Source organism: Lolium perenne, chromosome 7, assembly GCF_019359855.2.
Source record: "Lolium perenne isolate Kyuss_39 chromosome 7, Kyuss_2.0, whole genome shotgun sequence".
NCBI lineage: Eukaryota > Viridiplantae > Streptophyta > Magnoliopsida > Poales > Poaceae > Lolium > Lolium perenne.
In genome coordinates, this window is record NC_067250.2 from 148,605,093 (window position 1) to 148,677,181 (window position 72,089).

At 45.5% G+C, this 72,089-nt stretch overlaps 2 protein-coding genes across 2 annotated transcripts; both read right to left on the reverse strand.

Moving 5' to 3' along the window:
* Positions 1 to 18,644: 18,644 nt before the first annotated feature.
* LOC127300859 (pentatricopeptide repeat-containing protein At1g19720) lies at positions 18,645 to 22,835 on the reverse strand. Its single transcript, XM_051331055.2, has 3 exons — positions 20,007 to 22,835; positions 19,719 to 19,930; positions 18,645 to 19,189 (listed from the first exon to the last, which is right to left on the reverse strand). The coding sequence occupies exon 1, from the start codon at positions 22,821 to 22,823 to the stop codon at positions 20,199 to 20,201; it is 2,625 nt and encodes an 874-aa protein (XP_051187015.1). The 5' UTR covers positions 22,824 to 22,835; the 3' UTR covers positions 18,645 to 19,189; positions 19,719 to 19,930; positions 20,007 to 20,198.
* A 1,165-nt stretch (positions 22,836 to 24,000) lies between these two features.
* Positions 24,001 to 28,367, reverse strand: LOC127300860 (uncharacterized). Its single transcript, XM_051331056.2, has 7 exons — positions 28,120 to 28,367; positions 27,672 to 27,740; positions 27,528 to 27,589; positions 27,336 to 27,425; positions 27,138 to 27,259; positions 25,619 to 25,670; positions 24,001 to 24,454 (listed from the first exon to the last, which is right to left on the reverse strand). Exons 2-7 carry the CDS (start codon positions 27,736 to 27,738, stop codon positions 24,257 to 24,259), a joined length of 591 nt encoding a protein of 196 aa, XP_051187016.1. The 5' UTR covers positions 27,739 to 27,740; positions 28,120 to 28,367; the 3' UTR covers positions 24,001 to 24,256.
* Positions 28,368 to 72,089: the final 43,722 nt, after the last annotated feature.

Below are 72,089 nucleotides of genomic sequence, written 5' to 3' on the forward strand. Positions count from 1 at the left end.
TCTCAGCAACCCCGTTTGATTGGGGTGAATAAGGAGGCGTCCTCTCATGAATAATGCCATGTTCCTCACAGAATTCATCAAAGATTTTAGGGAAATATTCGCCACCACGATCCGACCTAAGACGCTTGATCTTTCTCTCTAGTTGATTTTCAACTTCAGCCTTATAAATTTTAAAGTAGTCTAAAGCTTCATCTTTAGTTCGCAACAAATAAACATAGCAAAATCTAGTCGCATCATCAATCAATGTCATGAAATATCTCTTTCCACCTTTTGTCAACACACCATTCATCTCGCATAGATTAGAATGTATGAGTTCTAGAGGTGCCAAGTTTCTCTCCTCGGCCGCCTTGTGAGGCTTCCGAGGTTGCTTTGATTGCACACAACTATGGCACTTAGAACCTTTGGCAATGGTGAACTTCGGAATTAAACTTAAACTGGATAGCCGAGACATTAAACCAAAATTAATGTGACATAAACGAGAATGCCAAACACTGGTATCATCACTAACATTGCCACAAATATGGTTCACAGACTTATTACTGAAATCAGAAAGCGAAAAGCGGAACAAGCCTCCGCACTCATAGCCTTTACCAATAAATTGTCCAAACTTGGAAACAACTACTTTATTCGACTCTAAAATAACCTTAAACCCATCTCTGCATAGAAGGGAGCCGCTAACGAGATTCTTGTTCATAGTAGGGACATGCTGCACGATCTTCCCCGAAGTGAACTTCAGATCTACCGTGCCAACACCACGAACAGAAGCATGTGACCCATTCCCCATCAAGACGGAAGAATCCCGGGCGACCTGGTAAGAAGTGAACATGGATATGTCAGCACACACATGAACATTAGCACCTGTATCAATCCACCAACATGGAGATTGAAATACCGAAAGAACAGTAAAGAGATTACCGTACCCATCAGCATTGCTAGCGGTCACCGTGTTGACTTGCCTCGCCTTTTTCTTGCGGTCTGCCCTCTCTGGACAGTCCTTAGAAAAGTGGCCAGTCTCTCCACATGTAAAGCAGCTCAGATCTGCTTTGTTTATCATCTTCTTCTTCTTGAAGGTTGTAGTCTTCATAGGCTTATTGAAGGAGGGCTTGTTATTCCCTTTGTTCTTGCTGTAGGGTTTCTTCTGCACCATGTTGGCGCTAGACTGGCCCTCTCCTTTCTCAGTATTATCCTTAGCCCGAGCTTTCTCCTCAACATCAAGAGATGCTATCAGATTTTCAACTGATATCTCATGTCTCTTGTGCTTGAGAGTTGTGGCAAAGTTCCTCCATGAAGGGGGCAACTTAGCGATGATGCATCCAGCCACAAACTTGTCAGGTAGGGCACACTTAAGGAGTTCAAGCTCTTTCGCAATGCACTGTATCTCATGAGCTTGTTCGACCACAGAACGGTTGTTAACCATCCTGATGTCATGGAAGCTCTCCATGATGTACAGTTCACTGCCTGCATCGGTTGCACCGAACTTAGCATTCAGTGCATCCCAGAGCTCTTTACCATCTGTTATGTGCATGTACACATCACACAGACGATCAGCAAGAATACTTAGAACGCATCCGACGAAGAGATTATTGTTTTCCTTGAACTTGTTCTGATCTTGGTCAGATATAGTTCCTTCAGGTAAACCATCAGTAACTTCGAACACTTTCAGATGAGTAAGCCAGAGCATGGCCTTGTACTGCCACCTCTTAAAGTGCACACCGGTAAACTTATCCGGCCTCAGTGCATCAGCAAAACCAGCCATTGTTAACTCAGGAAATTGCCTACAATTAGATTTTTGGATTGTTGGATAATTAGGCACAATTTCCATGATTAATTCCAGAATATTAAGCATGACGACAGTAACTACTAACATGTGAAACTCGAACATACTAGATGCAGTGATCAACAAGAACAGTAGCAAAGCAAACAGTACAACATCCATCGCTAAACAGATCGAGATATGTCGCACGTACCGATCTGGTGGAGGTGGCGGTGAAGGTGTAGCAGACGATGTTGCAGCAGTAACGTTGTTAATGACAACGTTGTTGATGACGGGGACGACGGATCGAAGTAGACGGCGTTGAAGACGACGGTAGGCAGCACCGCCCGACTTGGACGGAAGGCGACCCGTGATGAAGAGCTTGAGCAGTCGCGCAGAGCGCTTCCCAAAAACCTAATTCGCCCTCTCCCGTACAGGATCGCAAGCAAGCAGCAGAGAGAGGTGGAAACCCTAACTCGTGTATAGGCTCGGGAAACCCTAGGCAACGTGGGCCACACCCACGTCGCACGAACGTTTCGAGCCGGTTACAGATAGCCCACGATCCGGGAGCGACCCGAACCGACTAACTTCCTGAGCTGCAAAAAGTAAGGAAAGTCTCGGCTCAATCCACTCACCACGAGCGCGCCGCGCGTGTCGTGTCGTGTCGAGTCGAGTCGAGCGAGGAGGAGGAGGAGGAGCGCGCGCGTGTAGCACTCCTATTCTCACTCACTTACTAGTGGTGGAACAACCCACCTTATAAGGTGGTCTAACTTCCTCCCAACTTTCCATGTGGGACTAAACTTCCCACCTCTTGCCACTCCCTAGTGAGCTGCCACCAACTTGGGCTCAAACTCACAAGGCTGCCACTATGTGGGCTTTGAGATTTATAGGAAAAACTGAAATCTAGTATGGGCCACTTAAAGTGGGCCCAATATTTCAACACTTATTTTAGGATTGCTAGACCACCCAAAAAATCCAGTTGTTTTTGGTTGTATCCGATTTAAAGTTTTGTACTCGCCTGTACATTCCATGGGACGGGGCAGCAAGGGGAGACATCGGTTTTTGGTCTGCGTCCGAGCTAATTACGGTTAATCCGAAGTGTAGGAAATGTGTTTTTTAAATCAATGTGTTTCGATTGTGTTGAGTAGGGAATAACAGTTGGTCCGACGGAGGACTCGGGTTTCTGGGATCTAGTTTTTTCATTAGTTATTGTAGATTTTTGTAAAGGGCGGTCGGTTTTGGTTGCGTGTGTGGAAATGTGGTTGTAAAATTCGGTACATTTCAGCATGAATTCTCCCATCAATTTGTTGCTCGCTTCAGGATTTTTCTGGTGTGCTCCGATGTCTGCAGATTTCTCTTCTTCGACGACACTGCTGAATTGAGGGGAGGTAGGAGCCGATGCTGGGGCCGAGCTTAATTGCTACAGCGTCATCACATTGGCAACAACATTTACGCATCATAAATTCGAGGGGCTAGAGGATGATGCTGTCCCGGGCTGTACCCATGACGCAGCACCTAGAGATTAAATGCGTAGCCTACTGGTATCCCTATACACCAGGCCTGTATTCTCGATTTTTTCCAATGATTCGCTACAGATTTGTTACATTGTCCACACATCGCAAAGCATCTGATGGACAGCCAGATATGGGGGAGGTGCGAGGATGAGAGCCAAAAGTGCGGGTCAGAACGAGGTGGGACTATTGAACGGCACTTGCCTGGTTTTCTGCTGCCATAAGATAATTTATAAACATGCGTGACTTTGGCCCTATGAGACAATTTCTAAACGTAAATGAGCCTTGGCCCAGCAGCGCAGCTGCGCTCTAGAAGGCCCAATACGGCGCGAGAGATGAGGGAAAACTCACGCAGAGAAAACAAATCGATACCAGGAAAACGTTTCACGTTGGTTTAGGCGGTGGCAACGGAAGTAATTTGCACAGACAAACAAAGGTAATAATAAAACGGACGAAATTTTGGGGAGAAACCTTACTTCCTTTATTAGTAGGCACTGGCGGAGCTATGTGCATGTCAGGGGGGGTAGAGGCCCCCCCAACTTTTGACCATTCCTTGAAGATTTTTTTTGGGGATAGGGTTAAATGGGATTTTTTTAACCTTCCCCCCCCCCCCCCCCCCAAACTTAGAGATTTTACATTTCGCCCCCCCCCCCCCCAGCACTTCTTGCCTAGCTCCGCCACTGTTAGTAGGTATAGATAAGGTAGGGGAGCCCGCAGTTCGTAAAAAAAGTGTGCTTATGATGGTCTATTAAGTACCTAGAGGTTCCGTGAGTGCAAGGAGGATTTCAGTTCTTGAGTGGGGTTTCCTGGGGGTAGATTGAAGGAAAATATGGATGGATGGCGCTCTTTCTATTGGGGGAAGAGCGGCCAGGATTAACACATGTTTATCCATTGTGACTATCGTTCATGGGGCTCCAACGAGAAGCTAAGAAATGTTGTCATTCCGGGGTAAGACCTAACTCTCTCCGTCAACGCAGACCTAACCCTCCCCCGACCTAACCCTCCCCGGGTGGCGGCGCCGCGCCACTCCGGGGAGCCCCTCCTCACCGGCCTCCGGCCCCCTCCCTCCCCTCGCTGCCGCCGCCGGAAGTGTCACCGGGCAAAGCCCGCGCGGCATGGCGGTAGCGGGGGATTCAGATGGTCGCGATCATGGGGGGTGGGGGCGGCGCCCATGATCTCCTCTGGTGGTGGTGGTGCGCGGTGTCTGCGGTCGGAAGGCGAGGCGGCGGTGGTGGTGGCGTGGTAGGATCTTGGTCCTTGGGGCTTGGAGGCGGCCGGCTGCTGCGCCTGCTCCTTCGCATGACGGGATGCTCTGTCCGCATCACATGGGAGCCGAGGCGGCGGCCCCGGGCATGGCGGCGGCGACCTCCTCCCCGGAGGTGGACGGCCTCGTTGGGATCTGGGGTGGGGGATCTTGGGATCCCGCTCAGATCTCCGGCGGTGAAGATCCAGTCGACGATGAGTTTACGGTGACGGAGCAGCCGGTGAAAACCGTGCTTCGCTCTCAGGCTTGGCAGATGATGGCGGCGTCACTTGGCGTCGTTACCTTGTCGAAGGCATCGTCTTTGCTTGTCTCGTCACTCCACTCGGCGAGTTGGAGATGTGTGGCTGCCAGTGAAAATCGTGCTCCAACCCTGTCATGGCGGGCGATGGCGACGTTACGCGTCGTTACCTTCTTGAAGGCATCGCCGTCGCAACCTGCATCTACTCACTCGTGCTGCTCCGGGGGAAACTCTAGATTTGGGTCTCTCGAATCGGACAATGGCGGGGCTACCAGCGTCGTTCTACCTCTTGGGGCATCGTTTTTGGAGCAGCTGTTGGATGTTGGCGGATGTTGGTGGAGTGGTATTCATCTACCACATTGTTGGCGCTGAGTCTCGGTGGCACGGTGCTACAGGGTATCGACGACGGATGCGGGATGATGTATGCGTGCAGGTTGGTGGAGCCGCTTGGCATCATGGTGGCATCGACGGCGGGTCTTGCAAGATTAATGCGATGATCTCTCTTGAAGATGGAGTCGAGGAAGAGATTGGACAAAGTACTAATTTACGGGGACATGCTTGGTGTGGATCTGCTCCACACAAAGATTGGACAAAGATTTGGTGCATATGGGCACCAGTGATTTCGTTTTTAAAATAAAATAAAAAATAATAGTTTTGAGTTGTAAAAAATTCTAGAGAAAAAATCCACACATGATCAATGATGTATCCCACAAACGGGCAAAAAATCAGTTTCAAATACTTAATATTTTGAGCTACACAAAAATGACAAAATTGTAGATATCTGAGTAGTCATTTTCAAATCTCCAAAACATATCAAAATTTGTCATTTTTGTCCAGGTCAAAGTAAAAAGAATTTCGGATTGGGATTTTCCATGATTGTGGGATGTATCATTGGTAATCTACAGAATTATTTTCATGATTTTTTATAACTTGTAAAAACATTTTTCAATTTTTTTAACTGAGCGAGAGCACTGGAGCTCGTGTGCTAAAAGCACTTTTTGAAATTTCGAAAACTATCTGAAGTTTGCAGAAAATATCATGTCATTCGAAAACTATTTGAAGTTTGCAGAAAATATCATGTCAGACTATCACCTTGAAGACTTTGTCACTGACGACTATCACCTTGAAGACTCTGTCACTGACAACTATCACCTGACGACTATCACCTTGAAGATCTGCCAGTGATGACCTAGTGTATATTTTTGTTTCCTGACTTGGGACAGCGAAAATTACAACAAAATTAACATGAAATGCAGAATTGCAAGTGTTTGAAAGGATAGTTATTTGTGTGGATGGAAAATAGTTATTACTCTAAATATGCAATAGTACTAACAGGGTAGCAACACGCCGGTAATTAGCTAATATACTATTATCTAGACAGTACTCCCACGGGTTTGGTTAAAAAACATACTTCCAAAAACATGCAATTCCAAATCTCTCCACCGACTGTGGCTCGACTGCATTAACTAGTCCAGTGCATGCGTGTCTTACCATTTTTTTCCCCCAATCAGCTGCCACCTAGCCCTTTAAACCGAATCAGCTGGAGTACTCTAATCAGCTCACACGTGCATGCATAATAACACGGGTTTACAAGTTCATGGGTTCTACGTGCCAACTGAAGATATGCAAATGTATGTCTGAAAGAACATTTCCCGCCCAAGATATGCAAATGTATGTCTGAAAGAACATTTCCCGCCCTTTTGGATTTTGTGTGTTTGACGTTAACACTATGTATATTTTTATGTGTGTTGATGTAGACAGGTACAAGCCATCAAAAATTATGTTGGATCGGTGTATTGGTTTTGCTGTTCTGAAGTTCTGCAGGTTTTCTGTATCTGGCGGAAGTTCCGGCCTAATCTGGCGGAAGTTCCGGCCTGACTTTTTCAGCAGAAGCTTCTCAGCGACGTCTGTGCTCAGGTTTTCTCTTCAGGACCGGAAGTTCCGGTGGAGTTGGCCGGAAGTTCCGGTCAGCGGAACTTCCGCCCAACTTCCGGGCAAGTTCCGGAATTCCGTGTTTGTGGCTCAGTATAGTCCAGTAAGGTTTTCGCAAGTTTCCGGAACTTGGCCGGAACTTGGCCGGAACTTCCGGCCACCGGAAGTTCCGCCCAAGTTCCGCCCCTTCTTTTGCTTTGCAGGAATTTTATCAAGGGCGGAAGTTCCGGCCCGAATGGCCGGTACTTCCGGTGGAAGCCGGAACTTCCGGCCATCCTGGCCGGAACTTCCGGTGTAAGTGGAATTCGTCCCCAACGGTCAGATCTGAAAGCTCCACCCATATAAATAGCTTTCTTCTCCAAAGGGACAAGTTGCTCAATCATTGCAAGAAAAATCTGCCAAGCTTCACCACCATTAGAGCCACCTCAAGAACACAAGATTTGCAAGATCTCCTTCCTCCCCCAACCAAAGCTCTTGATCTTTGGGGATTCGAAGGAGAAGACACCGATCTACATCCTCACCGAAGCGTTCTTCATTTCCCCCTCTCTTGTTTGAGGGATCTCATGCTAGTGTTCCTATTTGGTTCCCTAGTTGATTTGTGTTGATGTATTGTTGTTGATTGTTGTGTTGTAACAGATTTGGGAGCCTCCAATTTGGTTGTGGATGTGTGCCCCAAGAACCTTGTAAAGGCCCGGTTTCCGCCTCGAGGAAATCCCTTAGTGGAAGTGGGCTAGGCCTTCGTGGCGTTGCTCACCGGAGATCTGAGTGAAGCCTTCGTGGCTGTTGGTTTGGCTTTCGTAGCAACCACACTCCTCCAAACGTAGACGTACCTTCTTGCAAAGGAAGGGAACTACGGGAATCATCTCCGTGTCATCGCGTGCTCCACTCTCGGTTACCTCTATCCTATTCTATCTCTATATTGCTTAGATATATCTTGCTTAGTTGTTAGCCTTGTCATATAGGTAAATTCACTTAGTTGCATATCTAGATAATTTACTTTTTGTGTCAAGCCTAAATTGAAAAAGAACTAAAAATTGGTTAGCACCTATTCACCCCCCCTCTAGGTGCGGCATACGATCCTTTCAATTGGTATCAGAGCCCCGGCTCTTATTTCGGGCTTAACCGCCTAAGAGTATGCCGGACGAGGAGTCCTCGGAAGGGGCCGCCAAGACGGTCTCCATGGAAGACTTCAATTCGTTGAAGTCCTCCATGGAAGCCCAAATGGAAAGCATGAAAAAGATGATTGCCGAGCTTTTGGCTCCGGCCCTTCCCAAGGCTCCTAGTGTAGAGGTAAAAGACACGGGTGCGTTAGATGAGGGAGAGGCTTCGGACTTACCCTCATCTACCAAACCCGTGGAAGGTGATAACTTAAACACTATCAAATCTCCCATTGCATCTCCTAGGGGAACTAGTGGAGGTGAAAGCTACAATCGAGTAGCTCCACCTTTCCTATCTCCCGATATACCGGTTCCCCATCCCCATTTGAACATTCGGGGCGACCCACCTAAGTTTTCTATTGATAATTTCGATACTTGGCAATTTGAGTTCCGCTCTCATGTTTGTAGTGCCTCCAATGAATTATGGAGAATCATCTTGGAGGGCTTCAAGCCATACAACCCCGACAAGTTGACTAGAAGAGAAGCAGTTGAATGTCAACTCAACAACACCGCCTTGCACATGATTCAAACTAGTGTGGGGACAAAGGAATTGCATCGTGTCCGGAACTACACCACCGCCAAGGAAGCTTGGGATGGTTTGACCGCTAGTTGCATTGGAAGTGAGAGCACAAGGAGGAACAAGTATAATGCTCTTAAGAATAAAGCCGAAGGGTTCATGAGGCTACCGGATGAAGATCATGAAGACATGTATGGAAGACTTCTCACCGTTGTCGATGCCTTCCGGCTTATTGGTGCCACCCACATCAATGACTCTTGGATCAAGGAGAAGTACATTGAATGCATGATGCCATTTGTACCCATTGATGTCAAGACTCTTGTGGGGAGGGAATGCTATTCCTCTCTCACCTCTCAACAAGTCGTGCACGAGATGCAAGCTCTCAAGGTACTTGAGGAAACCTCTCATGATTCTCGCAATCGTGCTCTTGGGATGGCAAAAGGTTCCAACCTTGCCTTGGTGGTCAACTCCGTTGAAGAAGTGATTCCTCAAGAATCTTATAGGGCATCTTGGAGTATGTCTTATCCGGAAGATTTGCAATGCCACTACCATGATCACATGGCCTTCCATGCAAAATCCTTTTGGGTTGATCCCTCCAAGGCCAAGGAAGACAACATCAAGAGGAACAACAAAAGTGGGTTCACTAGCTTTGGTCCAAAGACAAGATCATGCTACAATTGTGATGACAAGAGCCACTTCATTGCCGAATGCCCCTATGAGAATAGAGAGCTTCATAATGGGAGGCTCATTCCCAAGGACAAGAGCAAAGACACGAAGGGCAAATATTTAAAAGCCCCCAACAAGAAGTTCTACAACAACAAGACCAAGAAGGGCAAGAGGCCCTCAAGAGTTGTGCTATTAACAAGGGAAGAATATTCATTCGATGAAGTTGAAAGTTCTAGTGGTGATGAAGATGAAGAAAGCTCAAAGGAATTGGCCGCCATCGTCACCACCAACATACCCTCTTCATCTCTCTTTGAATCTCCCAATGAGAACCCTCATATCAAGAATGCACATTGCTTCATGGCAAGGTCCTCCTTGGACACACCTATTATGCTATCAACTCAAGAAGAGTATACCTCCGGAGATGATGATGTTGATGATGAAGAAGATGCAACCTCTAATGGATTGGTCGCTCTTGCCTCCCTCTCCACTAACTCTTCATCACCAAGTGAATCCCCCAATGAGGTCATTCATGTGGAGGAAGAAAGTTGCCTCATGGCTAAATCTTCCGAGGTATCATCTCCTAACCCCTCTATGCCTAACATTGCTAATGATCTAGGGGTTGACCCCGCTAGTCTAAAAGTGAAACAAGAGATGCTAGAGTTTGATGAGTTCATTAGTAGCCTACAAGGTAACACTAAGAAGCATGTTTCAAGTCTCATGGTTCGTATAGCTCAACAAAGTGATATGCTTGAGAAAAAGGGTCAAATAGAGAGAGAAGACTCTCTTGAAATCCATGCCCTTAAAAATGCTCTTGAGGAAAGTCAAGAAACTATAGCTTCTCTTGAGGAGAGGCTAGAAACTCTTGAAGAGCCTCAAGATAAAATTAACAAGCTCACAAAAGCTAGAGATCTTGCTAGGGCCAAGTCTAAAGTGCTTAAAAAGGAAAAGGCCCAATTTGAGGTTGATCATGAGAAACTTGTGAAGGATCTAGATGAACTAGACAAAGCTCACAAAGCTTTGAAGAGTGAATTCACTCTCCTATCCAAATCCTATGAGCAACTTCAAATTAGGCTTGCTTCATATGATGTGCCTAGTTCCTCTACTCCTCTATGTGATCATGCAAATATTGTTGAGGAAAATGCTAGGTTGAAGGATGAACTTGCTAAGGCCTCCTCTCCCCAAAGTAAACTTTCTTTGGATGATCTTTTGAGTAAGCAAAGATCAAACAATGGGAAGGAGGGCCTTGGTTATAATACCAAGGCAAAGAAGGCAAACAAGCAAAAGGCCAAGCCCGCACAAGAGAAGAAGAAAGACGTCACTAATGGTGAAGCCTCCAAGGGAAAAACCATGAATGATGATGATGCGGGAATTGCTAACCCTCACTATATTTTATTTAAAGATTATTATGGTGATGTTTATGCCAAATATGTTGGCCCATATGATGGTTATGTTGCTTGGTCTATTTGGGTCCCAAAGACCCTTGTTGCTAACAAAAGAGGACCCATTGCGAAATGGGTACCTGAATCCAAGAATTGATCTCATGTAGGACTATGCCGCCGGAGGTTCAAAATGGGTACTTGATAGTGGATGTACAAGTCATATGACCGGCGGCAAGAACCTCGTCAAGGAGTTGAGGCCTAACATAAATGATATCACCGTCTCCTTTGGCGATAATTCTACATCCGAGGTATTGGATTTTGGCAAGGTTGTGGTTGCACACAACATTACTCTTGTGGATGTCATGCTTACAATTTGCTTTCCGTTTCCTCCCTTGGCAAGATGGGTTTCGCCGTCTTTATTGATAATGATATTGTGGTCCTCTTGTGGAGCAAGACTCTAAAAGTCGCTTTCGTTGGGTATCGCGAACACAACTTGTATGTGGTGGACTTTTCGGGGACCACCACGACAAGTGCGATGTGCCTATTCGGAAAGGCGGACGTGGGTTGGTTGTGGCATCGCCGCCTAGCCCATGTCAACATGAGAACTTTGCAAAGTCTTCACAAGGGGAACCATATTGTGGGACTAATGGAAAATGTGTCTTTTACCAAAGATCGTGTTTGTAGGGCTTGTGTTGAAGGCAAAATGCATGACTCTCCGCATCCAAGCAAGACTATCATCTCTTCCAAGAGGATCTTGGAGCTCCTTCATGTGGATCTCTTTGGTCCCGTTACTCATGCAAGTCTTGGTGCGAAGAAACATTGCTTGGTGATAGTTGATGATTACTCAAGATACACTTGGGTCTACTTTCTCAAGACGAAAGATGAGACTCAACAAATATTCATTGACTTTGCTACCGAGGTGCAACGCCAACACAACCTCCTCATTATGGCAATAAGAAGTGACAATGGCTCCGAGTTCAAGAACTATACACTCAATGATTTTCTTAGTGATGAGGGGATTCGACATCAATATTCCGCTGCTTACACCCCTCAACAAAATGGTGTTGCGGAGAGGAAGAACCGGACTCTTATGGATATGGCAAGATCTATGATGGCGGAGTATAAATCCCGCTATAACTTTTGGGCGGAAGCCATCTCCACCGCTTGCCACTCCTCTAACCGGCTCTATCTCCGCAAGGGCTTGAACAAGACTCCATATGAAATACTCACCGGGAACAAGCCTAATATCTCATACTTCAAGGTGTTCGGGTGTAAGTGTTTCTAGAAAATCAAAGGGGTTCGTTTGTCTAAATTTGCTCCTAAAGCTTTGGAGGGTATATTTGTTGGTTACGGTGCCGAATCTCACACTTATAGAATCTTTGATGTATCCTCCGGGATTATCATTGAATCTTGTAGTGTGAAGTTCGAAGAAAATGATGGCTCCCAAGTGGGGCAAGTTGATGTTTGTGTAGGTGATGAAATACCTCAAGATGCCATAGTAAGAATGGGTGTGGGATTTTTCCGCCCCATTGAGGGACACGGTGTGGCGTCTCGGGAAGAACTATGCTCTACCACGGTGGAGCCCTCATCTTCTCAACATCAACAAACCTTACCTAGTGAAGCAAATGATGCATCAACCCAAGAACAAGAACAAGACCCTCCCTCTTATGTGCAAGATCAAGGACAAGATCAAGGACAAGATCAAGGTCAAGATCAACCAAGAATTCATGATGGTTCTGACGAGTATCCATTCGATATTTGCTCCGCACCAAATGATGTCCAAGATCAAGCACATGATGTTGAGCACTCACAAGAAATTGTAGTTGCTCAAGTTGAAGGTCAAGACGGGGACCCAAAAGATCAAGTTGATCAAGTGATTCCTCCAAGGCCAAGAAGAACCAAGGAGGAGATCGAGGCCCGTCGTCTAGCAAGAAGAGATAGGAACTTTGAGCTTCGTGATCACACTCATGATAAGGTTCTTGGTGATATAAGGGCAAAGGTTTCCACAAGAAGGCAATTGGCTAATTTTAGCAACCATCATGCTTATATCTCCTTAGTGGAACCCAAGAAAGTATTTGAAGCCCTTGAAGATTCAGATTGGATGGAAGCTATGCATGAAGAACTCAACAACTTCAAGCGCAACAAAGTGTGGACCTTAGTAGAGAAGCCAAAGGAGTGCCGTAATGTTATTGGCACTAAATGGATATTCAAGAACAAGCAAGATGAGTTTGGCAATGTTGTGAGGAACAAGGCAAGATTGGTAGCTCAAGGGTTCTCTCAAGTTGAGGGAACTGACTTTGGAGAAACCTATGCTCCCGTGGCTCGCCTTGAGTCCATCCGTATCCTTCTAGCTTATGCATCACATCATAACTTTAAGTTACAACAAATGGATGTGAAAAGTGCATTTCTTAATGGTCCTTTGCATGAAGAAGTTTATGTTAAGCAACCCCCGGGTTTCGAGGATCTCAACTTCCCTAACCATGTCTACAAGCTCGATAAAGCTCTTTATGGTCTCAAACAAGCTCCTAGAGCTTGGTATGAGCACCTTAAGAAATTATTGGTAGACCGTGGGTTTGATGTTGGGCTAATCGATCCCACTCTTTTTACTAAGAGGGTCAATGGGGAGCTTTTCGTTTGCCAATTATATGTTGATGATATTATCTTTGGCTCTACTAACAAAGCTTTCAATGATGAATTCTCAAAGCTTATGACCGATAGGTTTGAGATGTCTATGATGGGAGAGATGAAGTTCTTCCTTGGTTTTCAGATCAAGCAATTGAGAGGAGGAACCTTCATCAACCAAGCAAAATATCTCCAAGACATGCTCAAGAGGTTCAAGATGACCGAGATGAAGGGTGTTGCCACTCCTATGGTTACCAAATGTCATCTTGCACTTGATCCCAATGGTAAAGAGGTGGATCAAAAGGTATATCGCTCCATGATTGGATCCTTGCTTTACCTTTGTGCATCTAGACCGGACATAGTGTTGAGTGTTGGTGTGTGTGCAAGGTATCAAGCTTCTCCTAAGGAGAGCCACATGATAGCTCTCAAGAGAATCTTTCGATATTTGGTTGATACCCCAAGATATGGTATTTGGTACCCCAAAGGCTCAAGTTTTATTCTCAATGGGTACACCGATGCGGATTGGGCGGGAGACAAGGATGATAGGAAATCAACCTCCGGGGCTTGCCAATTTCTTGGTAGGTCCTTGGTGTGTTGGTCATCTAAGAAGCAAAATTGTATATCTCTCTCCACCGCCGAAGCCGAATATGTTGCCGCCGCAAGTGGATGCACTCAATTGTTATGGATGAGGCAAACTTTAAAGGAATACGATGTCATTTGTGACAAAGTGCCTCTATTATGTGACAATGAAAGTGCTATCAAGATTGCCTATAATCCGGTGCAACATTCAAGAACGAAGCATATTGAGATCCGGAATCATTTCATTAGGGATCATGTTGCCCGTGGTGATATTGAACTCATCTATGTTCCTACCAAAGATCAACTTGCCGATATATTCACGAAGCCTCTTGATGAAGCAAGGTTCACTTATTTGAGGAATGAGCTAAATATCATCGATTCAAGGAGTATAGCTTGATCATCTTGCAAACACACCTTCGTCTCAAAACTTTATTTGGTTTAGATGTGGTCATGGAGATAGGGGGAGTGCAGTTTAAATTATTGAGCTATCCCTCCCCCCATAATGCCAACATTAAAGATTTCATTCTCGGTATATCATATGTTGATATGTGAGCTTAAATGATGAGTATTTGTTTGGACCCAAGATATATCTTCGCGGTGCCATATCATAACACTCATATATGGTGGCCTAGGCCACCGCACTCTTCTTCGTGAAGAGTTGGAGTTGTTTGGATCTTCATTGGATTTTATTGACATCTCCTTGTTTATGGGAAATCACTCATTTTTGGCCTTCATTTGATTTATTTGCAAAAATGAGTGATCATGTACCATCTCACAGTTTGGCGTATCTGTCCTAAGCCTATCTCATCTAAGACATATCCTTCACCTTCTCCAAGTGCACCTTGTTCGTGTCAAAATCCTGTTTTTGGGCACAGTTTCCTGTTCCACCGGAAGTTCCGGTCGTTTCGACCGGTACTTCCGGCCGGTATCCTTTTCGCCAGTTCAGCCCTGTTCGTGTCCAGCCTGGGTGGTTCCTGAGAGACCGGAAGTTCCGGCTCCAACGAGCGGAACTTCCGGCCTTAAGTGGCCACTATATAACTGGGCCGAACGGGTGAGCAGTTCCATCTTCCTCACTTTTCCCCTTTCCAAGATCTATTTGGTGGTGCTCCTCCCCTGTGACGGCTGCTGCTCCTCCGGCCGGATCTCCCTCCTCCGGGGCTCCCCGCCGGATCGTCTCCGTGGATCGGCATCCTCTCCCTCTTCTCCTCCATGGCTCCCCCCGGTTTGTGCCCTCTCCCTCTCTATGTGTGGGTAGACCTCACTAGATGAAATATAGGGCATACTCTAGGCAAAGCTATAGTAGAAATCCTCTAGATGCCTTTCCTCTACTAGATCGTGCTTAGGATGTCGTGGTAATGCGGTTCTCTTAGCCATTGCCTCAGATCTGGTGAACTGCCGCTGTTTTCGAACAGCCGGAAGTTCCGGCCCTTCACGCCGGAACTTCCGCCCGGGGCGGAACTTCCGCCGGTTCTCACCGGAACTTCCGGCCTGGCGATTTTTTCTGCTGTTACCCGATATCCTGTGCATGCTCTGGTGTTTGGCCTCCTTGCTTATGTGTTCTCTTTCATCATTCCTATCATTTTGATTCCGTTATCAGGTGGTTCCAAGAAGAGAGGCAAGGATCATGTGGATGAGGTTGAGGAAGAACTCGAGCAAACCCGACCATCCAAGCTCCTTGCTCGCCGACAAGGCTGCAGTGCTCGAGGCTCAAGTCACCGGCTGTTCGTGGGAAGAACATACATATATCCGTGAAGGGCATGCAATATAATGAGTACAAGGAGCTCCGTGACATGAACCCTTACCTCACCCCTCGGAACAATAGGGTTGGGGATAAGCGGTTCCACAACAAGTCCCAAGAGGAGATATTCTATGAGATCTACATTCCATTCAAGAAGGGGGTAGCCCCTCAACATGCTATTGACACCGGGAAGATGGCCGCTAATAAGTACTTTGAAGAAGCCTATGTCATGTGTGGAGAGTTTGGGCTCTATCTCATTATGGAGCTCAACAAGGACTATGATGTTGGGTTGATTCAACAGTTCTATGCCACCGTCCACTTTGAGCAAGATGAAGCAAGAACATTTCGGTGGATGACTCATGAGAGGCTCCTTGAGTCTAACTTGGCAAAGTTTGGAGCCGCCCTTGGATACCCTCGCTACCCGGGTGTTCATGCAAATGGTTGGAGGTGCCATGATAGCTCATGGGCTCAAACAAGGGAAGTCTTGGAGCACCTCTACATCCCCGGTTGGGGTGTTCGGAACAGCGATGCGGATCTTCTCCCCACTTGGGATATTATGCTTAGAGTCTACCGGGAAACCATTGGACCAAAGGGTGGCAACCTTGATGAGCTACATCTTTATGAAGTGGATCTTATGGCGAACTCTTTTGCTAAGAAGGGCACCGGTGAGAAGCTTGATGTGATGGACTACATCTATCATGAGATGTGGTCATGTGTGATGGAGAAGAAGCTTCACGCCTTTGCTCCGTACATTATGAAGCTCATTGAGGACACTTGGATGGATACTTGCAATGCTAGACTCGTTCAATCCATTCCACTCACTCTCACATCCCATGAAGTGAAGTCATTGAGGGCCAAGCGCCACAACTCTCCTCTTGAAGATGTTAACCCCATGGATGAGAAGCCACCGAGTTGGGCTTCCAAGCTAGCACGCCGCATGAGACAGATCTTTTGCCTCACCTCTGCAGTCAACCAACGTCAGTATCAGCAGCATGTTGAAGCCAAGAAGTCAAGGGTTCGTCAGAAGAGCATCATGAGGGCACTTGAGGTGGAAGTGTCTCCCCCGGATCCGAGGAGAATGTCACTCCGGAAGCTGAGTGGGTCTCTCGTTATGGTGTCCCTCTTCCTCCGGATGGCCTTGAGATCGAGTCTCCTCCTCACACTCCTCCCTATCCCGGCGCTTCATTGAACCTCCCTCCCGGCTGGGCTAACGCCGACCCTTGGGGCGCGTAGATTCTCCTTTTCCTTTTTGGTGCTTTGGTGCCAAAGGGGGAGAGTGAGACCTTGTTAGGTTGCTCTTCGGTGGGTATTTGCATGGGGGAGTCACAAGCTCGTGTTGGCTTTGGTTTTTATTGCTTGTGATTCTAGTTATCTATGGTGTCGAACTATGTCTTAGCTATTTGGTTTGTAAACTCTATCTATGTGCTTGGAACCTTATTTGTGTATGGTAAACTCCGTATGTGAGTCTTCCTTGGTTATCTATGTGTGCATGATCTTATTATCCACATGCTTATCACTATGTTGTTTTGCTAACCCTTGGAAGACGGATGCAAGATATAGGGGGAGCTTCTTATGTACCATTGCTCATATCTAGGGGGAGCTCCTCTATATCTCTCACATTGTTGTTTACATTATCTATTCCTTGCAAATACTTGTGTTGTCATCAAACACCAAAAAGGGGGAGATTGAAAGAACATTTCCCGCCCTTTTGGGTTTTGTGTGTTTGACGTCAACACTATGTATATTTTTATGTGTGTTGATGTAGACAGGTACAAGCCATCAAAAATTATGTTGGATCGGTGTATTGGTTTCTTTGTTACGAAGTTCTGCGGGTTTTACGTATGCGGCGGAAGTTCCGGCCTAATCTGGCGGAAGTTCCGGCTGACTTTTCAGCGAAGCTTCTCGGCGACGTACGTGCTCCGGTTTTCTCTTCAGGACCGGAAGTTCCGGTGGAGTTGGCCGGAAGTTCCGGTCAGCGGAACTTCCGCCCAACTTCCGGGCAAGTTCCGGAATTCCGTGTTTGTGGCTCAGTATAGTCCAGTAAGGTTTTCGCAAGTTTTCGGAACTTGGCCGGAACTTGGCCGGAACTTCCGCCCAAGTTCCGCCCCTTCTTTTGCTTTGCAGGATTTTTATCAAGGGCGGAAGTTCCGGCCCGAATGGCCGGTACTTCCGGTGGAAGCCGGAACTTCCGGCCATCCTGGCCGGAACTTCCGGTGTAAGTGGAATTCGTCCCCAACGGTCAGATCTGAAAGCTCCACCCATATAAATAGCTTTCTTCTCCAAAGGGACAAGTTGCTCAATCATTGCAAGAAAAATCTGCCAAGCTTCACCACCATTAGAGCCACCTCAAGAACACAAGATTTGCAAGATCTCCTTCCTCCCCCAACCAAAGCTCTTGATCTTTGGGGATTCGAAGGAGAAGACACCGATCTACATCCTCACCGAAGCGTTCTTCATTTCCCCCTCTCTTGTTTGAGGGATCTCATGCTAGTGTTCCTATTTGGTTCCCTAGTTGATTTGTGTTGATGTATTGTTGTTGATTGTTGTGTTGTAACAGATTTGGGAGCCTCCAATTTGGTTGTGGATGTGTGCCCCAAGAACCTTGTAAAGGCCCGGTTTCCTCCTCGAGGAAATCTCTTAGTGGAAGTGGGTTAGGCCTTCGTGGCGTTGCTCACCGGAGATCTGAGTGAAGCCTTCGTGGCTGTTGGTTTGGCTTTCGTAGCAACCACACTCCTCCAAACGTAGACGTACCTTCTTGCAAAGGAAGGGAACTACGGAAATCATCTCCGTGTCATCGCGTGCTCCACTCTCGGTTACCTCTATCCTATTCTATCTCTATATTGCTTAGATATATCTTGCTTAGTTGTTAGCCTTGTCATATAGGTAAATTCACTTAGTTGCATATCTAGAGAATTTACTTTTTGTGTCAAGCCTAAATTGAAAAAGAACTAAAAATTGGTTAGCACCTATTCACCCCCCCTCTAGGTGCGGCATACGATCCTTTCAATGTCATTATTATGCTAAATAAACAAAATGAAATAGCGGTCACGATCAAGCCAAAAGGAAAAAATTAATATATACAAATGTATTTCATTATTATGCTAAATAAACAAAATGAAATTGTAGTCACAATCAAGCCAAAAGGAAATGAACATACAGCATAAGGACTCCTGCCACGCAGAAAAATAGGGAAACTTTGCGAAATACAAAGTCAAAACGGAATAATACATTGGAGAAAGTGAAAATTGAAAAGAAACAGGATTCACATCATTCAGGAAGAGATAATCATAGCCAATTCACCTTTTATAAAGGGACATGGTTCTGTGCTAGAGACCAAGTTAGCACTCTGATCATTCATACAACACAAGGGTCATACAGTATAGCTCGAATCAAAAGCAACATAAAAAAAGCACCACATGATTCCATGGAACACATGTTATGCAAGAACTTATACAGAACCCTCAGTTCTACTTTCTGTGTCACCAAGTGCATTCTGCATCCCTTTTATAATTTACAAAGATTGCTACATACGTGTGTACATTCTTTGGCTTGAATTTAGTAGGTCAGTTTGGCATGATATACTCAAAAATAATTTGTACTGAACTGTGTCATCACAGGAAGAGAGAAATAAGGGGCAACATAAGTATTGATTTTGTATTAAATGGATCAACTAATGTAGCCTAACTAATTCTGTGTCACTAAGGCTTATGGTATGGTACTAAGCAAACCTTTGCAGGTTGTTTCTATCTCCGGCAGTGGGGCCAAATGAAGACTACAAGAAGGATCTTCGATACACTCAAGAAGGTGATATTGCCCCATTAATGCGTCCAAGCCTGCAAACAAAGATATACAATTAATATTTCGCACAGAAAGGGGAGAAGAGGGGAGCGTATCTGGTATTGGAAGAGTTTAGAAACCAAAATAGCTAATATTTAGCTTGAACATGGCAAGCTGTTTCCTTTCCTGAGACTTCTAAATTTCTTGCAACTTCCACATGGATATCAAAAACCATTTACAGTTCACTGCTTCAATATCGATTTCATATGAGTGAAATTGAGGTTCTTATCAACTCCACTCAAATTTATGAATGCCATGACCTGATTATACCAATGCTCCAGCATACTATGGGTACTCCCTCTTTCTCTTCTATAAGGCATATATTGAGTACGTACATGGGGATAAGAATGTCCTCTATTATAAGTGAGAAATAAATTAAACACTGAAAATAAATAAAACATATAAAGAGAACAAAAAGAAAGGATTATTAAACTTGGATACGCACTTTATATACTGAAACGAGTCTGGACACAGTATATGTCCTATATACTGAAACAGAAAGAGTGCTTGGTATAGTCAACTTACTGAAGATTATCTATGAACACCTTTAATCATACGCATATGCCAGAATGTGTCCAAAAATGATGGTCTTGAGCAACCACTTGCAGTGATCTGCTGTACCATTTCGTCCACAATGAAGTCAGTAATGCTGGGAGTGTGTATCATCTGGCTTTGCTTTTATGATACCAGAACAATAAAAGATAGAATTCCTGGAAAGGCTAACCACCAAGTGTGAACTGTACAATAACCAGGAACTGTGTCAGAACAAGCGTAGAAGGATATGTGAAAAACAAGGTTGCAACGAACACCTACCTTTATACCAACGGTCGAAGAGAAATTTAGTGTCTATTAAATTCAAAGACAGGTGTAGCTGCTAGGGTGTGTGATCTAAAACATTATGAACAATCCCTGTTCATGAAGTTAGCTGTCTCTATTCTTGTACCTAGAACTCTCAGTCTAGCCACCTGCAGCCTCTTGGGCCCAGCTGACTTATACCCATTGAATTCACCAATAATCTTCACAAGAGCAATTCCCATTCTCAAACTTGTGCAAACACCTAGGATCCTTGATCAGTATCTGACGCCCATATTTCTCTGAAACTAACTTAGCAAAGGTGTGACAATGGTTACACATCCTTGCAGTTTTGATTATCCTTATGCTTCTGAAGCAAGGGGAATCAGAAATGGCAAGAGCTATTGCTAGTTTCTCGCAATGGAATCCCACAACTTCTTCCATTTCTTCTTCGACTTCTAGAGTTCCATTACCAATGTCAGACATAGAGAGTCCCATATGAATCATCATCAACTTTAATTCAGCTACTAGATGCTCTGAGGCAACATTATCACCAGTTGAGAAGAAATAGACCATATTTCTAATTTCTACTGAACAACTCTCAACCTCATCCAACATCCTTCCCTTGTTGTGTACCGTCACCTTTGGCACATCAAAAGATTTTCCAGCTAGATCCTGCAGATTAGAAAGCACCATTTGGATTCTAGGATCATTGGGTTCAATCACTGACATTTCTGTAGCCGCCAGTTGTGCCAGCCTTACATTTCCATGTATTATCGCTGAGGTTAGTAATGCATCCCACACTGTAAAATTGGGTGTGAGTGGCATCCCATCAATAATTTCATATGCTTCTTGCAGTCTCCCAGACCGTCCAAGAAGCTCCACCATTGCTGCATAATGATCTAAATCTGGAGTTACATTATAGACTTTATCCATATTGAGAAATATTTCTCTCCCTTCAGATACCATACCCTCCATACCGTACGCTTTGATAACAGCTGTCAAAGTTGTATGATCTGGCAGGACACCGTGTTGCTTCATTTCAAAGAAGTGATCCAATACTTGAGTTGGAGAACCGTGGATCAAATGTGCAACAATGATAGAATTCCATGAAATAATGTTCCTTGAGGGGTGCCTATCAAATACAGAACAGGCAGCTGCAAGATCACCAGATTTTGAATAGGCATTAATAAGTGCATTTGCAATTTTGCCATCCATTTCCAAGTTGTGGTGAAAAATGCAGGCATGGATCTCCCGTACTTTCCAAGCCGCAACCAGATTTGCGAATGCGGGGATGATGCTTAGGATTGTAATGTAGTCCGGCTTCATCCCAGCTGATTGCATCTGCCGAAATATTGTTAAGGCTCTATCAAAGTATCCATTATGCACTGAACCAGCAATGAGTATGTTCCAGGAAGCTGTGTCCCTTTTAATTCCATAACCTTCCATGGTCTGGAATAGTTCAAAAGCTCTCTCGTCGTCCCCGTTCCGTATATATCCTGATATCATTGTATTCCAGGTTATCACATTGCGCCGGATCCCATAATCCTCCATCTTGCAAAAGAGTTCATACGCTTTGCCACAGTATCCCGCTTGTGCATACCCTGCAACCATTGAATTCCAGGAGAAGATATCCTTCTCCGGTATCTCGCTAAATATTCTAGATGCTGCTACTATTTCTCCACATTTAGCATACATGTCAACCAAGGAGTTTCCTGAGAGCACGTTGTTTACACTCCCAATCTTAATAGCGTAGCAATGGAGCTCACTTCCCTGGCCTAATAGCTTCAAACTCGCACAAGCTGATATAGCACATGCAATTGTCATGCCATTTGGTTCCACTCCAGCAAGACGCATCCGTATAAAACAGTGCAGTGCCTCATCCCCTCTATCGCTATGAACGAAACCTGACACAAGGCTAGTCCATGTGACAACGTCTGGTTCTACCCCAGACTCTTCCATCTGTTCCAGCAGTTCCACAGCCACATCAAGATCCCCAGACCTAGCATAGCTGGAAATCAATGTATTCCATGTGACAACCCCCGGCTCTGTGCCTTGATGCCTCATATCCTCGAGAAGCCTTCGGGCTTCCTCCCACTCGCAAGACCGGCAACACCCAAAAATCATGGAGTTCCATGTGCCCAGGTCCCGGCGCCTCATCTTCTCAAACACCCCACGTGCACGCCCCAGTTCTCCACATTTGACATACATCACCAGCACCGAGTTCCCGACAGGTGCATCCTTCACACTCCCCATAAACCCTCTCCGGATAGCCATGGAATGCAGTGCGCTCCCAAGCTCCAGGTCCTCGGCGTACGCACATGCCTGTAAAATCCGAGTGATCAAGAACCTGTCAGGGAGCACCCCTTCCCTGATCATGCTCACCGAAAGCGCAAGGACCTCGTCGAACATGCCCCTGGTGGCGTACGCACCGATCATGGCCGACCAGGTGAGCAGGTCCCTGTGGCTCATTCCGTCGAACACTGTGCGAGCGTCGCCCAGACGCCCCGCGGAGGAATGAAACGAAATGAGCTTGGTCTCCGAGACAAACCGGGGCTCCCTGCGAGCGGAAGAGCTGGGCTGGTGGGGCCTTGGCTCTTGGAAGGGCCGGGCGCGGTGGGGGATATGGGCGCTCCCCGTTTCTTGAAGCGAAAGTGTGAAGGGCGGAGCTTGGGCGAGTGCCATGATGGGTTCTTGGTGGCGGCCATGGCGGGGCCGAGAGGGCAGCTGCGGTGGGAGGTGGTGAGATTTGATGAGGAGGGAAGGGAAGGGAGGGAGGACGAGCTCCATGGGAAGGAGAAGGAGAGGTTCCTGGCAAGCTTTGTTTGGGTTTTGCATGTTATCCTCTCGGCTCTTCTGTCTTTTTCCTCTTCTCCGCATTTTTTTTTTCTGTACGTAACCCGCTTTACCCGCATAATATCTTTGGCCGCCATTTTTACACCTACGCGAGTATTATAGTTCAAAAATCTTCCTCGAAACCAAACATCATCTTCATATAATTATAAACACCAACGTATCAAACCTGCGGTTTGAATTCAGATGGATTAAGAGTTTCACTGTCCTCCTAACCATCTAACCATAAATTGATTCTGATGATCTGATCACTGCAGCGTTGAAACGCCATACAATGGTGAAAATACCGAGACTTAGTGGTGGAGGTAGCAGTGGCTCACCCAACAATTAAAGTTTAAATTTGGTCAGGAGCTAATTTCTGAAATTCTCACTAAAAATCCTTTTAAATATGGTTATCAATTAACTAATAAATACAACTTAAGTATTAACTTCAGTTTGTAGACTTGTTGGTGTTTCATTTCAATTTTTTACTAGCTTCTAATGTTTCATGTGCACTTAATGTGTGTAAGTATTTTTTTAGATTAATGTGTGTAAGTATTAATACAATACTAGTACTTGCTTCGTGTTAACTTCAGTTTAGACTGCTCATAGTGGGAGTAACATAGCTAGTAACATCACACATCTCAAGGCATTTTGGTGACATGGCATGCGAATAAATGAAGAAAGAAAGTGAGGTGGTAACTAGCTATGTTACCATAACATCACACACTCCAAGGCAAAATGAGTCTACAACATAATAAATGACACAATGCATGACACCACATATAAGTTACTATCCACTATGAAGGTAATAACCTAGACTAGTAACATGGCATATGTTACTAGTCTAAGTTACTCCCCACTATGAGCAGCCTTAGGATTGTTAATTTCGGTTCATACTTTTTGTACCCTAAAGAGTTTTGTCGTAAATACACTTCTTTGTACACTTGTCATGTCCGATGTAATCCCTTCAGGTTCACCACTACCTGCACTATACTAGTTCATCGATTGCCTTCATCCATCAGCGCCCCGAAGAACTGGAGTCGCATCCTTGCACCTGTTTTAATTACACTCCGCAGGAAACGATAGTTACCAACCAAAACAATCAGTTACGTCCATCTGACCAGATATCTAGTGCCGGCACTGCTACATCAGCAACCTATAAATTTCCATATGTGGTATATGATAGGAAAACAAATGTCTAGCAAACAATATAAGTACATTCATCATCGACCATTATACATGCGGAAACAGCAACAAGCAACTAAAAAACTCTGGATATAATTATAAACTTCAGTTAAGGTTCTGTTTGTGACTCACTGAGAACAGAAATAAAACAAGCAAGACGAAGCCATATATGAATTCCAGGGGGTCTCTTCTCCCTTCCAAGGAACATCAATGAAGAGAAAGGGCATTCATGTTGCATATGGATGTTGGGCTCATCGGTTACCACCACCATTGCGGGCACCATATCCTCCTCTGCCTCGTCGCTGCTGCTGAACCCGTCGCTGCTGGTTAAATTGATGGCCATGGGTAGCACTTGATTGCTGAGGTGGCATGATCCTCATCCGCTGCTGCTTCATCTGTGCAAAGAGTGCATCCATTGTCCTTGGCTGCTCGTTCTGCATCTCCTTGCCCTACAAATAGATTTAAACACATAAATAACTTATAAATTATATGCTACCGAGCTAATAGGTGAACAAAAAAAAAATTAGGTAGGTTTTCATGTATCATGCAACTTGGCAACAATGAACCCACGAAAATACTTTGCTAATGCATGTTTCCATGTTTGTTGCTGGGGAAGTATTGCAAAAAAACATGAAAAACTATAGTGAATATTCATAAAAAATAGGACACTGAATATCAGAAACAAAATACTCCCTCCGGCCTTAAAAAAAAGCTGCTCAACTTTTTCTAGATACAGATGTGTCTATAACTAAAATATGTATATGTACGTAGTTGAGCAGCTTTTTTGGGGATGGAGTATATTCAGATGACAGCAGAAATGGCACACTCGTACGATATGCCTTATGCAACTCCGTCACCATCCGTGACCACATTTCTAGCAGGCATATGTACAAACCTCATGCACGGTGAGACGAACCTTTGGGGTTTGATATCTAGTAAGTACTTAACTTTCTCTCAATAACTAAAATATGTATATGTACGTCCGTATCTAGATAAAGTTGAGCAGCTTTTTTAGGGACGGAGTGAGTAGATGACAGCAGAAATGGCACACTCGTACGATATGCCTTATGCAACTCCGTCACCATCAGTGACCACATTTCTAGCAAGCATATGTACAAACCTCATGCACGGTGAGACGAACCTTTGGGGTTTGATATCTAGCAAGTACTTAACCTTCTCTCAATACATGTGGAATATAAAATACATCTAACACCAAGCGATACTGATAATAGTGGCTTGCTGATCGAGACCAGCATGGCCTATTCAGAAACTCTATTTTGAACATGACTAGAATCCTGGTATCAAAAGTATCTTTTAAAATAACATTTTCTCTTAGCACACTGTATCTTGCAGCATGAAACAATATAGATGGTTCACACACTGAATACCTAGAATGCTACATTAGCTACTAGCTAAGCTACAAACAGTGCTCCCAAATAAGATGGAATTCATATAAGGTACAATAACTCAAGCCGGTGAACTTAATTGATAAACAAGGTTGACATATTAGTAGATACTAACAACAAAACTAAAAATCTTATCCTCAAATACAATAAAAAACAATGATCGGTGTTTCTATTGGTACTCTACTTAAACTTTAAATTAACTTGTACCTTGCTGTTCTGATCACTTACAGGCCTCCTTTGTATTGAGGTAGATGGGGCACTGCATCCAGAAGAAAGCATTAGTGACTCACATGTGCAGGAGTTACCCAAAGTACAAACAATAATGTGCAACAGAGGACCAAAAGGCAGATTGCTTTAACAGTCTTTTCTTCATGGTAAAATAAAGCATGCTTACCATACCCCTCCAAACTAAGAATTTTCTTTAATTTTTAAATTAGGTGCACATACCATGTCTTCGAACAAATTCAAACACAAACAGTAAAGTGATGACTACATCTGACCAAACACTGCATATGTAATAAATCCTCTTTATCCATAAGGCCCTCAACATCTCATGCTGTTAAATCCACCAGATTTGAATGCAGATGATCCAGCAATTTTCCAATTGACACAATTACTGCTTGGGGAACCAATAAGCTCATAATTTTAACAAGGGATCGTGAATAGTGATTCCACCAGTTGACCCTGTGATGGTAGCCACACCATACAGCACAGAATACTGGGATTGATTCTTAACAAGAAAAGTCACAAGATACCATGATATTATATGGCCCAGTTGTTGGTAACATCGTTGCCGAGAACCAGTAAACCAAGGGAAAATATAGAGCACTTGCTGATTGAAATCCAAGGTAAGGATGCTGGAAACAATGCACACCACTATTGGTACAACCAACTAAGCACGTGACAACAGCAGCAGAAAATTTCCTGAGATGCAGTATACCACAAGTTTGCCTGTGACCACACTAACCTACATTCACAATGTTTTCATGAAAACAAATAAATATCATCTGCACCATAGCTAGTGGTCAAAACCACTTTGACTCTGGGATCCACAACTCATGCACAGAATCTGGGTTGTCCAGTGGGCAGTGTGGTCTAGAATTTATCATATATAGTTACTACCAAGAAGTCAACATATATGAGAGCAAGGTACGCATCCCAAACAACTAGCGTTGACCTCCAAAAATAGCAACTCTCCAAATGCTAAAGTTACATCATTAACTGCCTTATTGTGTCAAGCAACACCAGATGTATATCCAAGGTGCTCCAGCAGCTTCACAAATTTTGATAATCACAACCGGAATAAAAGTGATCTGTAGCTTTGTAGAGTTTAAGGACCATATATAACCATGCAATTCAGTATGATCTGCTTGGTTTACTGCAACTCCTAATCTTCATGTGTTTCATGCAGTTGAACCAAAAAGTAGGCCTTGTGCCACAATACAACAAACTTGGTTGATGTTTAGACTTCCATATGAACCAAACTGAACACTGATAGCAGCAAAATTAAGGCGGGTTCGATGAAAACAACAGCAGCATAACCATTCTCAGCCAATCGATTCAAAGGTGCTCGAGTCAAAGTATTTAATGGATCCTTGAATGCAGTAAACCTTCTCAATAATTAAGAACCATCTTTACCTGTTCACAATTTTTTTTTTGTTCAGGTAGATAATTAGAGTGATGACTATACAAAGACAAAGATAACACTGTAGTGACTGGTTGATACCTTTGCTTGTTCCATCTGTCAGCCCTGCCACGTACTGGCATTGCGGCGGCCTTCTTTGCAGCCTGCTTTGTGATCTGGAACTGATTTCCGTCAAGGTTCGACCTCCTTTGTGCAAGAATACCCTAAGAAACGAAATCAGATTAGAAAACCAAACACGAAGCAATCTACGAAGCAGTGACTAAGAGTGGCACAGCATACTTGTCTAATAGATGATCTAGACTCGATAAACCGCTGAACCTTGGCATTCCCTTGGTTACCGTTACCATTCTGGAAAGGGCGCTTTTTAATCTGTAATAATTATAGAAGGTGTAAGGTAAGTATCAAAACTTGGCAGTGCTTTAATAACCAATGTAAGGAAGCAGGGGCGCTTCGAGAAATTAGAATGCCTACCGGCTGTCTAGGGGCTTTCTTGCCTGCAGGATTTTTCTTCTTTGACATCTTAATGATATCCTCTGTATAAAACAGCATAACAGGCCATGAGGAAACTAACTCTAGATATGAACTAGAGTCACCGAACAAAATAAAGAAGCTTACCCAGAGTCATGTCCATCTTTTTCTCAGTAAAAGCAATAGCTTCAGCGTTGAGCGGCACTGATTCCATATCTGAAGGAGCCAAATTGCAGAAATTAGTGAAAGACCCAATCGATCGATCCCAAAATGTTTTCATGCCAATCTGGGGAGGACGAAACTAAGTGAGGCGTACAAACGACACAACAGAGATATAGAACACAACAGTCCGTAGCCTAAGATCAGTTGCTAACGAGACACAAGAACGCGCTGATCGACAAGGGACCGCAAACCCAATCTGAGATAGGGACCCCGTTGCCCTAGAATTGGTTGTGCAAAATCCCTAGGCCTAGCGCCGACCGCAGGCAGGGGCGGCGCGTGCCGGGTGAGAACCGGCACACCCAGGATTTGTAGAGGCTTATTGACTAGTTTGGATTTGAGAAGTCGCTGTAGGAGTAGGACTATGGGCTCGTACCTCGGAAACCAGCGTCCAAGAGTGCGGACGGGGTGGAGACGGCACGGGCCGGGTGGAGCGGTGAGGTAGAACGGGAGCGACGACGGAGACGGGGACGGCGCGCGGTAGAGGCGTCGTCGGCGACGGTGAAGTACGGCGGCGGCGGATTGGAGGCCGTGAGCAGGAGATAGGTCAGGAGGGGAAGAAGAGGAGGAGGGAGGTAGGGGATGGGTCCGGTTCGGATTCCCCAAGCAGAGGGGGAGTTTGGAACCGACTCCAAATCATCCTAACCTTTCCTTTCCTCCAAAGGCCCAGATTAGCCCACCAAGCAAGCACACCACGGATTGTTAGCATAAAACCACCACTTTCGCAGATAAATCTTCATTTTGATAGCACTTTATGTTGCGTAAAATAAAACCTACTAGATTTTAACGAGGTTTTCTCAAATAGCACTAAACTGTTTCTGAACGCGAATTGACACGATTTTTGCCAAGCCTGCGCAACTGTTTGATGGCTGGCGTTAAAGGGCGTTGACGGCGCATGGGTCCCACCCACTTGTCGACGCACATGTCGTTACAAACGGGTGCTAGGGGTTTCAGTCATTCCCCCGCGAGCGCGTTAGTCCCCACCCACCTCGCTTTTCTGTCCAGCCTTGGCGATGGCGGCGGCGACTCCCAGCGGTGCCGGCACGGAGAGAGGCGGCGCATCTCCGAAGATCGGCGCCGGAGTTCCAAATCTCTCTGCCGCGGGCGGTGGCGTGAACTACAGCGACCTCACAGATTCGGAGCCGTCATTGGAGGCGATGCCATCGTTGGAGGCGAGGGTTGTTTCAGCGTTTGCTCGGGCGGTGACCTCGACGCCGGCGAAGAGCAGCCACCGATGGGCTACCTCATTGGGAGGTGTCGAGTAAGTTTCCTTTTTTATCTGAAGCTTTCAACTCGTGTTTGTTAGATTCAGATCTGCCAGCTAGTAAACAATGAGAGGGATTATTAGTATCACGGCCTATTAAACCTAAATAGGATGAAAATGGTCGTAAATGTAGCACTAAATAGGTTTATTTGAGATTTTTTTTAGCACTGCCCACTCAACCTGACTTTTTCATATTTATTGTACCAATGTAGTTTATTTCTTAAATAGCAAACTGAACCAACATAGTTCTATGTACTCTTGTAGGCTAGATGATAATATTTGGAACATCAGATTTAATACGCATATGCATGGTGAAGATAATTTGGAAAGAAATGTGTCCCAATCTGATATCACACTTCTTAACATTTTAGCCATGATTGAATGTTATGGCTATGGAATAAGGGACATCATATATTCTATTAATGAAAAAGGGAAAGGGTTGGCAGGAATTGAAGTAATTGACAGCATGATTAAGGTAGAGGAGATGGTAGCTTTGTATGAAGATGAAAAATGTATCAGTATTAGAGCATCTCTAGCATAGCCCGTAAAAGGGCCAAAACCGAAAAATAACCGCCAGTGTAAGGGTTCTGGCTGACAAATTGCGTCGATCAGTTACCGTAAAAGGGCCAAAACCGGAAAAAAAATCGGGCCGAGACCGAAAACCCAAATCGGCATGTATTTGTAGGGGTCGCTCGAGCGAACCGAACGCTCGATCCATATCTAGGGCGCGCTGAAATTTCAACTGACACAACTGCTCGCTCTCTCCCTCCCCGCGCCGCCACCACACTCTGCCGACGTCGCACCGCCTAATTCGCCCGAGCCCCGCATCCCAGAGCTAGCGCAGGTCGCCCAGCACCCCTCCCGCTGTTCCTCCGCCCAACTCTGGGTGCCTCCCCCGCCACCACCGCGCCGTCCGAATCGAGGATGAGCTCGGGCGACGAGTTCGTCGATGTCGATCTGTCGGATTCCGACCTCGACGAGCTGCTCCAGGACGACGAGATGGAGGCCACCAGCAAAATCGGAGGCGCGAGTCGGTGATGGGCCGGAACCACATCCAGCAGAATCGCCTCCTCGACCACGAGCAGCTGATGGAGGACTACTTCGCCGTGTGTCGAGGGTACTCCTCGGCAATGCCCTCCGATTGGGGCTTAGGGTTGATGGAATCCTGTAGGCTGACACGAGACATCGGTTAGCAGACAAGCGGGGAGAGCGATTTACCCAGGTTCGGGGCCCTCGATGAGGTAAAACCCTTACGTCCTGCCTGTCTGATCTTGATTATGAAAATAACGGGTTACAATGGGGTGCTGAAGGTTTCGGCTGTGATCTCGTCGAGAGGCTAAGTGCTATGAAACCCTAGCTCTAGACTTTTGATGGCTAAAGTTGCTAAAATTGATTGTGTCCCTCGGCAACCCCTCTCCTGGCCCTTATATAGGGGGCCAGGTCTCAAGAGATCTGTCTGGGTACGACTAGGTTACAAAAGCCCTAGATCTAAACTTTCCTTGTTCGGTTCCTCTTCGTCTTATCCTTCAAGGAATCCTCTTCGGCACCGCCGTAGTGGCCCACTTTGCCATCGGATGTCTTCATGGGCCTCCAGTTGGGCCGTAGAGGATAGGGTAATAACAGTTACCCGAAGGGTAATGCCCACATCACCGTGGTACCTACCTATCCGCCCCATCTATTCCATAGGAGGTATCGCATGCGGCGTAGTTTGTTCGTCAAAATCGTCAAGGCCTACGAAGCCAATTCGAATTAGTTCAAGCAACGTAGAAATGCCGTCAGCGTGATGGGTTTCAGCCCGTTCCAAAAAAATCTCTGCTGCCATGAGGGTGGTGATGACGAAGGCGTCAAAAAGGTTGGGCGAGAGGAGTCGCTGTGCGGGGTGAACTCATAAGAGCCGAATCGGATCGGACTTCCCAAGGTTGGTGATGACGAAGACGTTGACGAAACTATCGACGACATGGTTGGATCTGCCGATGACGGATCTTGTGCCAACAGGGTCCCCACGGTCGGCTCCAATTGTCGAGGGTACTCCTCGGCAATGCCCTCCGATTGGGTCTTAGGGTTGATGGAATCCTGTAGGCTGACACGAGACATCGGTTAACAGACAAGCGGGGAGAGCGATTTACCCAGGTTCGGGGCCCTCGATGAGGTAAAACCCTTACGTCCTGCCTGTCCGATCTTGATTATGAAAATAACGGGTTACAATGGGGTGCCGAAGGTTTCGGCTGTGATCTCGTCGAGAGGCTAAGTGCTATGAAACCCTAGCTCTAGACTTTTGATGGCTAAAGTTGCTAAGATTGATTGTGTCCCTCGGCAGCCCCTCTCCTGGCCCTTATATAGGGGTCCAGGTCTCAAGAGATCTGTCCGGGTACGACTAGGTTACAAAAGCCCTAGATTTAAACTTTCCTTGTTCGGTTCCTCTTTGTCTTGTCCTTCAAGGAATCCTCTTCGGCACCGCCGTAGTAGCCCACTTTGCCATTGGATGTCTTCATGGGCCTCCAGTTGGGCCGTAGAGGATAGGGCAATAACAGTTACCCGAAGGGTAATGACCACGTCAGTAGCCCCCGAGTGTCTAGCCGAAGATATTTTGGGTAGAGACTAAAGCATGCCTCCATCAAATGTCCTTCTCTCTTGATAGTTCTTGTCCATCTTGTAACATCTTCTTCTTCTATCGGGTGCGCGTTCAGCGCTCCCGATGGGAGTAGCCCCCGAGTCTAGGTACGGATGCTTGCAATCCATGCATAGACTCAAGTTGTGCCACTCGAATGTTTTCTTCTGCCGAAGCTTTCTGCAACTCTTCATAGGTCATCCGATACATTTACATCAGGTCTTCAAATTCTAGAAGTTTTAACGCGTAAAGGATATTGAGTAGTGTGCCTAGCTTTGCTGGTTAACTGCCGAAGGCAAAACAACGCTACCCTACACAGAATCACGTCCCCAGGCATGATCCTGGAGTGCAAAAAAGTTTATCGGGTGCGCGTCCAGCGCTCCTGATGAGAGTAGCCCCCGAGTCTGGGCACGGGTGCTTGTGGCCGGGTGCAGACTCGAGCTGAGCATTTCATCCTTTTCTTCAAATATTTCTTCACGCCCTTCTTTGCAGGAGAATCTTCGAGTTCACGTTTATCGGGTGTGCATTCAGTGCTCCCGATGGGAGTAGCCCCCGAGTCTAGGTATGGATGCTTGCAATCCGTGCGTAGACTTAAGTTGACCACCCGACAGTTTTGGTTTCTCCTCGGACGCTTCCGATGAGCTTCACGATGTCACTGATGACGTAATAACTGTTGCAATTCTGACCAACAAGACATGACCTGTTGGGCCCATCCTACTTCTGCACGGTTCTGTTTTAAGAAGTGACTGCTACTTGCGTGCAGTTACCAAGGTGTCTCCTCGATTTCCGCGATCAATGATGAAAAGAGGTTCTCTTAGTAAATTGGAAACAACGACACGTGCCCACTCAATCCTCAGGTTTCCTTATACTTTATAATCTTTCATGGAAAACTCCTCCCTTTCCACAATCCATCATTGCATCCTCTTTCTTCTTCATTCATCTTCTTCACCCATAACCACTGCACCGCCGCCGTCATTTCTAGATCTCCCTTAGATCTCAAAATGGTGAAGAAGAAGGGCTCCACTCTTGCCACCAGTGCTGTGAGCAGCGGTGCCGCCGCCAAGACTTCTCCAAATCCGTCGAAGAGAGGCGCTCCAGATGTTCCTCCTCCAGCTCCGGCGCCGCCAGCGCCATCGAGCTCCACGGCTGGACCCATCCCCGGCGATTGGTCGGCGTCTACTACCACAAAGCGTGATGAAAAGAGGGCTCAGAGCCTTGGATTAATCTCTTCTGACGAGGGGAATGTGATTCTCCCAGGTGCGATTTCACGGCCCAATCCCTCCGCCGGTTTTACCGTGATGTTCTTATCTTTCTTGTATCGAGGTCTTTCACTCCCTGCTCACAAATTCCTTCATCACCTCCTTCGAGTTTACGAGATCCAACTGTGGTAGCTGACTCCCAACTCAATCCTTCACCTTGCTATTTTTATCACCCTCTGCGGAGTGTTTTTGGGCATTGAGCCCCACTTTGGATTGTGGAAGAAAATTTTCTTCGTGAAAAGGTACAACAGTAGTGGCGGTTCATTTGTCATTGGCGGAGTTGGATTTGTCGCTCGCAAAGAAGTTAACTATTTCAACTTCCCGATGAGAGAGTCTGTGCAAGGGTGGAGGCTGAAGTGGTTCTATATTAGGGACTCTTCAACAATTGAATCCCAGCTCCCTCGTTTCTCTGATGTTCTCGAAGCTAAGCCTAAGAAGTCTTGGAAAAATATCCTTTCTCCCGATGAAAAACCAGCAGTCGATTAGTTGTTTGACAGATTTCTTCAGATCAAAGAAGCCAATGGTCAGACCATGATAGGCACGGAGGTAGCCGTTGTGTTCTTGAAGCGTTGAGTCCAGCCGATCATGGTTAGCGCTCATTCGATGTGGTTGTATTCAGGTCCCAAGGACGAGACTAGGATAAATATCGCTGAATTATCCAAAAAGGAACTGCTTGATGAAGTTCGTCGCCTCACTCTCTTCAGCCAGGAAGACTCAATCCCATTGATATCTCCCCTTTCGCCATTCGATGTTGACCATCTGCCAACCGAGGTAAATTTTTCCCTTCATGGTTTCATTGCGCTGTTTCTCTTGATCAATGTGACTGCCATTGTTCTTACTTGCTTGCCTCGACAGATCCCCATAGCTCCTGAGCATTTGCAAGGCCTGTCAAACGATTCTTCCGAGAGAAGGGATTCCTAAACCCTCGTAGGATCCCATATCGAAGAAAACGCTAGCCCAAAAGATGAACGTGATGACCCAATGAATCCTGAAGCTGTTTTCATCAATCCACAATCTTCAGCCGATGACATTAGCGACACAGCAGGATCAATGCATGATGATGACGCTGATCACGCGGCCTTTGTTGATGCAGCTGTGGAGGAGGCCGAAGCACTTCCTTCGAAGAGACCATCCGGCGGCTTCGCCGACGAAGATGACCTTCTCGATCTGTAAGTCCTTGCTTCTTTTTCTCAAAATTGTGTCATGTCTTTGCCATCTGCATCTTCTTTTGACTTCGCCAATTTTTCGCTTTCGTAGTGATGAAGGTTTCTTCGAGCCTCCGCCCAAGAGGGCCAAATTATGTACCGTTCTGCCGAATCCCGTAGCTTCCGAGGCTTCAGCCCCTGCCGCGGCCCCAATAGTCCAGATATCGACTGCTTCTTCCCTTTCTAGGGGGAAGGATATTCCTTCGACTGCCACTGCCACAGCTCCTTCTCCAGGGAAACCTGTAAGTCTTTTTCTGTTTTAATGCAACATCTCCTGAATGGACCTTGATTAAATTACTAGTTCTTCAACTGATAACTGTTTTTCCTTATTTCTTAAGGATTTGTGAGCTATCATATCTTCTTTAGAAACTTTCGCCTCCCAATACACTTCTCTGGAAGTTGACAAGGCCCAACTACAAAAGGAGGTCAAGTCTTCTTCCTCGAAGTTGGAGGGCACGATAAAAATGGCTGCCGAGGCTCGCCAGGAAGTCGACTCCTTGAAGGAGGAGCTCGAGGGGCTGAAGAGGAGGCTGAAGGATGAAGAGGCATCCAGGCTAGCTGCTGAAGCTCGGGCGACTGAGAAGAATGATCTTCTTCGCCAATCTTCCTTAGCCTTGCTTAGTAATTCCCTTTCTGCTCTTTTGGTTGATTATTGCTTTGCGAGCTCCTCTTATTTCGTTCTTCACAGAGGCTGTTGATATCCCTGTCGAGGCTCTGGACAAGCTCCCGAGCAATTCTCCGGCGAATGCTCTGTCGATGACCCTTGCTTCTCACCAGCTCGTTCAAGACCTCCTCCGGAAGGGCAAGGGAGCCATGACACGGATGCACTTGATGATTTTCCCAAAGATCAATCAAGACAAGACTTTGGGGCAACTGATTGACGCTTTTGCCGTCAACACAAAGGAGGTTATCGAGATATTCAAACGTACTTCGTGTACCTATGGTGCCCTCTTAGCCTTCCAGCTTATGATGGGTCATGGCTTCAAAGACAATATTGAAGAGATGTCCCAAGAGCTACCAAAAGAGCAAGATGGGAAATTTGTTGTCTTGGGCGTCTTCAAGACCTCGGCTCTTAAATGTGCTCGCCAGCTCCTTGATCTGGTCTCGGCAAAGAAATCATCCCTTGGTCCAAGCTTGTCGAACCAGACCCAGGCCCCTTGATTCTATTCTTGTAATTTTGCTCAGTAAAACAATGTCCTGCCATAAGACTTGTGTGGTTGTAATGAATTCCATGCTGGCAATGTTGCCAGTGTATTCTTGTTATCACATTATTATTTGCATGCTCCCGGTGGGAGTAATTTCCAGTGTTGAATCCATATAATCCATCATGCCCTTTAACAATGTTTTGCAGGTTTTCCCTGTGCCTGCATTTGTCGATGATTCTTCGGGTGCTTGCTCTGAGAGTGACCGACTTCAGCATATGAAGGATCGGATCGTGCAGATGGAAAAGGATATGCGCAATACTTATGCCTTGGCTGCTATTATCAGAAAGAAGAACGAGCTTGCGGCTGACGCAGAGCGCTATGCTCTTACGGAGTTGCATAGAGCCACAGAAAGTTTGAACTGTAAGCACCCTTGTCTCCTTGCTCCTTGTTTTTCCACAAAATGCATCTTCTTATCTTCCCTTGTTTCTTTTTCTAGTCATAGCTCTAAACCCCGCTGAGGAGAACAAGCGGATTCACGAGCGTGTAAACGCATTGACTCAACTATCATCATCAGATGAAGTTTTCTGGAAAGAGCACTCGAAGGCTTGTGCTGTCGCGAAGTTCCAAGATCGGGTCCAGCAAGTCCATCGTTTCTTCGACAAGTGCTATAAAGGACTGAGAGTAATCTGGACACTGTTCAAAAAATCGTCTGATTCAACAATTAATCGCTCGATTAATCCCTATTCAGTGGTCACCGATTAGCCGATAAATTCATTTATCGTCCGATTAACTTGTTTATCGCCCGATTAATCGTCCGATTTGCATATTAATCGCTAATCGTCAGCCGACCGAGTTGAACCCGATAAGCGATTTTCTCAACATTGAATCTGGAAGACAATGTTCCCCTTGGACGCTGTCCCTCCCACGATGTTGACTTTAATGTCAGAATTTAGTAACGCCAAGAAGATTCGAAACTTGGTTCGAGCGCAACTTCTTGCGGGGGCTAGAGCCGCACTCGCCCTTGTTCTTGTATATCATCCTTCGGTAGACCTGCTGGCGATTGCCAATGCTGTAGGTGAATTGGGGCCAGTTTACCCGAGGGTGGACCTTCCTGCCACAATTGTTGTTGACAGACTCGAAGGAGCTTCGGCGGCATCCGAAGAAACAATGACTCCTCAAGAGTAGACAAGAGAAAAGGCCCCTGTTGTAAGTAGGAAACCTCGATATTTGTTGTATCCGAATGTTCGGATGTTCAACACAAAACTATTTTATCGGCAGATGCACATGCGTACCTCTGCCATGTTAATGATGTTAGCACATTTTGGAGGAGTAAATCTTAATTACTCGTTTTTGCATCCGCGTTAGGATGTATATTTATGTTTAGTTGGTAGCAAATTATGTGAGTGATCAGCTCGTGTTGCGGGTCTTGCTAAACCCGTTGTACGTGCAACTTTGCTTTCAACCGATGTATGTCTTGACAGCAGCTCCCGATCGTGTCGGTGGCACTAGATCTGCCGATGACTCCATCACTCTTTGATACTTCCGTGATTTTGAAGTATCGAGCATGGGTCGTTTTCGTTACGTGTTTCATGATCCTTGCTATTCGCGACACTCTTTGAGGCATCTATAGCGAAGGAGGAGAGTGAAGTCCCCGTTGGTTTTGCATCATTGCACTCGTAATTTCAGAGGCTTTTTCTAGAGTGCAATCCCCGAGGCTATTTTTCCATTGAACTGATGTTCATTGTTATATGGACAAAGTCTCTGATAATGTTGTTTGGGTACCCCGAATTACTGCAATTCTTCAGAGAAACAAAACATAAGTCTTTATTAATAAAGTAAGAAGGCTAAAGGGCTAAAAGAGGCCCTGCTTATAAGAGAAAAAGAAACAAACTAAGCATGATGATGTGCATCCTTTCAGGCAGGGGGAGGTTTCTCCCTATCTTCAAGCTTGTCTGCTGCACCGGTGGTTTTGGAGGCATCACTGGTTTCAGCAGGAGCTATTGCGGTGATTGCCGGAGTTTTCATTTCTTCCATGACGATCTTGTTGTCAGCTGTCGAGGTTTTCACTGTCGAAGCTTCCGGGGCGAGGTCGGCTGGCTTCTTCTTCGAATTCGTGACGTGTTCATCTTCTTTACTGTCGATTGCTAACGATCTTGAAGGGAAGTCGATAGGTTCGTGTTTGAGCCCGAACTTCGCAGCGATCCTCTGAAACTCGCAATCACAATTATCAAAGCGTGAGAAACTTCCATAGAGTGTGATGTTTGTTCCATTGTTCCCAGGCATTTTCAGCTTGAGGTATGCGTAATGTTGCACAGCCATGAACTTGGCATAAGCTGATCTTCCAAGTATAGCGTGGTACTGTGATTCCCAGTTTACTACTTCAAACTCGATCTTTTCCTTCGTGAAGTTGTCGGGTTTTCCAAAGACAACGTTTAGGTAAACTTTGCCAAGAGAGTACGCCGGTAAGGTGGGGAGGATCCCATGGAAACAGGTATCCGTTTCTTCTAGCATCCTCATTGTGATTCTCATGCTTTTGATCGTGTCGAGGAATATCAGGTTTAATCTGCTTCCTCCATCCATGAAGACTTTGCTCATCTTAAATCCTCCAATTTGCGCCTCAACTGCTAAGGCAACGTGCCCCGGTTTTGGGATTGTCATCGGATGATCCGCTCTGCTGAACATAATGCTCTGAGATGACCATTCGATGTATTCAGGAATGTTGGCCATAATGCTTTCTGCCAGATTGATTTCTTGGGTGACCTTCTTCATCTCCCTTCTCGGAACACCAGTCCTGTGGATCATGCTCATATGCCCACGCGGTGGTGGAAAAGACTCGTTGGGGTTGTGGGGCTAAACTTGCTGGACCTGGTGTTGTGGTGGAGGCGGAGGTGGAATTGGGTGCTGCTGCTACTGGATGAGCTTCTGCATCTCAATGAACTGTCAACAGTCTCTGAGCAGATGGCTGGACTTTTTCTTGTTATCTTTTTGATCGATGTAAGAATGCAAGTAGCAGGGAGCGTTTATCTGCTCAGCAAAGGGTAACTCGGGGGTCCTCTGCGGTCGTGGTTTGTAGTTGCCACAGTTCCCAGAATTACTTGGGTTGCCGTCCTGCCGATCGTCTCGCCTGTCATCGTAACGATCGTCTTGTCGATCGGAATATCCTGCGGCTACCAGATTGCTGTCATCGTAACTGCGGTCCTTCCTTTTCTTACGACGATCCTTTCGACCGCCCGAATTGTGCTTCGGCTGATCATCGTCTTCGTCGTCGCTGCGTTGTCGTGGCCTTCGTACATTGTCTTCGCCATCAGCCCAGCTGTTGGCGATTTCCATCAACTTGGTTATAGTCTTTGGCTTCTTACGCCCAACTTCTCTATGTAGGTCTCACGTCAGATGCCGTCGCTAAAGGCATCAATTGCTCTGTCGACGGAAACATCTTCGGCGATGTTCAGGAGTTTAGTGAATCTCCCGATGTATGCGCGCATCGACTCCTTCGGTTTCTGCTGGCAATGCCGTAATTCTTCGATCCCGACAGGCCTCTTGTATGTTGCTTGGAAGTTCGCGATGAAGGCGTCCACCAGGTCGTCCCATGACTTGATAGAACCCTTCGGCGGGCCTCTCAACCAGGCCCTTGCCGAATCTTTCAGGTAAAGTTGCAAACATTGCATCGCTGCTATCTGATTTCCTTTGTGCAGGATCACGGTTTGTAGGTAATCGTCTATCCATGACCTCGGCTCTTGCTTTCCATCGTACTTAGCGGCGTCGGTAGGGGTAGGTTTGAACTTCTTGGGTGGCATCGTTTCACGGATCTTGTAGCTCAAGCAGTCAGCTACCCTCAACTCGCTGTCGTATTCCTGGCCTTCTTCTGAAGCATCGATTTCATACTCCTCCCTCACGGCTTGCCGTCGTCTGGCTCTATCGATTCAACTCTGGGTGATTTCGCCTCGGGCGTCTCTCGAAGGTGCTTCGAGCCACTGGCTTGGAGTGTAGTTTTTTCCTTCCGTGGAACCAGGTTGTCTCCTAGGATTGCGAGGCTTTCCAGGGCGCCTCGATGAGCTTGAGTCATAGGACCTTCAGGTCGTTGATTGATGAGGTATGCTACGAGGTTGGCGGTTTCCCCTTCAACGGTTTTTGGCCTTAGCATGCCCGCAGTGTCCGTAGTCATGAAGGATCTGGACAGGTTTGAGGTTATTTCTCTAGCATCGTCTTCCGAAAGCCTGGACAGCCTTGATCGATGCTTCCCTGCACCTTGGCTGCTTCGGGACGCACTTCCGCGCGAGCCCCTTCTCTGCTCCCTGGATTGCTCTGCCGCGAACAAGCGTCTTTCGAGGGTGGCCTGCTCATTCGATAGACGCTCCTGATTTTTCTCCAAGATGGAACGGTAGGCTTTGAGGGTTCCAACCGAAGTACCGGCGGGAAGCGGGGTGTTATTAAGCACGGCAGCCCTGGCTGCTGCCCATTCTTCCTCTGCGATGGTGTAATCACTATTATTGTTACTGGCGCTGTTTTCAAAGCTGTGTCGCCGGCTGGAGCGCGGGGTGTGATCTCCTCCTCCTCCCCCGTTACTTGCGTTTCATGTGTTATTGGCAGCATAGACTTGGTGGTGTGATTTTTCCAGGTAACCTCCTTGACGATGTTGTCGACACTGTCCTGTCCCGATGAATGCTGAGCACTGCAGATGAACGGCGTGTCACTCGATCCCAACCTGTGCCTGGTGTCGCAGTTCAGACAGTAGTACGAACTCATCTCTGATGGTACAGGGTTATCGGATCCAACCGACATTGAGGACGTCGATCGAGGAGTCAATGGCGGGGATGAATTCGTCGAGTCCGTCAGCCCTGCCGAGAGGTCGACTGATGACGACATGGTTGAGCTTGCAGCCGATGGGAGCGATTTCCTTGCTGGTCTGGGGGCGTATGGTTCCAGCAGACGGAGGACTCCTTCCGCGTTGACGTTGTAGTGGACGCTCCCGAATGTCATCTCCATGTTTCCTTGTAGATCCGAAAAGGTTGGGCGAGAGGAGTCCCTGTGCGCGGTGAACTCATAAGAGCCGAATCGGATCGGACTTCCCAAGGTTGGTGATGACGAAGGCGTCGACAAAACTATCGACGACATATTTGGATCGACCGATGACGGATCTTGTGCCAACAGGGTCCCCACAGTCGGCTCCAATTGTCGAGGGTACTCCTCGGCAATGCCCTCCGATTGGGGCTTAGGGTTGATGGAATCCTGTAGGTTGACACGAGACATCGGTTAACAGACAAGCGGGGAGAGCGATTTACCCAGGTTCGGAGCCCTCGATGAGGTAAAACCCTTATGTCCTGCCTGTCTAATCTTGATTATGAAAATAATGGGTTACAATGGGGTGCCGAAGGTTTCGGCTGTGATCTCGTCGAGAGGCTAAGTGCTATGAAACCCTAGCTCTAGACTTTTGATGGCTAAAGTTGCTAAGATTGATTGTGTCCCTCGGCAGCCCCTCTCCTGGCCCTTATATAGGGGGCCAGGTCTCAAGAGATCTGTCTGGGTACGACTAGGTTACAAAAGCCCTAGATCTAAACTTTCCTTGTTCGGTTCCTCTTCATCTTGTCCTTCAAGTAATCCTCTTCGACACCGCCGTAGTGGCCCACTTTGCCATCAGATGTCTTCATGGGCCTCCAGTTGGGCCGTAGAGGATAGGGCAATAACAGTTACCCGAAGGGTAATGCCCACGTCACCGTGGTACCTACCTATCCGCCCCATCTATTCCATAGGAGGTATCGCATGCGGCGTATTTTGTTCGTCAAAATCGCCAAGGCCTACGAAGCCAATTCGAATTAGTTCAAGCAACGTAGAAATGCCGCCGGCGTGATGGGTTTCATCCCGTTCCAAAAAATCTTTGCTGTCATGAGGATGGTTGCGTATGGCATCCATGCGGATTACACCGACGAGTATCTTCGAATTGGCGAAGATACTACATCGGAGTCGGTGTGTAGGTTTGCTCGCCTGATTATCAAGTTGTTTGGGCCAACTTATCTCCGAGCTCCCAATGACAATGTGTTGTAATAATTTGGATAATTATTTGATTAATTATGATCGATTGTTGTATGTGTTGCATATGAATTCTATGAAAAACCTGCCTTTACGGGTTCGGAAGCCGCTGGCGCAGAACAGAGCCCGTAAACCAAAACTGTAAAACAGAACCTGTAAACACGAGTTCGGTGAACTGAACTCTTGGTTTTCAGTTCGCGTTTTTACGGGCTTTGCTAGAGATGCTCTTATAGTCTTGAAGAAAATCCAGTGTGGCCACCTGGACTGAATGTCGAGGCAGATGAGGTAGTATTACATGATGTGCCTGTCAGATTATCTATTGACAGTGATGGTGTCAACTATATATCAGATGATGAAGAGATACCAGTGGCAGTGAACTACTCAGATGTGATGTATGTTGGCACACAGCAGAGTTGCACCATGGATAGCAGATTGTACCATTGTCTGATGATGTGGATGGTTTCTTCTATCCTTGTCAGTTCAAATCTAAAGAGCATGACAGAAAGGTTGCAGAGGAACTAGAGCTAACACTAGTAACATATGGGTCTTTAATGATGGTATGATACTGACAGTTTGGAAATCCGTCGGTGATTGTCTTTTTCTATGACGATAAGGCATTTTCGCGTCACAGATGGCGATTTGGGCCGCTCGCCCGAAAAAATAGTGACGGACGAGGTCTAAACGTCAGCGATTGTGCAGAAATGAGCGTCGCAGGTGGTTGGCAGCCCGAAATGATGAGTCGGCAGGGGGTGGGCGTCACAACAACTGGGCTTCGAGCCGGTGGACACACCTGACCCACACTCTGCACGCTCCTATTCACGTACTTTTCTGTCTACTTGCACAACAGCCCAAGGTCTGCAGCACTGGGACCCATATTTGTAAGGGGAGACAACCACTATCAGCACACATGTACCTAGCCTGCACCACTCGAGCCCGCATGTTAGGTGCCGACACGACCCACCTGCGTGGGGCCGCCCGTTCCGACAGCCTCCCAGCATGCGAAGTGGACCTGAACTGTCAGTACCACCAACATGGGTTCCTCATGTCAGTTGCCATGCCAACAAAAATTACGCACGTGCCAACACAAATGTCTGCCTGCCGTCAATTCTGGACGCATGTCCCCGCAGGTCAGAGCCTGCTGGGACCCTTCTCTGAGAGTTTTGGTAGGTTCGGCATGCTAGAAATCTGTGTGGGGGCGCATGTCAGAGCCTGCTGGGACCCTTCTCTGAGAGTTTTGGTGGGTCCGGCATGCCAGAGATCTGTGGGGGCCGCATGTCAAAGCCTGGTGGGACCCAAGACTGACAGTTCAGGTGGGTCCGGTAAGCCAGAGATCTGTGGGGTCCGCAAGTCAGAGCCTGGTGGGTCCCAGCATTCCCGAGCTTGGTGGGCCCAACATGCCAGAGTGTGTACCCAATATGTTAGAACTTGTGGGGCCATATGTTAGAGCTCGGTGGGTCCCTGGTCCCAGCCCCGTTGGGCCCACATGCAGCTGTGGTACCTACTGGATTCACTAGGTGTCCCACCTGTCAGCTACGCGCCGTGGTGTCCTTGGGCCAGATTGGCTGACTAAAGGCCCAAGGCCAATTTATTCAGGTCGAAACAAGACACGCCGAGGAAATTACTAGGTCTAAATTACTTGGCTCAATTTCAATTTATTCAGGTTGAAAGTTGAAACAAGACACACTGAGGAAATTACTAGGCCTAGGGCCAATTTATTTAGGTTGAAACAAAACACACAGAACAACCCACATTATATTCAAAGCCGAATAACGGCCCAATAGCTTATCCTGGAATCGCATCCCCCAGTAACATTAATACCCCTCTGTTCCCTATAGTTTTTTGGCACAAAAATTAGCGCAAGAGTATTCTTTACATAAGCCTGGCTTGACGATTTGAGATTAGAGTAAAATGAGGAAAATCCATAACTTCCTAAATTAACATAACAAATCCTACAAATCTCTCTGGTTGACTCTCCATATATCATATATGTGCAGGTAGGTTCTACTATTAAGGAAAGAAAACAATACTTCCTAAATCTAAGGAATCGTTGGGGTCATGCATTAGCAATCTCAATTAATTGTTTCCCTTTTGTATGGAGTTTTTTTTTTCATGCATGTAGTGTGGGAGCTGACCGGTAGAGGGGTAATTGAAATAAGTCAAGGTACAACCTTATATTCTGAAACAAATGCCAAAAATCTATATGCATTATAAAAAGGAACTGGGGGAGTGCAACAAAAGCAGGTCTCTGATTAAAAAAATCCTAGTAGCATCACGCGTAGGGCTCTGTGTGACATTTGCCAAACTTGACGGAAAAAATACTTGCAGAATCACCCATACTGTCAGTCCGATGGATAGCCATCGTAGTAATCATAGTACGTGAAACCTATCTCGCCATAAGGTTGCACCCTCTGTAGTTCAGATAACTAGATGGTTGTGCAATACTCGTCCAATATCTCGTCAAGACGGAAAGGGCCTACATGTTTCTCCATAGAACCTACTCCATAGCCTGGAACATATTTCGGCTCCTCTTGCCACGAGATACCCCCATTTCATAAGCTCTAATCTCGGATAAATCCGCGTAGTAGATGTTGCCGGATTGGACGGTGTGGACCTTGCTGGTGTCAACAGAGATGCACGTGTTCCGGTCAACGAAGGTGGAGCAGCTACTGATGCTTGTGACTGATATGTTGCAGACGTATCTATAATTTTTGATGATCCATGCTTGTTTTGCACCAATTCCAACATGTTTTATAGGCACTTTGTATCATATTATGTCATTATTTGGACTAACCTATTAACAAGTGCCAGTTTCTATTTATTATATTTGTTTATTGCAGAAATGGTCCAAAAATGAAAGTGCTCGGAAAAATCTGGAAAATTCACCAAAATTCTTATTCACCAGAAGACTCTGGGAGCTAGAAGGGGAGTGTCGGGAGAGCCACAGGGTGGCTATACATGGGCCAGGCGCGGCCTGGGCCCTGGCCGCCCCTGCCCCATGTATTCCCCCCTCGAGCACCACCTCGCGTCGCCTCTTTGCCTACAAGATCCCCTCTGACCTAAAAGTTACGGGCGTAACTTTTCCGTGGAAAAGGGCTCCGTAGCCGCAGAAACCAAGTTTCGGGGACATAAGTCTCTGTTCCGGCACCCTGCCGGGACGGGGAAGTGCCCCCGGAGCCATCGCTATCGACTCCACAACCATCTTCATCGCCATCGCTGCCTCCTATGATGAGGAGGGAGTAGTTTTTCCTCGGGGCTGAGGGGCTGTACCGGTAGCGATGTGTTTTCTCTCTCTCTCTCGTGATATGATCTTTTATGTGATTGTGGGGTTTGTAATCTAGATGTTGTTGTGCTACTCTAGTATTTTATCATATGAACTTTGGGGTCAGCATGATCGCGGTATGTACCGTGTGTGGCTCCCTTATGAATTGTGTAATGTTAGTTCCTCCTATGAATGCTCAAAGTGACAGCATGGGGTGTTCATGGTATTTGGGGCTGCATCTTGAGGTATGCTTTTATAGCATGATGAGTTTGTGTTTTTTATCCAACAAGAAAGTGTTTCGTAGTAGCATGATGAAGTGCTTATATTTATATATAATTATGATTGCACTGTTGAGAGTGTCACTGGTGAAAGTATGATCCCTGGGCCTTGTTTCCAAATATTACATCACACTCCTTAGTGCCTACAAAGCACTTTTCTGGCACCGTTCGTTTACTATTTTACTGCATGTTTACTTGTACCATATTTATATTATCGCTCATATTCATCCATACCACCTGTGTTTTACTATCTCTTCGCCGAAAACTAGTGCACATATACATTTGACAAGTGTATCGGGTGTGTTGGGGACACAAGAGACTTTTTGCATCTTAATTGCAGGGTTGCTTGAGAGGGATATCTTTGACCTCTACCTCCCTGAGTTCGATAAACCTTGGGTGATTCACTTAAGGGAAACTTGTTGCTATTCTACAAACCTCTTCTCTTGGAGGCCCAACACTGTCTACATGAATAGGAGTGTGCGTAGACATCAGTGACCGGCTCTAGGACGCACATTTTGGTGTCCACCCGGTATATAAGAGGTTCGCCATTGTAAACCCACCCACTCAACACATACAACAGCCCCCCCTCAGACTCCACAAGGTAACACAAATTGGATGGGTATTCGTCGGGCAGAGTTGGTCCAGAAATGCTGACGCTCATCCTCAGAGTCCTTGCTGAGCGTAGCAATTGAGTTCCTTCATCGACGGGGTAAGTCATGCTTGAAATGATGGAGCCGTATCTATCAGTTGCGAATATATTGCTTGCATAGTAGGTGATGTTGTGGAGAACTCCAAAGCAACTTGCCGCCCTGTACAATGCTTCTCCAAAGCCTAATGCGGAGGACCCTTCCTCGGTGCTCTGATCAACCAACCGCAAGCTACAATTTTGAAGGTCTGATACGAACACCATGAGCGGGAACATCATCACGACGACGGAGGACAATTCTTCAGCTGGTATCTGCGCCTTGAGGCATCAGGCATACAATGCAACTAGTTAAGGGGTTGAGCACCCGAGTCTTGTACGGCTGCACTCTCTGCCCTAGCACAATGAAGCCGCCCGTTGTGGCGACAAAAAATACCTACTTAGAGGAGATAATTAGAGCTTTAATCGAATAAAAATATCGATAACGACAAATATATACTGAAATGAACAGGCTTAGTTCTTATAAGGAGAAGCAAACAAAAACTTCAGGTAACATAGGACCGGTAATAATTAACTCAATAAACTGAAGTCGTGCGGATGCAAATTAAACTATATATATGAAACTGTTGCATATGGCGAAGAATCACCCGCGGATGATACCGGAGATCTTCTTCCGCAGGCAACAGCCAGTGATCAGATTCAACAATGTGACACCGCCCTCGCCCACGTCAGAAAGGGAGTGCTCAAGAATTATCCACTTCACAGGCTTAAATTCGGGCGCTCATGTGGCGCGGCGCCAGCAACCGCATACGGAACGGAAAGAGATGTAGTAGCCGAGGTCGTCCGTGGACAAGAAGATGTCGCCGATCTTTTTGATGAGGTCGTTGGGGAGATCGCGCCAATCCACATCATTACCCATACCTTAGAGATGGTCGGCCATGGTTGTACGAGGGTTTTCTTATGTGAATCGGTCGGTGAATGGATAGTCGTGGTGGAAATGCTTCCCGAGGAACTGCTTAATAAAGGGACCTTGGAAAGTTGAACCGCTGAAGTAGTGTGAAACTGGAAAGTTGAACCGGTGAAGTAATGTGTAGCAACCGAACCGGCTTAATATTTTTATGTTATCCGGATGTTCTGTGCGCCACAGAGTTCAACAATTCCTGAGGCAACATTATCTCCTACAAACGATCTGGAAAGAACTATGAATGTTGAAGGCTATGGAACTCCTCACCTTGCTCAACATGATGAGGCTACCCTGCCTAGTAATGGGGTTAAAGGCATGTTTGGTGTATTTTGCTTGTGTCTTCCATATTTTATCATCATTATTACCTCACAAGTTGTTTATATGTGTAGTGGGAAGGAGAAAAAACATGGGAGAAGTACTGAGCAGATTGTACCGATCACCGGCTGGCAAATTGGAAGTGGTCATTACAAAAGGGAGGATAAGGACAGCGTCAGCTATAATCGCTGCAAAGTTTGCAACTGAATGTTACAAGACTGTCAAGAACCACGTGCTTCTGCGTTTGCACTGGAGGAAGTACACGGGGGACACTAGGCTCCTCTCTGACTATTACAACAGAGTTGGGGTAAGTATATACTGTAGGCCCTTTGCCCGACTGTAATGTTTATATACAGCTGATTTAAGAGATTTCCATCCTTATGCATGTTCTTTCATGTCACTACTCTCTAGGTAAAGTTTTATATCGATATAAATGCTTCACCAGTAAAAGCAGCATGTAGGAGGTATCTTCAGATAGATGTTAAGCATCAATGGCATGTCCTTAAAAGAAAGTACTTTGATTGCCTTCCTCTCTGTGATGTGCCGAAAGAAAGCCCCGTCAGTTATGAATGACGTTGAGTGGAATGAGCTTGTACAACACTTGACGGATCCCAAGATTAAGGTCAATTCCTTCCAAAATTGAAGATGTTGCATTGTACATGCTTATGGGTGTTGAAGTGGATAAGTGAATTGCCTAGACCTTCTCATCAGTTTGGACTTTTTGGTTTCCATTGGCTAGTGCATTAAGCTTAATAATGAGTATTGTTACTAACTATATCTTCCATTTCAGGAAATCAGTAATCAAAACAGAGAAAACCGTGCTAAGGTGCATTTCCATCACACTACTAGGCCACGCAGCTATGAAGCTCATCTGGAGAGCTTGGTAAGTCAAGACTTGTCAACAGATAACCGTGATTGATGTTTCATGTTAGATTGCTATATAAGTTTGTTTTTCGCTTAATGCATGTGCTAGATATTTCTTGGTCAATAGCACTTATTGTATTGTATGTATTTGACATTAACATGTTTGGGTATCCAATTGTGATATTATTTTTATGATTGTGACTTTCCAATGTATTTGACAATAATGTGATGAACGGTTGAACTAAATTCCTATTTTGGTAGCCGCTGCGTCTATGACCTTTCGTTTGCATTGTTGCTAGCACAAACTATAGTTTATGTGTGGATCTAAACTCTTTTATTACTAGATCCTAATAGAACCTTTAAGAAGGCCTCTTAAAGGTTCAAGGGGGAGAAGTACAACGGAAAAGAACTTGGTCCTTTGGATATGTTCAAGGAGTGCCACTTGAGCCGACATACGGGCTTCTCCACCCCCACTAAGAATGCAATTGTAAGGCAACTTTCAAAGAGTCTTCACTAATGTGAATGTTATATTATGCTAAATCTCATAACCATGTTTCTTTGTAAAAACAAGGCTGAGATGGAATATGAGCTGTCTGTACCAACAGCTGATGGAGGACGCAAGACTGAGGCTCAGGTTGTACACGATGTCCTGTCAAATAAAATCTCCCAACCTACTTTTCTTCAGAACGTGGGGGTTGTGCATCAGCCTCTCAGCCTTGTCGAATTAGAAAGAGCAAGCTTGGTGCAGAACTGGAGAGAGAGAAGAGTAGAATTGCAGAGCTGCGCGATATTATTCAGATCCAGAACTCTAAAATTGATCAGATTTCCAACAAGGCAAAAGAAAAGGAAGAGATGCAGAGTTGGGTGTTTGCAAAGCTTGGGAAGTTGCTCGCGACCATTGAAAAAATCGAGCAGCTCTAAGTAATGTTGATTACAGCGTGAACAGGTGGGATGTTCGACGCTTGAATTGTTATTTTGATGTTGTGTTTGTCCATGGGGGACTAATGTGATGACTTTGAACTGTTATGTTAGTGCTTCTGTGCACGCTGAATCGGATCTTACGTTACTGTATGCCTGTAACCCAGTAACGTTGCATGTAACCCAGTAACGATGCCTGTAATCCAGTAAATATGCATGTAATTAATTATATATCCCTTTCAGTTGTTTCATAGCTCTCATAGGCCATATCAATTGTGTTGGGCCAAAACAGAAAAGGGCTTTTATTAGGCCGTTGATCGTACTAGCGCTCTGTCAACGGCGAATCGGGTCGTCCAGCCCAATTGGCATGCATGACCCAATTATGTGAGCCCACACTAAATCCTAACCCTAACCCCTAATCCTAACACTAAACCCTAGCCGTAAAGCTAAATCCTAACCCTAAAACTAAACCACGTGGCGGGCGTCTATTCGTCCATGCGGGCAACTTTTATTTGTCAACGTGGCGGACGTCTACTCGTCCATGCGGCCATATTTTATTTGCCAATGTGTCCAACCTTTATTCGCCGCAGTGTTGGGAATGAATAGGCGACGTGTTCAACTTCTACCGGTCCACGCGGCGTGCTCGCAAAGCCGACACGTGTCCTTGGATGACACATTCTATGTGGACACGCGTTGTCTTTGCCTACTCGACGGTACCTCAGAGGAGGGATCCTCACGAGGGGGAAAAGAAGTAGGGGTCATAGGGCAGAGAGCACTCGGGATGGTGGTACGCGATTTACCCAGCTTCGGAACACCTGCTCGAAGACATGGCCTACTGCTGCTTGTCTGGAATTATCTTGGCGCTTTCGGGTTGTTACAATGAGTTGTGCTTGTCTCGTCTCTAGCTCGAGATCTCCCCTCAGGGCTCCCATGATCTGGCTTATAAAGGCGCCCGAATCTAGGGTTTCTACAGAGAGTCCTACCCGGAATACAAGTTGTCTAACTACGGAATATTACATTGCCGTGTACGTCAAGGATCCACCTATTCCTAACTTGTCGTCATGGATCCGGCTTCCTTCGTGAGCCTTCATGGATCCGGCTACCTTAGTAGGTCGGTTCGGATCCGACTACCTCAGTAGGTCGGTTAGGATCCGGCTACCTTCGTAGGTTGGTTAGGATCCGGCTCCTTGTTCCTGGGCTGGACATCTTCCATCTTGATCCTCAGCAATTGGGCCGCCCGGTGGGCCATATGCCATCACCACCATCTGTGGGCCACCCGGGCTTGCCGGAATCGGACCATGTCGATGGTATACCTATGAAGTATATCCACAACACGCGTCCTTGGATGACTGGAATTTTGAAAATGGGTGTCAGGTGTCAGCACCGGAATGGGCCTCCTGCACGTGGACGATGATGTCACCCGATTGGACTGACAGCATAATCATTGTCCTGCTAGACCAATCATTGGACCGACAACACAATGATTGGTCTGACACGATGGTCTCGATCGGGGAGGTAGCCGCATGACGGTTATGCTCGTCACGACGTACCGGGCCGGGTGGGCTTTGGTTGTGGGCTAGGTCATCACGGATCCATGACGGGATGATCTAACCGTCAGTCTGGCTATCTGTGACGCGAGGTCCACCACGGTCTAACAAACCGTCAGTATGAGGCCTCCATGACGGATTTTACCCATTCGCTAACGAACTAAAATCGTTATAGAAGCCCCAATTATTACTAGTGTACTGAGGGAAATGAAGAGGCAGAAACTAGCAAAGGAGCATGATCCAGATGTTGCTCACATAATGGAGAAGATGAATCAACAGAAGAAGTAGAGAGATAACCCTTATATGCACTATGAAGGGGATACAGATGTGGAAGAGTTGTATGAAGGTGAGGAAGAGTCCAGTGATGATGAGGAGGAACCTGAGCGTGATTACTTTGTAAAGAAACAACCAATGAGGCCAGGCCCAACTACCAGGTGTCATCATGAAGTAGTGGAGTACCAATCTTTTGACTTTATTCCTTCTACGGATGAGGAGAGCAACCTAGATGATTTGGGTGATACTGATGATGATGGTGTTGTGAAGAAAGTATCTCTTGCAAGTGGAAAGAAGAGAAAGTTAAAATAATATGAAGAAGAGGATCTGGTACGATCCCTATAGGGTTGATGCTACTTTCCAGTTTTGTATCAAGTTGTGTTTCAAACATGTGTATGAATTCAGAGTTTTTTCGCTTTGAGGAATTATCATATTGCACAACTGAGAAATTTTGAGTACCACAGAAACTGTGGTGATAGAATTTTTGTGACATGCATTGAGAAAGGAAGGGAGCAGGGCTGTAAATTCTATCTGACAGCCTTAGAGGTTGCACATGAGTCAACCTTTTGCATTAGGAAATTCAACAATGTACACACTTATCTACTTGTTGGAGATAAAACCAAAGTCTCCATTGATTGGCTGGCTACTCAATCTAAGCAGGCTGTTAGGACAGATCCAAACACCATTGTTGACACTCTTATTGACAATGCGAAGTTAAGATTCGGAGTGGAAGTGCCAAGGAGCAAAGCCTATAGGGCAAGGAGAAAAGCATTTGATCTTTTCATGGGAGGTCAGAAGGAACAGTACACCAGAATCAGAGACTACTTGCAAGCTATTCTTGATACAAATCCAGGCAATAGATGCATTGTGACAACTAAGCAGCGGGTGGAGCATCCAAGCCCTAACCCCAGATTTCATGGGCTCTTTATCTGTCTAAATGCTTCTCTTCAAGGTTTTCTTAATGGGTGTAGGCCTTTCATAGGTAATGCTTCTATGCTAAATTGCTTGCTTCCTACTGCTCTATGTCTTAATGCTTCCTACTGCTCTCTGTCTTAATGCTTATCACTATGTTCTCTCCAAGGTGTTGATGGTTACTTCATCAAGTTGACAACTGGGCAGTAAATTCTAGCTGCGACTGGGAGGGATGGGAACAACAATATTTTCCCTATTGCATTTGGTGTAGTGGACAAGGAGGACACATCCAGCTGGTTATGGTTTTTGACATAACTTAAATACTGCATAGGGGAAGGTGGCCAATCTGGAAATTATACAATAATTTCAGACAGACAGAAGGTACTCCATCTAGTAACCATTGTTATTTCACTATAAACTATTGCATCTAATCCATCTAGTAACATATAGTTCCTCTTATTGCTTTTGGTACGGTCTACAGAAAGCTTTATCTCAAGTACTCACCAACTCCTCCGAAAGATACTGTCTTAGGCATATCTATGCCAACTTCCAGTCAGCTGGGTTTAGAGGACCGGGGCTCAAAAAATACATGGATGCAACAAGCTACTCCTACACCAAGAATGGATTTGATCTTGCAATGGATGCTCCCAAAGCTGATTGTGAGGAGGCATACAATTGGCTAGTGCAGATACCAGTTGAAACTTGGGCTAGGTATCAATTTGACAGTAACTGCAAGACTGACCTAGTTATGAACAACGGATGAACCCTGGTGATCACATGTATACATGAGCACGCACTAGGTTGCCAACACGTGTCTAACGCTGTCACTTTTATGTGCGCTGGCCGGCAACTCGTGTTGTGCACTTCGATCACTGTTACTCCCTCGCGACATTCTCCCTCTTCCCCGCTCACTTTGTCGTCTCCAAGCTCCATTGCGACGCTGACTGCCAGCGGCCGCCTTGCTCCACCCCCGCCGACCCACGCCGCCACGCCACACTGCTTGTGACGGTAAAGCACACGTCCGTTGGGAACCCCAAGAGGAAGGTATGATGAGTACAGCAGCGAGTTTTCCCTCAGCAAGAAACCAAGGTTATCGAATCAGTAGGAGATGAACATCACGTGAAGGTTGTTGGTGAAGGAGTGTAGTGCGGTGCAACACCAGGGATTCCGGTGCCAACGTGGAACCTGCACAACATAATCAAACTACTTTGCCGCAACTTAACAGTTAGGTTGTCAATCTCACCGGCTTGCTGAAACAAATGATTAAACGCATGGTGTGGAAAATGATGTTTGCTTGCAGAAAACAAAAGAGAACAATGATTGCAGTAGGTTGTATTTCAGATGTAAAAGTATGGACCGGGGTCCACAGTTCACTAGTGGTGTCTCTCCAATAAGATAAATAACATGTTGGGTAAACAAATTACAGTTGGGAAATTGACAAATAGAGAGGGCATAACAATGCACATACATATCATGATGAGTACTATGAGATTTACTTAGGGCATTACGACAAAGAACATAGACCACCATCCAGCATGCATCTATGCCTAAAAAGTCCACCTTTGGGTTAGCATCCGCACCCCTTCCAGTATTAAGTTGCAAGCAACAGACAATTGCATTAAGTACTGTGCGTAATGTAAACAATACAAATATCCTTAGACAAAGCATTGATGTTTTATCCCTAGTGGCAACAGCACATCCACAACCTTAGAACTTTCTGTCACTGTCCCAGATTCAATGGAGGCATGAACTCACTATCTAGCATAAATACCCCCTCTTGGAGTTACAAGTATCAGCTTGTCGAGAGCCTCTACTAGCAACGAAGAGCATGCAAGATCATAAACAACACATATATGATAGATCAATAATCAACTTGACATAGTATTCCATATTCATCGGATCCCAACAAACACAACATGTAGCATTATAAATAGATGATCTTGATCATGATAGGCTGCTCACAAGATCTAAACATGATGGCATAATAGGAGAAGACAACCATCTAGCTACTGCTATGGACCCGTAGTCCAAGGATGAACTACTCACGCATTAGTCCGGAGGCGAGCATGGTGATGTAGAGCCCTCCAGTGATGATTCCCTCTCCGGCAGGGTGCCGGAGGAGATCTTCTGAACCCCCCGAGTTAGGGTTGACGGCGGTGGCGTCTCTAGAACTGTTCTGGTATTTTGGCTCTCGGTATTAGGGTTTTCAGAGATGAAGGAATAAATAGGCGAAGGGGCAGCGTCGGGGGAGCCAGGGGGCTCCCTCCCCACGTCTTGGCGCGACAGTGGGGCCCCCCGTGCCGCCCTATGGGGTGGGCCCCCTGCTGGCCTTCCTCGACTCCTCTTCGGTCTTCTGGAACACTTCGTGGAAAATAGGGCCGTGGGCTTTTGTTTCGTCCAATTCCGAGAATATTTGTAAACCAACTTTTCTGAAATCAAAAACAACAGAAAACAGGAACTGGCACTGTGGCATCTTGTTAATAGGTTAGTCCCAGAAAATGCATAAAAACATTATAAAGTGTGAATAAAACATGTAGGTATTGTCATAAAACTAGCATGGAACATAAGAAATTATAGATACGTTGGAGATTGATCCCCATCGGCGAGTCAGATACGGAGGCCAGATTTGCAACAACGCCGCTAGATTTGCATTGCTAGTGCGCACCAGCGCCATCGACGACGGGGAGCTGCTCCTGTCGGAGCAAAAAAAATGCATATTCCCCTGGCTTGTTGATGTTGCTCCCGAGAAAAATCGCCGAGGCTCGACGCTCTTCCCCTGAAGCTGGACGCGGACAAGTGGGAGGGGATCTATGTGGTGGAGGGGGAAGGCAACCTGGGTGGCCTCATCACGGCCGGGCACATCATCGCCAAGCTCCTCTATGAGCCGCCGCGGTAATTTGGGGACTTCTTCAACGGTGTCATCCCTATGCCGCAGAACAGCAGGTTCTGTAGTCTGACATGCTCCTTAGGTAAGATACGGATTTCTCTCGCTTTTTTGTACTTGGAAGATCTCCTCACTAACAAACACTGATTAGGTACAACACAGAGCCAAGAACCCCAAAAAGTTGCCAGATGTTAACAAAAAAATCAGTAGTCAGTACCAAAATGAAAGCCACACAAACGACACTTTCTTCAGATAATGGCTCCATTAACATACTAGTATGACTACAAGAGCTTGTTTGTCAACATCAACATTAGAGTGCAGAGTTGCCACAGACTAGCAGGGTTTGAGCTTTAGGTCTTCGTCTGAATCAACATCAGATGACTTGTTGGGCTTTGCATCAGGAGATTTTGTACCTTCATTGCTACCAGATTTCAACTACTCAACATCTTTTGTGTTTTCAGTATTACAAGAATGTTCAGGCTTCTCTTTTTGTGAAGGTGGTCCCTAATTAGCCTCGCCATTATCAAGCGGAGTTAAACTGGACTGGAAAACATAACATGCCTGGTTTGAACTTCTCAGGGAGGCGGTAATCGTCAGGAACCATTTCTCTGAATTGAACCTATTCATGAAACTGTCCTTTTGTTTTATCATGAAAATGAAAATGACAGTCGCAATTGATAAAAAATGGTGTTCAAAGCTGAGATACAATGTTGCGATTATTGCTTCTTGATTTACTAACATGATCATAATTTGGATGCATGTCATTTTGTTCCAGAAGACTTATAAACCTGGTAGTAGTCAGGCAACATTCCAGAGTAGGAATGATCAAACAAGCGGCGGAGCGTGTGTTCAAGCAGCAGCGGAGCACGGTTTCTAGTGCTAGCGCGGGAAGATGCGAGCGCGACGCGGGGGGTGGATCGATCGAATGATTGGGGATGCGAGCGCGAGCGTTGGAATCCCGTGGTGGCGCTCGGTGGGAGCCTCGCCAGCTGCTTCCCATGGTGGTGCTCGCGGCGTCCACCCCGCGGAGGAGCTCGGCGACGACCTTCCCGCAGCGGCACTCGGCGGCAGCCTCGTCCGCTACTCCCCATGGTGGTGCTCACAGCATCCACCCCGCGGTGGAGCTCGGCGACGACATTCCCGCGGCAGCGCTCGGCGGCAGCCTCGCCCACTACTCCCCATGGTGGTTCTCGCAGCGTCCATCCCGCGGCGGCGCTCGGCTCGGCGGCAGCCTCGCGCGCTGCTCCCCAAGGCGGTCGTGGGATAAGCAGAAGATAAGATGGGCTTGACGTGTGCCAAGGAAGTTTGGGGTGGGGAAAAGATAAACTGCTACTCCGTACAAAATTTCACGCCGTTTGGTGTATGTTTGTGAGGCTAGAATCTCAAAGCGAATCTAACGTTGGAGAGTGGGTGCACACATATACATGTGATCACCAAATTCACTCTCTTGTCAACAATATCAGTGAAGTTTTCAATAGAATGATCTTGAATGTTAGGAACAAACCAATAAGGACTATGCTTGAAGGAATAAGAAAAAAATTGATGGTCAAATGCAGTGGAACCAGGGGAAATTAATCCATTCTATGTTGAGAAGCTAAAGGGGGCAAAAGGTGGTCTAGAGAGTGCAGTGCCAAGCTTGCTGAGGAAGGTCTATGGCAAGTGACTAGTGGTGGTGGTAGCGTTGTGGCTATTGATCTGAGAGCTAAAACATGTGGGTGTAGAAAATGGGATCTCACAGGTGTTCCATGCAGTCATGCAGTGGTTGCAATATTGAAGTTGTCACAACATCTAGAGGACTATGTGCATGACTTTTTAAAAAAAAAACAATGTACAAGAAGGCATTCTCATATACTGTCTACCCTATTCCTAGACCTGAAGATTGGACTAGGACAGATACACCAGACATTGACCCACCAGTGTTCGGAGACAATCCTGCTGTCAGAAGGAAAGGAAAGTTTGAGGTTCCAGCTCCCAGATATACATCTAGGATGGCCTCTATCACTTGCAGCAATTGCAAGCTAGTGGGCTGTAATGGCCCCGGGTAGTACCCTAATAGAATTTCTTGTTCATTTACTTTTGTGCATCATCATGACATTGTGCATCATAGCATCCATGTTTTTACTAAATAAACTTATTTTATTAAACCCTATTTTATTACAAAACTATTCTCTCTTTTTATCCCCAAATTATAACACTATTTTTCTACTTATTTTATGGTCCTAAAACTATTTGTAAAGGGTTTTAAAACAAAACATAAAACAAAAACAGTTTTAAAATAAAAAAAAATGGGAGAGGAGCTCTCCAACCGGCCAAGCCCAGCACAAGGCCCAGCCGGCAGCCCACCAGACCGACCTAGCCCAGACCGGACGAAACCCTAGCTCCACCTTGGCGTTCTTGCGGCCACCACCACGCCGCCGGCCCCCTCTTTGCAAATCCCCCCTCTCTCCCTTCTTTTTCAATTTCAGTCCTCCCACCTCCTCCACCTTCTCCCTGTCCACTCGACCCCGAGACCTGCGTCGCCCTGCTCGTCCCCTTCCCGTCGCCTCTCTGATCGCTCCCACACACAAGGAGAGGTCGCGCGGCCCGTGATACGCGTACAGCACGCGTTCGTTGGGAACCCCAAGAGGAAGGTGTGGTGCGTACAGCGGCAAGTTTTCCCTCAGTAAGAAACCAAGGTTTATCGAACCAGTAGGAGCCAAGAAGCACGTTGAAGGTTGATGGCGGCGAGGTGTAGTGCGGCGCAACACCAGGGATTCCGGCGCCAACGTGGAACCTGCACAACACAACCAAAGTACTTTGCCCCAACGAAACAGTGAGGTTGTCAATCTCACCGGCTTGCTGTAACAAAGGATTAGATGTATAGTGTGGATGATGATTGTTTGCAGAAAACAGTAGAACAAGTATTGCAGTAGATTGTATTCGATTAAAAGAATGGACCGGGGTCCACAGTTCACTAGAGATGTCTCTCCCATAAGATAAATAGCATGTTGGGTGAACAAATTACAGTTGGGCAATTGACAAATAGAGAGGGCATGACAATTCACATACATGATATGATGAGTATAGTGAGATTTAATTGGGCATTACGACAAAGTACATAGACCGCTATCCAGCATGCATCTATGCCTAAAAAGTCCACCTTCAGGTTATCATCCGAACCCCTTCCAGTATTAAGTTGCAAACAACAGACAATTGCATTAAGTATGGTGCATAATGTAATCAATAACTACATCCTCGGACATAGCATCAATGTTTTATCCCTAGTGGCAACAACACATCCACAACCTTAGAACTTTCTCACATCCCAGATTTAATGGAGGCATGAACCCACTATCGAGCATAAATACTCCCTCTTGGAGTTAAGAGTAAAAACTTGGCCAGAGCCTCTACTAATAACGGAGAGCATGCAAGATCATAAACAACACATAGATATAAATTGATAATCAACATAACATAGTATTCTCTATCCATCGGATCCCAACAAACACAACATATAGCATTACAAATAGATGATCTTGATCATGTTAGGCAGCTCACAAGATCCGACAATGAAGCCTAATGAGGAGAAGACAACCATCTAGCTACTGCTATGGACCCATTGTCCAGGGGTGAACTACTCACTCATCACTCCGGAGACGACCATGGCGGTGAAGAGTCCTCCGGGAGATGATTCCCCTCTCCGGCAGGGTGCCGGAGGCGATCTCCTGAATCCCCCGAGATGGGATTGGCGGCGGCGGCGTCTCTGGAAGGTTTTCCGTATCGTGGCTCTCGGTACTGGGGGTTTCGCGACGAAGACTATATGTAGGCGGAAGGGCAGGTCAGGGGGCCACACGAGGGCCCCACACAACAGGCCGGCGCGGCCAGGGCTTGGGCCGCGCCGCCCTGGTGTCTGGACACCTCATGGCCCCACTTTGTATCATCTTTGGTCTTCTGGAAGCTTCGTGTGAAAATAGGCCCCTGTGCGTTGATTTCGTCCAATTCCGAGAATATTTCCTTACTAGGATTTATGAAACCAAAAACAGCAGAAAACAGCAACTGGCTCTTCGGCATCTCGTTAATAGGTTAGTGCCGGAAAATGCATAAATATGACATAAAGTATGCATAAAACATGTAGATATCATCAATAATGTGGCATGGAACATAAGAAATTATCGATACCTCGGAGACGTATCAGCATCCCCAAGCTTAGTTTTACTCGCTCATTCCAGAAGGTAAACGATAACAAAGATAATTTCTGGAGTGACATGCCATCATAACCTTGATCATACTATTGTAAGCATATGTAATGAATGCAGCGATCCAAACAATGGTAAATGACATGAGTAAACAAATGAATCATATAGCAAAGACTTTTCATGAATAGTACTTTCAAGACAAGCATCAATAAGTCTTGCATAAGAGTTAACTCATAAAGCAATAATTCATAGTAAAAGTATTGAAGCAACATAAAGGAAGATGAAGTTTCAGCGGTTGCTTTCAACTTGTAACATGTATATCTCATGGATAGTTGTCAATGCAAAGTAATATAACAAGTGCAATATGCAAGTATGTAGGAATCAATGCACAGTTCACACAAGTGTTTGCTTCTTGAGGTGGAGAGAGATAGGTGAACTGACTCAACAATAAAAGTAAAAGAAAGGCCCTTCGCAGAGGAAAGCATCGATTGCTATATTTGTGCTAGAGCTTTGATTTTGAAAACAAGAAACAATTTTGTCAACGGTAGTAATAAAGCATATGTGTTATGTAAATTATATCCTACAAGTTGCAAGCCTCATGCATAGTATACTAATAGTGCCCGCACCTTGCCCTAATTAGCTCGGATTACCTGGATTATCATCGCAATGCACATGTTTTAACCAAGTGTCACAAAGGGGTACCTCTATGCCGCCTGTACAAAGGTCTAAGGAGAAAGCTCGCATCGGATTTCTCGCTATTGATTATTCTCAACTTAGACATCCATACCGGGACAACATAGACAACAGATATTGGACTCCTCTTTTATGCATAAGCATGTAGCAACAATTAATTTTCTCATATGAGATTGAGGATATTTGTCCAAAACTGAAACTTCCACCATGGATCATGGCTTTAGTTAGCGGCCCAATGTTCTTCTCTAACATTATGCATGCTCTAACCATTCTAGCGGTAAATCTCCCTTACTTCAGACAAGACGAACATGCATAGCAACTCACATGATATTCAACAAAGAGTAGTTGATGGCGTCCCGAGGAACATGGTTATCGCACAACAAGCAACTTAATAAGAGATAAAATGCATAAGTACATATTCAATACCACAATAGTTTTTAGGCTATTTGTCCCATGAGCTATATATTGCAAAGGTAGAGGATAGAAATTTAAAGGTAGCACTCAAGCAATTTACTTTGGAATGGCGGAGAAATACCATGTAGTAGGTAGGTATGGTGGACACAAATGGCATAGTGGTTGGCTCAAGGATTTTGGATGCATGAGAAGTATTCCCTCTCGATACAAGGTTTAGGCTAGCAAGGTTTATTTGAAACAAACACAAGGATGAACCGGTGCAGCAAAACTCACATACAAGACATATTGTAAACATTATAAGACTCTACACCTTCTTCCTTGTTGTTCAAACTCAATACTAGAAATTATCTAGACCTTAGAGAGACCAATTATGCAAACCAAATTTTAGCAAGCTCTATGTATTTCTTCATTAATAGGTGCAAAGTATATGATGCAAGAGCTTAAACATGAGCACAACAATTGCCAAGTATCACATTATCCAAGATATTATAGCAATTACTACATGTATCATTTTCCAATTCCAACCATATAACAATTTAACGAAGAAGAAACTTTCGCCATGAATATTATGAGTAAAGCCTAAGGACATATTTGTCCATATGCAACAGCGGAGCGTGTCTCTCTCCGACACAATGAATGCTAGGATCCATTTTATTCAAACAAAACAAAAACAAAAACAAACAGACGCTCCAAGCAAAGTACATAAGATGTGATGGAATAAAAATATAGTTTCACTAGAGGAACCTGATAATGTTGTCGATGAAGAAGGGGATGCCTTGGGCATCCCCAAGCTTAGACGCTTGAGTCTTCTAGATATATGCAGGGGTGAACCACCGGGGCATCCCCAAGCTTAGAGCTTTCACTCTCCTTGATCATATTGTATCATCTCCCTCTCTTGATCCTTGAAAACTTCCTCCACACCAAACTCAAAACAACTCATTAGAGGGTTAGTGCGCAATTAAAATTTACATGTTCAGAGGTGACATGATCATTCTTAACACTTCTGGACATTGCACAAAGCTACTGAAAGTTAATAGAATCGAAAAATCCATCAAGCATAGCAAAACAGGCAATGCGAAATAAAAGGTAGAATCTGTCAAAACAGAACAGTTCGTAAAGACGAATTTTATTGAGGCACCAGACTTGCTCAAATGAAAATGCTAAAATTAAATGAAAGTTGCGTACATATCTGAGGATCACTCACGTAAATTGGCATAATTTTCTGAGTTACCTACAGAGAATTAGACCCAGATTCGTGACAGCAAAGAAATCTGTTTCTGCGCAGTAATCCAAATTTAGTATGAACCTTACTATCAACGACTTTACTTGGCACAACAATGCACAAAACTAAGATAAGAAGAGGTTGCTACAGTAGTAACAACTTCCAAAACTCAAATATAAAATAAAGGTACTGTAGTAAAAACATGGGTTGTCTCCCATAAGCGCTTTTCTTTAACGCCTTTCAGCTAGGCGCAGAAAGTGTGTATCAAGTATTATCAAGAGACAAAGTGTCAACATCATAATTTGTTCTAATGATAGAATCAAAAGGTAACTTCATTCTCTTTCTAGGGAAGTGTTCCATACCTTTCTTGAGAGGAAATTGATATTTAATATTACCTTCCTTCATATCAATGATAGCACCAACAGTTCGAAGAAAAGGTCTTCCCAATATAATGGGACAAGATGCATTGCATTCAATATCCAAGACAACAAAATCAACGGGGACAAGGTTATTGTTAACGGTAATGCGAACATTATCAACTCTCCCCAAAGGTTTCTTTGTAGAATTATCAGCAAGATTAACATCCAAATAACAATTTTTCAATGGTGGCAAGTCAAGCATATTATAAATTTTCTTAGGCATAACGGAAATACTTGCACCAAGATCACATAAAGCATTACAATCAAAATTATTGACCTTCATCTTAATGATGGGCTCCCAACCATCCTCTAGCTTCCTAGGAATAGAAGTTTCGCGTTCTAGTTTCTCTTCTCTAGCTTTTATGAGAGCATTTGTAATATGTTTCGTGAAAGCCAAATTTATAGCACTAGCATTAGGACTCTTAGCAAGTTTTTGTAAGAACTTTATAACTTTAGAGATGTGGAAATCATCAAAATCCAAACCATTATAATCTAAAGCAATGGGATCATCATCCCCAATGTTGGAAAAAATTTCAGCAGTTTTATCACAGTGCGATTTAATAGCTTTAGCAGTTTCAGGCAGTTTTTCACGCTTTGCATTAGAAGTGGAAACATTGACAACACCAATTATTTTACCATTATTAGTAGGAGGTGCAGCAACATGTGTAGCATTAGCATTACTAGTGGTGGTAATAGTCCAAACTTTAGCTATATTATCTTCTTTTTCATTTTCTTCTTTTTCCCACCTAGCACGCAATCCGGCCATCAATCTTATATTATCACTAATTCTAACTTGGATGGCATTTGCTGTAGTAACAATTTTATGATTATGATTTTCATGAGGCATAACTTTCGATTTCAAAAGATCAACATCAGCAGCAAGATTATCGACTTTAGAAGCAAGTATATCAATTTTCCCAAGCTTTTCTTCAACAGATTTGTTAAAAGCAGTTTGTGTACTAATAAATTCCTTAAGCATGGCTTCAAGTCCAGGGGTGTGTTCCTATTATTGTTGTAAGAATTCCCATAAGAATTACCATAGCCGTTGCCATTATTATAAGGATATGGCCTATAGTTGTTACTAGAATTGTTCCGATAAGCATTGTTGTTGAAATTATTATTTTTAATGTAGTTTACATCAACATGTTCTTCTTGAGCAACCAATGAAGCTAACGGAACATTATTAGGATCAATATTTGTCCTATCATTCACAAGCATAGACATAATAGCATCAATCTTATCACTCAAGGAAGAGGTTTCTTCGACAGAATTTACCTTCTTACCTTGTGGAGCTCTTTCCGTGTGCCATTCAGAGTAATTAATCATCATATTATCAAGAAGTTTTGTTGCTTCACCAAGAGTGATGGACATAAAGGTACCTCCAGCAGCTGAATCCAATAGGTTCCGCGAAGAAAAATTCAGTCCTGCATAAAAGGTTTGGATGATCATCCAAGTAGTCAGTCCATGGGTTGGGCAATTTTTAACCAAAGATTTCATTCTTTCCCATGCTTGTGCAACATGCTCAGTATCCAATTGTTTAAAATTCATTATGCTACTCCTCAAAGATATAATTTTAGCAGGGGGATAATATCTACCAATAAAAGCATCCTTGCATTTAGTCCATGAATCAATACTATTCTTAGGCAGAGATAGCAACCAATCTTTAGCTCTTCCTCTTAATGAGAAAGGAAACAATTTTAATTTTATAATGTCACCATCTACATCCTTATACTTTTGCATTTCACATAATTCAACAAAGTTATTGAGATGGGCAGCAGCATCATCAGAACTAACACCAGAAAATTGCTCTCGCATAACAAGATTCAGTAAAGCAGGTTTAATTTCAAAGAATTCCGCTGTAGTAGCAGGTGGAGCAATAGGTGTGCATAAAAAATCATTATTATTTGTGGTTGTGAAGTCACACAACTTAGTATTTTCAGGAGTACCCATTTTAGCAATAGTAAATAAAGCAAACTAGATAAAGTAAATGCAAGTAACTAATTTTTTTTGTGTTTTTGATATAGCAAACAAGATAGCAAATAAAGTAAAACTAGCAACTAATTTTTTTGTGTTTTGATATAATGCAGCAAACAAAGTACTAAATAAAATTAAAGCAAGACAAAAACAAAGTAAAGAGATTGGATTGTGGAGACTCCCCTTGCAGCGTGTCTTGATCTCCCCGGCAACGGCGCCAGAAAAAGAGGTTGATACGCGTACAGCACGCGTCCGTTGGGAACCCCAAGAGGAAGGTGTGATGCGTACAGCGGCAAGTTTTCCCTCAGTAAGAAACCAAGGTTTATCGAACCAGTAGGAGCCAAGAAGCACGTTGAAGGTTGATGGCGGCGAGATGTAGTGCAGCGCAACACCAGGGATTCCGGCGCCAACGTGGAACCTGCACAACACAACCAAAGTACTTTGCCCCAACGAAACATTGAGTTTGTCAATCTCACCGGCTTGCTGTAACAAAGGATTAGATGTATAGTGTGGATGATGATTATTTGCAGAAAACAGTAGAACAAGTATTGCAGTAGATTGTATTCGATTAAAAGAATGGACCGGGGTCCACAGTTCACTAGAGGTGTCTCTCCCATAAGATAAATAGCATGTTGGGTGAACAAATTACAGTTGGGCAATTGACAAATAGAGAGGGCATGACAATGCACATACATGATATGATGAGTATAGTGAGATTTAATTGGGCATTACGACAAAGTACATAGACCGCTATCCAGCATGCATCTATGCCTAAAAAGTCCACCTTCAGGTTATCATCCGAACCCCTTCCAGTATTAAGTTGCAAACAACAGACAATTGCATTAAGTATGGTGCGTAATGTAATCAATAGCTACATCCTCGGACATAGCATCAATGTTTTATCCCTAGTGGCAACAGCACATCCACAACCTTAGAACTTTCTCATCCTTTGTGCAGATTTAATGGAGGCATGAACCCACTATCGAGCATAAATACTCCCTCTTGGAGTTAAGAGTAAAAACTTGGCCAGAGCCTCTACTAATAATGGAGAGCATGCAAGATCATAAACAACACATAGATATAAATTGATAATCAACATAACATAGTATTCTCTATCCATCGGATCCCAACAAACACAACATATAGCATTACAGATAGATGATCTTGATCATGTTAGGCAGCTCACAAGATCCGACAATGAAGCATAATGAGGAGAAGACAACCATCTAGCTACTGCTATGGACCCATAGTCCAGGGGTGAACTACTCACTCATCACTCCGGAGGCGACCATGGCGGTGAAGAGTCCTCCGGGAGATGATTCCCCTCTCCGGCAGGGTGCCGGAGGCGATCTCCTGAATCCCCCGAGATGGGATTGGCGGCGGCGGCGTCTCTGGAAGGTTTTCCATATCGTGGCTCTCGGTACTGGGGGTTTCGCGACAAAGACTATATGTAGGCGGAAGGGCAGGTCAGGGGGCCACACGAGGGCCCCACACAACAGGCCGGCGCGGCCAGGGCTTGGGCCGCGCCGCCCTGGTATCTGGCCACCTCGTGGCCCCACTTCGTATCATCTTCGGTCTTCTAGAAGCTTCGTGTGAAAATAGGCCCCTGGGCGTTGATTTCGTCCAATTCCGAGAATATTTCCTTACTAGGATTTCTGAAACCAAAAACAGCAGAAAACAGCAACTAGCTCTTCGGCATCTCGTTAATAGGTTAGTGCCGGAAAATGCATAAATATGACATAAAGTATGCATAAAACATGTAGATATCATCAATAATGTGGCATGGAACCTAAGAAATTATCGATACGCCGGAGACGTATCAGCCCGCCTAGCTCGCCTCGACCTGCTCCTCGCCACCTCCTCCTGCTACCGCAGCGCCCAGCCCAAGCTCGCCTACTCCTCCTCATGCTCTGCTTCCCCGACGTCTGCGCATGACAAGGGATTAACTTATCAATGCCTACGGGCTGTAGACTAGGGTTTAGTTGGAAGTACAGGGCAAGTAGATCTCGAGGGTTTCAGTCGAAAAGTACTCGACGATTAAGAAATTAGGGTTTGGTTGACATTGATTTCGATCCTCTCTTTGTCCCTCGACTCCCCCTTATATAGGAGGTGGAGCCGAGGGTTTCGTGTAAGATTACATATTCCGGGAGACTCTCCGAGTTCAACCCGTAAAGTTACACATCTCTATATTTCCTAATACAACTCTATCTTTCCTTAATACTAATTGGGCTTCCGAGCTTCATATTCCTTGACTCGTGGACCTTCAGTAAACCCCGGGTACCATCTTCGGCAGGCCCATTGGGGATGCCTATGTCAGTAGCCCCCGAGATTTTGCTTGAATCAAAGAATCAGGGAAAATCTCCAACTTTATAATCATCAAATAACTTTTCAAACCATCATACATGTTTAGATAGATAGTTATATATTGTACATGGATAATGGTAATTGGGGCTAGTTCATCTGACGGATCAGGTACTAGTTAACTGCTCTAGTGGCAATCCGCAAAAACCTACTTCAAGATCACGTCCCTGGACATGATCTCGGGATACTGGTGTTAACTCGACATGTGCCGCTTAAGGTCTTACCATATGTCGAGTCCCAATCATGTTTTATCGGGTACCTAACGCGTCCGTTAGGATTTTTCTTCGTATCTGTTGATACGGAAAAAAGTAGCAAACCGACGTCAGAGACGGTGCCACGCCACTCAGAACGGATCTGGGGTCTTACCTTCGCAGAGTTTTGCGGCATTCAGAGATTATTCGCGGCTTTGGGGCTTCTGAGAATATATTGTCGAGTGCTTTTTCGGCTGTTGGAATAGCACATTTTATTGAGTCAACGGATGACTTATCTTGTCTTCCCGATGGGCGTATATGGAGAGTTATTTGTATAACTCGAAATATGCTCATTATACTCCCTATAATGTCATCGGGCACGCGAACAGCGTTCCCGATGGGAGTAGCCCCTGAGGATACAACCAAGAACTTGTACTTGGTTGTAGGCTCAAGATCTTCACACCTTTTATCACTATATTGTCATCTTTTTTTTTCTCTCGGGTGCGCGCCCAGCGCTCCCGATGGGAGTAGTCCCCGAGGCTATGGACAAATGCTTGCATTTGATCATAGGCTCTCGCCATTTCTATTTTGCCATACCCGAAATTTCCTTTTTTCAAAAGTAGCCCCCGAGCATTTGATCAAAAACTTGTATTTGATCAAAGGCTCTTGAGATTATCAGTAGTCCTTTACTGTCGCCAATTTCCTTAACATCACAGCCGAGATTTTTCATTTGGTAAGTTGACATCAGTGCTGACGATAGCCACGACCACTGTATCGGGAAGACACGATTGATGTCCTTTCACTGACCTATGGGCCCAAAATCCACGATACGTTGACACGTTATGCTAGTGGGGGACACACGTCCTCCACTTTTTCTGGCACGCGCGCTGTAGCGCCTGTTCAATTCCATCATAGTAAAAATATTGTTTTATCCCTTGTGCCACGTGTAAATCATCAAGTCCAGTCATAGATCATCCAACGGTGCGACGTTTTGACTGAACCTTCTATACATAGCCATCGTCTTCCTCCGTCAATCCTCTTCGCTGCACCGTACTCCAATCTTCTCTGCCAAAAATCCCCTTTGCAACCACACAAGCTCTAGCGTCCACGCATTCCAATGCTTCCTCTACGTCGTCGTTGATGCCACCGCGGCCAAGGCTCACGAGGCACAGCACTCCCGACGCAACAATGGCGGCGCAAGATCTGGGAAACACGGAGTGGGAGAGATCCAATATCTCCGCGCAGGACATCAATCTGCTGAAGAAACTGGGGCTGAGCAAGAAGAAGGATGCGCTGCGCTTCCCCGGCGAGGAGAGCTACCCGACGCCTCCCATTAGATATCGGGTGAGCTTTGTTGACCATCTCATCCGCGGCCTTGCTACGCCCATCCATGATTTTCTTCGCGGATTGCTGTTCGTGTATGGGCTACAGCTTCATCACCTTACCCCCAATTCCATCCTTCATGTTTCTATTTTTATTACCCTTTGCGAATGCTTCCTTGGAGTTCATCCCAATTGGGCTCTATGGAAACGCATCTTCATCCTCCGCCGCAATGGCTCCCCCAACATTGCCTATAATATAGGCGGTGTTGTTATTTGCGTCCGCCCTGATGTCGAGTATTTTGATGTCAAATTCCCCAACTCCGTCCAAGGGTGGCGCAAAATATGGTTGTATATTCGCGAGGAAAGAGCCGACTCAGTGGAACACAACATTCCCCCTTTTAACAGCAACGAAAAAATCCTCCGCCGTCGCTCCTGGGATGCAGAAGCTACCGACGAAGAAAAGTCGGCGACAGAGGCACTGATGACGCGCATCCACGAGCTCCAGAATAACCGTGGCCAAGAGTTGTCGGGTATCCAGATTACAGCATACATCCTTAGGATTAGGGTGCAACCTCTACAGGCTCGCAAAACCCCCTCTGGATGTATGCTGGTGACAAAGATGAGGATCGGCTGTCGATAGATCTATCGGTCAAGGACTTAGAAAAACTTGTCCGAAAAATCTCTTCGCTCAGCAAGAAAGACACCATCCCAACATCTTGCCGCGTGGTGCCGTATAGCGGCATCAACGCTCTCCCCCAGGTAATCTATCTTTATCGTCTGCTTGTTTTCTATGAACTTCTTTTGACTGCTATTTCTTCGACTGCTGTTAATTGATATAATTTCTTGCCGACACATTCTTATCTTGTTCAGAACCATAAAACTGCGTCGACTCTTCCTCCCCTTCCCGAAGGTGGAGATGTCGAAGAACGCGCAGTCATTACCGAGGACACCCAGGTTCCTTCTCATCATGAAAGTGAAGTCACGTTTTCTCACAAACCCGCGGCTTCCTCTGAAAAAGAAGTTGAATCCGAGGCTTTGGAGTCCACGCAGTCCATCCCTTCCATTGTTTCCCCAAAGAAACAGAAAAGGGGTGACGCAGAAGGCTCTGGCACCTCCAAGCTGAGCAGCTCTCCTGTCGAAGAAGCAACGCCCTTCAACGCCTATGAAGCTGCTCTTGTCAGTTCGTAAGTTACCTTGTCGCTCTTTCTTAGTCATGGTGTGTTGAATATCCTGATTCTATATCAAATAATCTCATTCTATTTTGAGCCCAGCGACGACGAAGAAAAAGAAGATCCCGCCGCCAATGTGACTGCTCCTATGATCATGTCTCATACTTTAGCTTTATCGGAGACACACCGCACGGCGGAGGAAACCTCGACTCCTCATCCAGATCTTCAGAGGTCGACTCCTGCCACTAGCCCCCGAGCCTCTTCTCCAAAAAGAGCAAGGATCGAGCTAGGCGAAGAATTCAACCTTGCCGGAGATTCAGCAATTCCGCCTTTGGACGATGTAAGTCTACTATTTTTTTCTATCTGCCGAGTTTTTCACTACTCTGAATCTTTCTTTCCCTTTCTTTCTCTGCAGCCTCTGTTGAAGCCCTTCATTAACCTTGGCGCCCAATTTATTGGATACCGAAACACTGTTGATGGGTTGAAAGGTATATTGTCAGATGGTCTATCCTTTCTATTCCTCAAAAATATCCTTTGTCCTTGTACAGTTTTAACTTCTGTTCTATGTGTTTTCAACAGTGGCTCTCCTTGCGGCGGACAAACGGGCTGAAGACCTTGTCAACAAACTCAGGGCGAGCGAAGAAGCTCGCGAGAAAGCTAAAAAGGATGCCTCTTGTATTGAATATCTTCAAAAGAGGCTTCACGAAGCAGAGACTGCTCTAAGTGACAAAATCTCTCAGCATGTCGCTCGTGAAGGAAACATTGCCTCCCGCCTTGAATCATTGAACCGGTGTTTTATTAGTAAGTTCGCTAATCGTATCTTCATTCTCTTCATTGGTTTTCTGTCCCTTCTCCTTGTTGAAGACTTAAACTTTTGTTTCAGCAGGGAAAATGAGTCAGGATTTTGTGCTGGACAAGCCTGAAGACGAACGTCTTCTCGACGCGCTGTCTCTTCTTGAGATTCATGCGGATCTGGTGCGCCATAGCATCTTTGATGCCCAAGCTGCATTTTCGCGCTTGTTCGCTTATTTCTTCCCGAAGAAAAAGGAACCCGACGCCTTTGCTGACCTTGCCAAAAGCTTCGTCCCCCAAGAAGATCTTGGGCTTGCTCTCCGCCAAGAAAACTTGAAGATTGGCGTGGAAGGCACTATAGCACTGGTTGCCGAGAGCCAGCAAAATGTCGACTGGGCAAAAGTTGGCGAAGCCACAAAGCTGAAACAGGATAAATGGCCATCTCTAATCAGGGCTGCAAAGCCCCACTCAAAGAAGATCCTAGCCTTCCTCGGGTACAAGCCAACGCCCTCCTCCAGTTCCGCCAAAACGGAGGTCAAGTAGATCGCCCTGCCTATCTTTTTTCTCTTTTTTCTTTCTTTTGACGCCTGTCGTCATAGATGTAGCTTGCGACAGCGTATGCTTGGTTCACTAGGATCCAACCTTTTGTAAGAACTATGTGAATATATTGGAAATCAATGAAAAGCTATTTCACGTGATGATTGATGTCGAAATTTTCTTTCCAGTTGGTATTTGACAACTATACTTCAACTCCTCATCCCTCCGATGTTTTGCCTGCGTCCTCTTACTCGGAGAAAATGTCAACCGGTAACGAATTTATTGAAGATTCTTCAAGTACGTATCCAACACATGACTTGGAAGAACTCCGCCAACAGCTTCAATCAATGAAGAAATAGGCACTTGTGATAATGGAACAATCTCGAAGATCCTCTGAGAGGGAGAAAATTGCACAACAGCAAGCTCATGAAGCTATAGCTTCAAAAGAAGCTACAGTCGTTGAAGCTACACAGGCTACCTCCCGAGAAAATTTTATGCTTGAATTGATGACTGAGGAGAGCCTGGAAATGGTAGGTATACTTCTCGAGCTTAAACTTCCTCTGTTCTTTGCTTGTTTTCTGTCTCTAACTGGTGTGCTGTCGTCAAACAGGTCCCTTTTTGGACGCTGCTGACGAAGATCAACGGGTTGACACAAGATCAAATTTCCTTGTTAATCTGGCACTAGACCATGGCTCCCTTTTTTGGGCTACACCTGAGCGTACCCGACAGATCGTCAGGTTTCAAGATCGCGCGTGTCAAATTCGTGAGTTCCTTGAATTTTGTCCAAAACTTTGTCCATGGTCTACAACTCCATGTTCCCTCGAAATATTCAGCCTAAGACCCTTCCTGAGCTAATGACCAAGTTTAAGGATTAGCAAAAATCCATGGTTTTGTAAGAGCGCAACTAGTAGCCGGTGCCAGATTTGCCCTTATTATGCTTCAAATCTGCCACTCGAAACTGGATATGACCAAGGTGGTTGAAACTGTCCATACCAAGCTGAGGCGACGATGGATGGGTGTCGACAAAATTGATGCAATAGTCACACCAGTGGCTGAAGAGATAATTGATGACCTTGTTCGAATGGATGCCGACTTTTTTTGCAGATGGCCATTATGCCGATTTTTTGGGTGCCTCTGCCGAAGAAGACAGAATAAATATTGATGATCTGCTAGGTCGCGACTAAATCTACTTCTTCGGTAGATAGCTTATCTTGTCGAAAGAGCCTGTAACTTGCTGTATATATATTGTAAGACAAAGATATGTATTTTTCTTCTCCCTAGCCCCCGAGTGTTTTGTTGGCCGATGCTGATATCTTTATTGACTCACAAACTATTTTTGTATCAAGGTGAATAACTGTTTTGTTCAGAGGTCTTATATATATATATATTGTTTTTGCGGGTTACGAGCCCCCGAGCCTGTCAATGAAAAAGATGTATATCACCAATATCTTTATTATATTGCAGCACCGCGAGCCCGCCTCATTAAAAACTTTTCAGCCCCACTCGGTGCCCTGAAAGGAAAAGAGTGCGTTTAAAAACTCGCGGGCATTTCAGTACATTGTATGTTTACAAGGAGGACTATATTTCGACTTCAAGCGTAAAAACGCCTAAGTTGCGCCACGTTCCAGGGATTTGGCTCGGCGACTCCTGTCTTTTTGTCTTTTATTCTGTATGTTCCTCCTGCAATTACTTCGGTGACGATGTATGGGCCAACCCAGGGCGACTCAAGTTTCTCGTGGCTATTTTGTGTGAGCCGAAGAACTAGGTCGCCCACTTGGAAAGATCTTGGTCGCAAACGTCGGCTATGGTAGTTTTTCAGATCTTGCTGGTACTTAGTGACTCTTGACAGTACTTCGTCTCGAGCTTCGTCGAGTGCGTTGACATCGTCCTCCAGTGCCTTTCTTGATGTTTCTTCATCATATTCTGCCACTCTCGGAGATTTGTGTTCTATTTCTATCGGCAGCACAGCCTCAGCTCCATGGACTACAAAAAACGGTGTTTCCTGTGTTGATGTATTTGGTCTTGTTCGAATACTCCATAAAACACTAGGCAACTCCTCTGTCCATGTGTGTCGAGCTTTTTCCAATGGTGTTAGCAGACGTTTCTTGATGCCATTGTAGATGATGCCGTTTGCTTTCTCGACTTGACCGTTGGTTTGCGGGTGCGCAACTGATGCAAAGTGTAGTTTGATGCCTACCTCTGCACAATATGCCTTGAATTCTTTGGATGTGAAATTACTACCGTTGTCTGTGACGATGCTATGCGGCACTCCAAATCGAAAGACGATACTCTTGACAAACTTGACTGCAGATGCTCCATCTGGTGAATTTATCGGCTTCGCTTCTATCCACTTTGTGAACTTATCGACAACTACGAGCATATTCCTCGTATCCTCCTGGCCAAGCCTTATGCAATTTTCCCACCATATCAAGACCCCATTGAGAAAAAGGCCACGATAGTGGTATTGGTACCAACTCCGCTGCCGGAGAATGAGGTTTCGCGGCGAACCTTTGGCACGCGTCGCAAGTGCGAACTATGTCCTTTGCATCCTCGATTGCTGTCAACCAATAAAACCCTGCTCTAAAAACCTTGGCTGCTATAGCTCGGCTGCTTGCATGATGTCCGCATACTCCTTCGTGTACGTCTTTTAAGATTAGCCTTCCTTCCTCTGGTGTGACGCATCTTTGTAGCACTCCCGAAATACTTCGTTTGTAT

Bases quoted from the DNA above. Each gene is read 5' to 3' on its own strand.
- LOC127300859 (XM_051331055.2), bottom strand. From the start codon at position 22,823: ATGCAAAACCCAAACAAAGCTTGCCAGGAACCTCTCCTTCTCCTTCCC.
- LOC127300860 (XM_051331056.2), bottom strand. From the start codon at position 27,738: ATGGAATCAGTGCCGCTCAACGCTGAAGCTATTGCTTTTACTGAGAAA. The intron at 27,590-27,671 runs GTAAGCTTCTTT...TGTTTTATACAG, and splicing joins AAAGATGGACATGACTCTGG to AGGATATCATTAAGATGTCA. The intron at 25,671-27,137 runs GTATCAACCAGT...TTCTGGATGCAG, and splicing joins GACAGATGGAACAAGCAAAG to TGCCCCATCTACCTCAATAC.